The 72,089-nt window shown below is 37.7% G+C and overlaps 1 protein-coding gene and 1 pseudogene across 1 annotated transcript; both read right to left on the minus strand.

Annotated features, from left to right (window-relative positions):
• Window positions 1-23,317: 23,317 nt before the first annotated feature.
• LOC149143549 (protein DMR6-LIKE OXYGENASE 1 pseudogene) lies at window positions 23,318-23,922 on the minus strand (annotated as a pseudogene).
• Window positions 23,923-25,226: 1,304 nt separating this feature from the next.
• LOC149143550 (protein MOTHER of FT and TFL1-like) lies at window positions 25,227-31,383 on the minus strand. Its single transcript, XM_089451872.1, has 7 exons — window positions 31,183-31,383; window positions 31,009-31,070; window positions 28,741-28,809; window positions 28,614-28,632; window positions 26,882-26,995; window positions 26,716-26,783; window positions 25,227-25,296 (listed from the first exon to the last, which is right to left on the minus strand). The coding sequence occupies exons 1-7, from the start codon at window positions 31,381-31,383 to the stop codon at window positions 25,227-25,229; spliced, it is 603 nt and encodes a 200-aa protein (XP_089307998.1).
• Between the last annotated feature and the right edge of the window lie 40,706 nt (window positions 31,384-72,089).

A 72,089-nucleotide genomic window follows, 5' to 3' on the forward strand; every position in this document is an offset into this window, starting at 1 on the left:
CTTCTTAAGAAAGATCAACTGTAAAATAAATCTCAATGAACATAAAAATGCTTTGGAACCTAATGCACAACATTTAGAAGTCTAGGCTAGAGACGTATTCCAACATCGTAAAGCCTGGTAACTATCGCTTTCATCGTAGGTTGGGTGATTCCTCCTCTTTGAGATGACAAGTGCTAGTACGGACTTGTGCTCCCACGTACCATCGAGTATGTATTGGGAGACCACAATAGGCTATATCCTTTATCCTAAGGAAGCCATGTCTACCACCCTATCGATCGCAATGCACTGAACCCAACATTCGGGAAGATTGACTGTCGTACTGTAAAAAGTATTCTGCAATTTTGCGATTGGTTCAATAATCCCTCTATCTAGATTTCCAGAGTAGTCTCTTTCGTTCCTTTTTTAGACTCCTTAAAATAAAACGTCCATCTGAGCACTTGTCACTTCAGGCTCATTAAAAATAGAAGGCAACTAGAGTCATATTTAGCTTTTTCTCGACTCTTAAAAATTGAAAAAGAAAGTTGTGTCAAAGCGTCATAAAATTTATTTTAATCGGAATAACGTCACTGTTCCCTCGTTGGTCTTAGGTTGAGAAAATGGAATCCACCAATCAAGGATTTCCCCTTGGGGGAAATCCTAGTCCCTTCTCCTCTTGGGGAGATGTTGGTGCACCTCATATGGCCACATTGTCCCTTCCAAGACTGACAACTGGCCTGCCAGTATGTCTCTTCTCGACCTCTGTCATTCAAAACACCGTGTTTCTTGAGCAATCAAATCAGCAACCGGATGATGCTAGAGTTACTCCCCAACCTTCTACTTCGTTTGTTTCTCCCTCTCCTTCTTCCTCTTTGCTTGGTGAAACTAGTAAAACTAAAAACCAAGTAACTGAGAAGAAGAAGAAGAAAGGGAAGGAGAAGAAGAAGAAAAAGCCAACGGCAAAAGGGGGCAACCAAGCATCATCTAGCGAAAATCCACACATTGCACCGTCCAAACCTAAATCTCCATGTGTCATTTGCAAAGGGGACCACTATCATCGAGATTGTCCTTGCATCCCATGGATCTTAAGGGACTGGTCTCCCCGCTTGCACAATCCGGTGTCGTCAACCTCTGACGATCATGTTGAGAGTACACCGTCAACTAGTGAAAATGAATTCAATGGATAGAAAGGAAGATCTAAATTTCCCTATAAACTGTGTGAAGGCGATCATGCCCTCCACCATTGCCCCTTCTTGGACGAAGCTAAAAGAGTCTTGGACAACCATCCTGCTTCACTGCTACGACTTCCTCCTGGATACAAGAAACTCTTGCCAAGTCCATCATTAGTTGAAAATCCAACTGACACACCCTTGTGGTTAGTCGAAGCATATATTTTTGAAGATAAACCCTCTAAGTCCACACCGGACCAAAGTCAATAGGTTGAGGCGGCAGTCGACCTAGTCTTATCTTTAGAAGGTCTACCTTCAGATGATACAGTCAGCAAAGAGAATGAGAATGACACCGTTCAAATTCTTTTCATCAACACAGAATCCGATGAACATGGGGGCAATCTACCCATTCCTTTACCATAGGAAGGAAGTTCGTCAGAGATTTATCCGCCCGTTTATTCGGTCCCACCTCCAAGCAATCTAGTCGTTTCCTTTGATTGGAATCTGCTAGGAAGACCCCGCCTACCATCTAATGTACCATTCTGGATCATAGTACAAGCTTACAAAATGGTCATGGTTGGTACTATCATAGATTATGGGGCTTCTATGAGTATCCTTTCTTCAACTGCTTGGAAAGCACTTGGTTTTCCATCGCTTCTGCCTGAGATTCAAAATCTGATAGGCTTCAACAAAGGAACCAGTCGACCATTAGGGATCCTTTCAAATTTGCCTGTAACTTTGAGAAGGAAAATCATCTATATGAACGTGATGGTTGTCTAAGGGCCATTAGATTACAATCTACTCCTTGGGTGTGACTACATTTATAGCATGGGAGCTATTGTTTCGTCACTCTTTCGAGTGATGTGTTTCCCGCATGAAAGCAGAGTGGTCCAACTCGTAGACCAGTTTTCATTCCCCAGTTCAAACAAAGCTACTAGTCAAGTGCCATCCCTAACTAGTATTTTTGCACAAGGAATGTCTCATCAATCTCCAGTCAATCCACCTGATGAGCGGGAGTGATTTGGTGAATGTGGCTAAACATAGGGAGCATGCACCCTGGTTTGCTTCGGTAGGAAAACTTTAGTTATAGGGTAGGTTTCCGTGGAGGATATATGACTAGTCTGACACACCCGTCCATTTAGGAAAATGGGATTAGATTGGAATAAAATTACCTCGTCAAAGTTATGGAGTGGATGCACCCCACCATTCACCTTTGTCTATTTTGATGGACAGAGCCAAGGAGGTGTTTTGTCTGAAAATGCAGAAGGAATAATCTTGCAAATGCGTGAACTTTCATATGGTAACCTGGAAACTCTACTTTTCTTTATACCTAGGGGCATGCAAACCTTTTGTACGCAAGTGAAAAGCGACCAACGTAACTCTAACCCCATAGTTTTTACTAACTTCGACTGCTTAAGTTAGGTGATTGGTCTTATCAACCATTCACCTTTGCAAGGGCCAAATGGCACCGGAAAAGTAAAGTAAGAGTTTTCCTACCTAACCCCAGTAGTTTTTTAACCCCTAGGATAGTAGTTGGTCGTTCCTAGCTTGCATGCAAAAGGCTCCGGAGCAAAGTTTCAAATGGAGCAAGCTCCCTAAAAAATTAATCTATCAATGAGACATCCTTATTATACGACTCGCACGAGCAGTTTTATGCGAAGTTCAAGCTCATTAAAAAATAAACCTAGCAGTGAGCATATGTTCCACTAGAGTTTAAGCTCATTAAAAAATGAACCCACCTTCGATAAATAACCATTGCGATCACATAATTATTAGCTTTTGAACCTTTGTCGTGTTCTTACCATCACCTCCACTCTTTTTTAGCCAATCATACACCTCCATTTGATTGTTTACCCCTTTTGAGGAACAACCGCGATGGGTGATTCTATTAGCCATCTTCTTTACACTGCCGTGATCGAAAAGTTCCAAACCTCACATGGAACCAGCTATTATCCGAAAACATCACTCGTTCCTCAGAAGACGAGTCTCCTTTAAGCTCTTTTCATCTGACTCATAAAATATGAAAATATTGCCGAGCGATTGACCTCTCTGGCTCGTTAAAGTGTTTGGAAGGGCCATCCCTCCTCTCGATTTTAATCTTTTTGGACCTGAGGGATCATTACACAAAAATATCAAGCGCTTTCCTTGTTCAACTCATTAAAACTATCGAAAATTCATCCCTTTCGTATTATTTTACACTTTTTCAGACTTAAGGGATTATATTACGAAAAAGGAATAGTGGAGTTTCCTTTTTGTCTCTTTTCAGACTCTCTGAAATTGAAAAGAACCGAGTTATTATTGTTGTTAAACTCATTAAAACAATAGCGACAAACTTGTCCATGCAAACAAGACTAAGTTTCACTGTCGCTAGGCTCGTTAAAACATAGCGACGGGTTTGCCCGAAGGGAAAATTATAAAACAAGCATATGTTATCCTCCACAAACTTGACAAAAATAAACAGGTACTAGTCAACAATGACTGGGGAAAAATTGGGAAGAAAACTTGAAGAAACTTTATTGGTAGCAGGTCTCTCTTGAACATGACACTTTCACTCCATCACCATGATTGAGTCGGGTTGGGTTATTTTGTTCACCGGTCATATCACCATTGGTCCTCCGTACCATTCATTCTTGGGGTTAACGCTACCAATCCATTTCAGTGTCACTGATATGTTCAAGAGAAGTCGCTTAGATAATTCACCAACCTAGCTTGTGTCTCATCTGCTGCAATACCTTCACGCTTCATTCTTTCATGACTGCCACCCTGAATCTTGTATTATCATATCATTTGCACCTCCACAAAATCATTTGCTCTGTTTCATGTTGTAGATGTGGGATTCATTAAGGCCCTCCTATGACAGGTCACTTCTTTTCGACATCATCTCATTATTCAAGAAGTCGACTTAGGAACAACCCTTTTAGTACTTTGAAGCTTGCATGCCTCAATGGCAAGTTTCTCGCATTTGGCGACATGTTTACATCAATGGCCTTCGACCGAAAGATTTTGCGTGGTGTTCGACATCGACTCATGTATTCACACCACGTGAACTGTACTGTAGTACCTTGAGGGTCATTATCATTATCGGTGATTCCTCTCGCGCCTGTTAACAAATTACATCATTGTCTGGTAATCAGGTGATGTATTTCCATGTTCGACGTCAGAACATCTTTTCACATGGATCGACTTGTACTTCAGGCGAAGATTGAACGAGTTTTGAAGACCCCGGATCTAGTTTCATCCATTCAGGCTGCGATATATTCAGGAAAATAAAGACATCAAATGTACATCATTTTTGCATAGATAATCATCCAAGCTAAGGGATGATGGCTCTACCAAAATCATCAGTGTGCCACACAAACAATTGTCTGCCCTATGTACATGAAAATGAATTTATGAAGCTGAGCATGGGAATGACCGCCTTAGGTAGATCATGAAAATATTATGAAAATAATGTATTGTATTGTATCTTATTACAAGTCACCTTCCAGTTCGGAAAACCTCGAATCCTCATGACAAAGCATTTCACCCAACATCAGAAGATTTACGAGCTCATGCTTTAGGGGGCAACTGTTATAGACATATTTGGGCACTACAACCCCAATCACATATGTCCATAAACCATGGGCTTCTAAGTCCCTAAAAGTGTTGTTTCATACCCTAAAGGAGCAAGGTCAGTTGACTACATCATCTCCCAGAAGTTCGCCCTAAAAAACTACTCAGAACTGGTCAAAACAGGACCATATAGACTGCTTAGTGCTAAGGGTGTGATGCATCTCACCTACCACATGCAAAAAGTGTGATGCATACTAGAAAGCCCTTCTGTAGGGTGCGATGAGCGAGAGCAGACAAATGGCAGAGGCAGTTGGCTAGGTGGAAACCTAGATAATCTTCTAGAAACTGCCCATTTGACACTTGCCTCTCTGAATTCGCCTAGGGATGAGTAAGAGATCATGAAATCTCCAAGTGGAACCAAGAACTATCAGAGAGAGGACACTAATTAAAATCCCAGAGGCTGACTCACCCACCTGCAAATATCTATATATGGATCCCTCATCCTAGAGATCCAAACGCTGGAATTTTGTATTTTGTAAGGAAGTGCTGTTGGTTTCTCTGTGCAACATAGTATTGTTGGGTGATCTAAGCTTTTCATGAGGTGAAGAGGGCTTTCATGCTGGGAGGATGGAGCTGGGTTAGACCAATGGGTTGTAATCCTCTCTTCTACTACTTCTATCAATAAAGCTATTTGAGTTTTCCTCCATATTCTTGTATATCTCTGAATCTTGTATTGATATATGCATTTGTATGGTTAATATACATCTGATCCTATATTGTTTATGGTTATAGATCTCTATGCTTTGATGGTATTATGCTTCTTTGACTCTATAGGTGTTCTTTGAAGCGGGACAAGTGAGGAAAGAGTGGCAAAGCTCTGTCAAATGAGGGAGGAAACAAGCAAGGAGCCAAGTGAAAGATTGAGGTTGGTACTCTCTACTTCTCTCTCATCTATCTCTCATAAAGGAAAACACAATTAACTTTATTTTTTTTGTTTCTAAGATAGCTACCCGTCTTAGTGGGACACGAAGCTCTGAATGGACACTAGTTTTCCTGATAATAGATCATCCCTGCATCCACATACACTCCTACTCCCTCAGTCCATTCATTACAACATCCTCATAGCACCATCCAGCAACATGATCAAGAATTCTAAGGAAGACACCAAACATTGCCAAGTGGTAATCCAGGAGCTCGACAACAGCAGCAACATCAAATCCAAGAGCTCCACAACAGTGGAAACAACATCAGATCTTCAATCACGGACACTTGAAAAAGCTATTAAACCATTAGAAGATAGCAGAGGAGGAGGAAGAATGACCATCAACAATACCTTTGATCTTTGACAACTCACTCACTCATATGCATCATTTGATCAAAAGTTGTAAAGGTTAAGAGGTAGTTGGTTTATAAGTGAAAAGGTGGAAAAAAGGAAATTCTTTAATAAGTAAAAATAAAATGCAAGAGTCCACAGATACAGTGTTGTTATGGCAACCATTTGAGAATGATTGAAGAATAAAGATTTGGGGTAGAAACGTTAGTTCACTAAAGACTCAGCATACCCTATTTCTTGATCCAATCACTAATATACTCCAGCAGCAAAGTAAAGGAGGGAAATTCCCAGAAGTTGGTTCACCATGGGTTGATCAGGATCCTCATTAACGATTCCCTCCAAAGCCTTAGGATCCCCATAACATGGTCAGTCTTCAAAAACTTACCAACAGAAGATGAAATCAAAACCGTCACCTATGATGTTAGTCCTTCGGTCAGTGAGGAGGGGGCAAAACAAGAAGAAGAAGATATAGAGCTAGATAGGGATGAGATGGGTGAAGAAGAAACTAATACGGAGGAACATGCTGAAATAAGACAAGGAAGATGATGTTGAAACAAGAGGAGGAAACAGAGGAATAAACTGATGGAGATGCGAAAGAAAAACAAAAGGAAGAAGATAAGAAAAACAGAGAGGACAACTGCAGGAAAAGGAAAACCAGCTAGCATGTATGGCCAACCTCTTCTTGGAGGCCATCCAATGTAGGATGCCAACTAAATCCTATGCTCTTTACCTCAGAGAACACTGGCTGCAATTCCAGATTAAAAAATTAGCACAAAGGAGCACCATGCCATTTCAGGACTGCAGACAGTTTATTGATCTTTGTGATCAAAGTGCACTAAAGGATGGGGCCAAAATGGTTGAGTTTACTTGCATAACATGGCCCTCACAGACATGAATAATTGGGATCCTAATGAAGAGCTAGGAGATTTACAATTAATAGCTTTGGCATCATGGCTAAACCATGAGAAGTCAAGGGCTGTAGAGATGAAAGAATATTGGCCAGAGAGAAAAATGAACCTCTTTTCATCAAAGTTGAACAATCAAATCCCATGGCCCTACTCAGCACCCATAATCTGATTTCAAATGATCCTCAGCTGGAATTTAGATATCTTGTTGCCCAAGGGCAAGCAATTTCACATTGTGAGGATATATTTAAGTTGCTAAGAGATGATAATATACATGCCCGCTAAAATAGAACACACTGCCACACCGTTTGAAGTTCAGAGAAAAGAAGAAGAGGAAAAGGGGTTATGGGAAGAAGCAGAAAGGAAAGCATGCTTATATGAACAAGAAGAAGAGACCACAATAGAGGCATGGGATGTCAAAGAGGCTACCAGAGCAACTAATTTGCTCGGAGGATGAGCAACACTTTCAGTAGGGGGGTGATGATGAGCCTCATTATTGAGTAATTATATGGGCCTTAATTGGCCTTAATTTAGCTCCTAGCTTGGCTTTGTGGTTTAATGTGCATATAATTCATGAATAAAGGATAAAAGAAAGGAGAAATGCAGGTATAAAGGATAAAATCAAAGAACTATTGCAAAGACCTTGGTCAAGACTTGAATGGGACAAGGTAGAGGAATTATAGGAGGTTAATCCTTCTCAGCTACTACATCTCCATTCGAATATTCCTCCACCAGCTTGAAGTGCAAGAAAACACATCATGAGGACTAAAAGACAACCAAGCAAGTGAAAAAGACAGAAAACAGTTTATTTTGAGTTGGGAGCCAAACCACCCAAATTTGAGAGGAAGTTGTTGGAGACTTCATATGTATAAATAAAGAGGCTTAGGACCTCACTAGGATTCAGACTTCATTTGTAAAACTCTATTTTATTTTATGAACTGCAAATACTTGTGAATTTTCTCTGTAATCCATGGTTTCTATAATAAAGATGAGTTTTTTTTAAGCCATCTCTGAGTTAAACTTCAAGGGTTGAAGCTCTTGGGTTAGGGCCCGACCCAAGCAGCCACAACTCCTCTTTACTGTACTGTTATTCTAGCATAGAATTCTGTTCTGTTTATTTGTTAAGTAGTTTCATGGTTTGTTGATGCATTTGCTCAAGAAGTTTTGGTTCTAATTCATTTGGTTAAGCAACTTTATGGTTCTATTCATTTATTTGAATAGCTTCCTATTTCTGTTCATCTATTTTAGTAGTTGCATTTGCTGTAGTTTACTGTCATTTGTGTTTTTTAATTCACAAGTCATATTAGAGGAAAAGATTACTATAAGGTTGTGCGCAGGTGTCTCGGCCTCATCTCCTCCCTCTGGGACCATGACTTGAGGCAGAGACCCACCAACAACCCCAGAAACACAGTTTCCGGTTCTCGCATAGGCTATGGAGTTCTTTGTTTGAATGCAGTTAGCTATATACCCTCACTGGCTTTCTCTATTATTTTCCTTTGAAACCACGTCCAACACATTCTCCCTCCATCACTTCTTCATTGTACGATCACCAACAAACCTTCACAATCACTGTTAGATTCACTATTTTCTTCAACTGTTACCTTGAGTGGAGTCCACCATTCACTTTATGAACTTTAAGTCCCCACCTCCATCTGCCTTGCCTGATCTGATGGTTGTCACTTCACCCGATCACCAACTAGCTTGATCGATCTCCACCGTTGATCAGCCCCACCTGATCTAATGGAAATCACGCAATCTCGCGTGGATTAATGCACAAAAGTTATCTGCTTGAGAGCACGTAAAAAAAGTGGTTTTCTCATGCTACGTGTTGTGTAATAAGGCTAATCGCGTGAAAAGTGTGAAAACTACTCACTGCCTAAAGGGCGTGCGAGAAACTACTTTCCGCCTTAGAAACCCGCTCCCTCATTTCCGCACGTTTCTTTTCCCTGCAATGTGATCTTTGTCATCCATCTCTGCCCTTCACCTGCACGATAAGATCATAGCCATCCATCACTCCTATTAGCCTCGCTCATCCATCTCTTGACCTCAGCAACGCAATTAAATATCGGCCACTCATCTCCTTTGTTCCCCTATTCGTCCATCCACTCACCTAAATCCCTCGTGACACGATCTCTACCGTTAATCCACCTTGATCCCTTGTTCATCCATCCGTTCACTTAAAACCTTCGCGATAAGATCTTAACCATCTATCTCGTTAGCAACCTTGTTCACCCATTTGCCTACGTAACCTTCCACGATCAAATCCCCACCGTTCATTACCTTCACCTGACTGATCCAATGGTTCTTATGAATTATTGCTCCCTCATACCCTCCTTTCATTAATTTTGACCTCTGATCACTTTTCTGCCTAAAACCAGACTTAGCCTAAGTTTCTTTCTTAATCCTTAGCCTAGTTTTTATGTTTTTACTTCTGCAAACATAGATAATTAGCCTTAGGTTAATGTTAAATTAGCAATTCTGCTTAGCATAGTTTTTTGGTTGATTAAGTTAGGTTATGATGCAAGTTTAGCCTTTCATATTGTTTTCTTCCTTACTGCAATAGAAGTATCTCTCTCTTAGAATAAGGTTTACTCTCCTTCCATCAAAGAATTAAAGTTTCCTCTGACTCTATAAACAGTGACAACATGCAAGACCTTCACTTCTACTTTTGCATATAGCATTGTCACCTCCAAGTTTGTACGAACCCTGGGTTGATAAGTAAAGGTGGTAGCCCTGGGAGTTGCAGCATTATTGTTGCAATACCTAGGCTCATCAACTGGAAGATCCATGTTCTAACTGAATGAAATTGCCTTTGGATATTGGTATGCATCACTTCATTGCAATTGAAAAACGCCTCATGTAATATTGTATTTGTCACTTATGCAATGTTAATGTTGTCTCGAAACAGTAATTCAAACTTCCCATAAGATTGACTCCACTTCATGATTATTATGATCTTCTCCAGATCCCAAGAGGTATGTTTACAAATGGATGTCAATAGAACTGCTTGGAAAGAAAACCGAAGTTTCAATTCGGTGCTAAAAAATATGGCCCTCTAATGCATGCGCGCTGATCTTGTGATGTGACTATTGGATCGGTCCACGGATGCCTACGAATATAACATTGTCCTGTGAAGACTATTGGTGAAGAATGAAGAGTGTTGGCACAATGTAAGTTCATGACAGTTTCACATTGGCCTCTAGGGCTTGAGACTTCAGCTATCGACTTCACATTCCTCCCAATGGCTGGGGCTACCACACTTTAAAGATGTATTATTTTAGGCCAAATGGTTTGGTGAGATATGATCAGAAATAATCACAAACTTCAGCCCTCAATCTGGAACCTTCACGTTGTAAATAAGTGGATCGTCCCACTGCAGAGGTGGCTCCTCGCTTGTGGCATCGACTGTAACTTTTAAATATGTCCTCTATTTTTTTTATATATTTTGTGTGCCAAAACCATTGCACACAATGAGATCCATTTAGACTCTTCACCAAAAGAAAACTTAATTACAAACAATGGCCAATTTGACCACCGATCTGGCAAATGAAAAAAACATAAATCAATATAAAAAAAAAATCCTCCACGATATCCAAAACAACGAATTAAGACCCAAATCTTCTCAGTGGTGATGCATATATATATATATTTAAACTCTATGCCAGTGTTGCGGGGGAGCGCACCCCCTGATCCCGCTCCCAATCTGCGCTCCGAGAAGGAGCGACTCAGGAGTGGGTCGGGAGCGTGATTCCTAAAAAAAAAAATCGCTCCCTACTTTTTCAGGAGCATTTAGCCTTTTTTGCAATTTTTTTTTTTTTTGCAGTAATGTTCGAAATGCAATTTTTTTCAAAGAAACAAATAATTTTTGAGTGGGGCAGCTTAATGATCAAGCCTATTTCTCAAGCTTATGGCTCTAGGATGAAAATGAAGATTAAGGAGAATGTCACTTTTACTTAAATTTTTAACATTACCATGAAATGACTCAGGATGTTTGAGAGTGATTCTGGCCTCATTGGATTTCATATGGAGAAACTAGAATTTTAGATTTCATTCAAAATCCAGTAGACTTATCAGTTTTTTCAGGATTTTAGGATTGGGGGATTGCAATGTTTCCATTGAATTTTGTCATGTATTACGGTATGGAACTCGTATTTAATCAAGAGCACCAATCCCTCTATGTACCTTGATGTTAGTGACATTGGTTGTCAAACTCCTCTATCATGACCCCCCTAAAAATGTACGCATCACTCAATCAAAATCTTGACTTGACATGTTATGCCTTTTCTATCTTATGTTAATGCATAGAGGGTGATATTAATGACAAAGATCCCTATACAGATACAGAGGTAATGGAAAAGATACCTCTATATATTAATGCTTAGAGGGTGATATTAATGACAAAGATCCTGATTTTCCTACAAGAGTAAAAAATTAGACATTTCTTGTGGTGGCAAGAGGCCCAAGCATAAGAAATAGATAATAGATTTACTTGTCTTTTCTAGTTTCTAGAAGTTTTTATAACTATTGACTCTTTCATACTTATTATGATATTTTTTTAAACAATATATGACAATTTAAGTTTGAAGTTGCAATTATAACTCATTAGTAATGAATTATGAATATGATGCTTCATGAAAGTTGAAAGTTGTTTCATTTCATTTTATTTTATAACATTTCATTTCATGTTAGATATTATTTGTTGTAATGGTTACACTTAGATTACAAGTACAACTTTGGTGATCAATGATGATAAATGTTATATATTGAATTTTGAAAGCTTGAAACTTTAAGATTAATGAATCATGAGACTCAATATGTTGTATGTTACTAACTTGTGGACGTGGTTGATGAAGATTATAACTTCTAAATGATTGTTGTTATATGGTTCAATCTATGCTTTTTTATGTTTTTTTATATCTAGTTCAGTATTATACATGTTTTTGTTGACATATATGTATCAAAATATAAAATATATATATATTATATAAAAAACGCTTCAGGATTCTCTCCCAAACCAAGAGCTTCTGAAAATGTCACTCCCGCACCCATTTTCGCTCCTGCTCCTCGCTTTCGCTTCCGCTCCTAAGTAACACTGCTCTGCGCAATAAGTGTGTGGCATTTTTGGCCTTTGGAATTTTGCGTATGAACAGCCCTTGACCCTGGTGCTTCCACCTATATCCCTCGGTAGGATGAAATTTCCAGCGAGGTGCTTAGCTCTTCGATCTGGCCACAATTCGCTATACAAATGCAGCAGGTGAATAATGTCGTCTCTTTTCCAGAATTTCAAAAGAATAATTGAGCTGCTTGATAAAAATAGAGATTTTTATTAACTACTATGGAAATGGATGAATTCAGCCATGCAATTGCTGTGAACAAGAATCCTGGACTATGTGGTGTTGATGCATTCACCTCAGGGCTTACAACCCCCTTTGTTGCACATTCGCCTCAACATCCAGGATCTCTTTCTCCTACGTCTGCAATGGTGGCACACCTCCTCTGTCTAATGGACCACTGGGCTGATGAGCCCCTATCCCCTAATCTATCAATCCCATGCAGATCCTTATTCCATGACCTGATCTGTTTCTCCTGGCGACTTCTTGATATTTGTCTCAGTAACTCTTTACACAAAATGGTTTTTCGACCCAACTTTTGCATGGGAGATCAACGCCAAAATCACAGAACGCTTTATGTTCAATATGGCTACGATAGATATTGGTAGCAGAACAAAGCACACAATTTGTATTACTACCTCTTTTTCACCCTAGAGGGCCTCTGCAATTTCACCAGGTGTATTTTATTTGTAAATTGCAGAAACACCAGGTGTAAATATGACGCCAAAGATCACCAGAATAGCTTCTTTGACCTTACATTATGATGCTACTATCAATGCTTTGATCTGGTAGGAATAGATCTCTACAAGCTTGTTAGAAATAGTAATTACTCTCGCATGTAGAGCTGGCTAAACATAGAGAATCTAACTGAGTGATTGAGTGTTTGAGTGTTGAGTCAAGTGGAGCTAAGTGATAGAAGAATTTTAGTGTGTGGTTGCATGTGGATGCATGTCAATATATTTTAGGCAAGTCACTAGTTGCAAAAGGTTAAATACCCTTCACCGAGTTCATTGTAATCATCATGTTTTGTGCGATCAATAGAAGAGCAGCAACTCATGTTTTATGTGTTAATTTCTGCTTTGTCTCTTTCGCCTTTCTAACAAATTGGTATCAGAACTAGAAAAGAACAACTAGAAATTATGTAGTAGTAGCTTGCAGAGTTCTTAGTGAAGGGTCGAAAGTTTCGCCGCAACGGTTGAGCGATAATCCATAGCTTGTCTGCTGTTGAATTTTTTTTCGAGCCGAAGAGGAGAGTAGTCGGAAGAGAAGAGTAACAAGTTTTTTTTGTGTCCTTGATGCGTTAATAGTGATGCAACCACGATACAAAGAAAGAGTGTTAGCCATGTGGCCCACAGGCATGTTAGGATTGCACTCAACAACCATTCTACACCGAGAAGTCAAATGTTTTTAAAATTTTTGAAAGTGTTTGTTTAAAGACTTTACAAAAGGTTTTTTAAAAAAGGCCACCTAATGTCACATGGGAAAGTTATTGAAAATTTAAGCGGATATTTTTTAAAGGATTTTTTTGGAAAGCACTTAAAGTGAAGTTTGGTTTTTATTCTTTATAAAAATTAAAAAAAAAGGGTTCATTTTATTTTGAAAAAGGAGATTAGTGATATTAGTTTGGAAAGAGATTTTTTTTTGGATTTTGAGAATTAGAATCAAAAGGTATTTCTTTAGCAAGAGGCTTTAGGGTTTTGCAAGGCTTTGTTTGTTTTGTTAAATATGATATTTTTTTTGGGTGAATATCGTGCCTAACGGGGGCGCATATTGAAAATTATATTTTTTTCCGAGGGCGCTATGGAAGACAACCTCATGCAATCAGGAAAGAAACTATAAGACATATGGAAGACCACAGATATGGGTTGCAAAGAGCGATTGAAGCATATTAATAAAAGAAATCGAAAAGAAGAGGCAAAGATCATTGCCATGGTTAGAAAGGTTCAAGCCGTAGCTGAGGAACTGAGAAGTCTAGAAGAAGACAAAGAAGAAATCAATGGTGATTGGTGTAGCTTTGATCTACTACCACCTCCTATGTTTACAAGTGAATATTTTGATCATTAGGTTATCAAGATGTTAACTTTTCTTAGAGCTAAAGAGCTAATTGAGTATGAATCTAATAACCCATATGATGCAGTATGTGATGTTTAATCATTGAATTTTAAAAATATGCATGATGAGAAGTGTTTGTGCATGGTAGCAAAGGCTACAACTTCCAAGGAAGCATGGATGTTCCTGGAAGAAGAATTTGGTGCAAGGGGGAGTGACATGCAACAACATGTTATGTCACAAGCAAAGAAGTCAGTCGCAGATCTGAGAGTAGATGAGCAAGACTCTGAGAGGAAAATAGAGCTTGGAGAATCCCACTCAAAAGTGGATGATGGTTGTCAAGACCATAAAATTGAAACCCATTATGCAAGCATGCATATGGATGAGGAAGATGTAGCAAAGACTACAGAGAGAGAAGTTGAAGCCTCTATGTGTGAAATAGAGCAAGAGAAAATAAATGTTCAAGGAATCCACTATAATATGGATGATGTAGATGATTGTGAATCCCACTGTGATGAGACACATGTGGATGATGACTGCAAAGTTATATGTGAATTAGTGAATCCAGCCGCAACTGATGGATTTGGTGAAGTTGAAATTGTCAATGAGCACATGCATGCTCGGATATCCCACCATAGTGTGGATGAACATTATGTTGATGATATGTGTGGTTTCTTTTTTGAAATGGGGATTGATTGTGACAATATGGTAAGCACAATCTTTGATGAAACATTGAAGGTCGAAGTTGCCACTGTAGCAGCAAGATATGAAACAGTCGATACTGCTCATGAAACAATATTCCATCTAGTAGCAGTTGATGATTAAGAACAAGATAAAATTATTGAAGAGTTTTTTATGAGAATATGCACTAACAACATAACAATGGAAGACTACCTCCATGAAATTGAAAAGAAGGCAGATGTAGAGCAGGAAGCTCTCACTAAAGAGAGTCATATTAAAGATGTTTTTAACATTGTTTTTGAATATGCAGGTGTTCAGAATAGCATGGGAAAATAATTTGAAAGCAAGGTTGTTAATAAATTTGACGTAGATTTGAAGCTCATTGAAGAATGGATTCAAAAACCAACAGAACAAATTGATGAGAGTCTTAAACTAGCTACTAGAATAAAAGAATTGAATGAAATGGTGAATAATGATCATGAGTGTGCAAATTACAGGAAAAAGGAAGAAAAGAAAAGAAGACATTTTGAAGATGCAATGTTATGGCATCAGTCCATAGTTGAACGAATATTTGAAGAGGAAGTTGTAGAAGACATGATTTTTTTCAGAACAAATTCAAAGCAAATCAAATAAAAATTGCAGCAAGAGCAAGTGAATAAAGCCTACAACAAGAAAGTTCCACAAGGAATGAAGCAATTTCGAGGATATAGAATCTAGAAGCAGAGAAAAATAAAATGCTAAATTGTAAAATTCTTCAGTCGTTGTAAGCTAAGCTGAGACATAGACCAACAGACATGTTTGTGTGATAGTTAAGTCATGTTGAGTCACATTGATTCATACGGTCGTAATTAAGGGGGAGTGTTAGAAATAGTAATTACTCCTGCATGTGGAGTTGGCTAAACTTAGAGAGTCAATTAACTGAGTGATTGAGTGTTGAGTGGTGAGTCAAGTCGAGTTAAGTGATAGACCACTTTTATTGTCTGGTTACATGTGGATGCATGTCAAGATATTTTAGGCAAGTCACTAGTTGAAAAAGCATAAATACCCTTCACTGGGTTCATTGTAATCATCATGTTTTGTGTGATCAATAGAAGAGAAACAACTCGTGTGTTTTACGTGTTAATTTCTACTTTATCTCTTTCGCAGATACTCAGTCCACGACCCGATCTGTTTCTCCTGGCGGCTTCTTGAGAGTTGTCTTAGTAACTATTTACACAAAATGGTTTTTTGGCCCAACTTCTACACGGGAGATCAATGCCAAAACCCCAGAACGGTTTATGTTCAATATGGATACGATAGATGTTAGCGACAGAACAAAGCACACAATTTGTATTACTGCCTCATTTTCACCCTAAAGGGCATCTGCAATTTCACCAGGTGTATTTTCTTTGTAAATTGCAGAACCACCAGGTGTAAATGTGATGCCAAAGATAACCGCAATAGCCGCTTCGGCCTTACATTACGATGCTACTGTCAATGTTGATATCTAGCAGAAATCGATCTCCACAAACTTCAATCTGCTAGATTGAAAATAAGATTGATGTCTAAAATGGTAATAGATCTTAGTCCTTGATAAAGATATCTGCTCTGTAAGCCTGCAAAAATATTCACATTAAGTTGTTTGATGGATATGACAATCCTGCTACAAATATCAACTAGGGTGGATGTGAATAAACCACTGAAATTGATAGATTACTAGCTAGGGTGATTATGGTAGATTACTGAAAACTAGTCTCTAAATTATTCTACAATAAACTCTAAGGCTGGCAAGATGCACAACTCTAATACCACTGTAAGATCCCAAACCTTTCAAATGAAAAATCACAACACTTAAGCACAATCGTAGATCTTGGATGGATCCACTGGACAAATTATTCCCATGGAGTTTTCATCCCTGGGATCAACTAGAGTTGGCCTTGCCAAGTTCTCAAAATAGATAAATAACTAAGGATGATCTCAATGCCTAGCTCGCATCCCCTTTTGTAGGCTTGATGGACTCTCTAGAAGCTTTATTTTATTATTTTCCCTTGGAAAACGAAGGGGAATATGATGGGCAGACACCATGGGTAAATACCATTGGTAGATTCTTTCTATTTTGACTATATCCAGAAAATGGAATATTACATGATAAACATCCCTAATTGCCGCAATTTTTACGCCCCCAAAAAAATGTTCAAGTAGTGAACTGAAATACACTAAATTTCGAAATTATTTTCCTATTTTATTGTAGTGAAGATCACAGGTAACTTGCCATGCACTGGCCCCTTGATGTTGTAAGACCCCAAAAGAAATCCCACCTATAGTGAAGGAGGGACTGAATTACATAATAAAAAATGCGATGACAAAGCTTTATAATTACAGTTGAACCAGAATTGAGTATTGTTTATGTTCATAAATCAATGAGGGAATGTTAGCATGTGTTTGCATGTGGGGGATGGCCACACCACCCTCCTATTAAATGTTTTGTGTGGTGGTGGGTGGTGAGCTTGCCCCGTAACCAACTGTATGCCTTCATTTCCCACCTTTCTTGAGAAAACCAAATTTTTATTTTTAAAATTTTATAAATAAACAAATATATTCATATGTCTATTTTAATTATGTAATTAAAATCATACTTATCAAATTCGCTCAAATTGAAGTTAAAAGTTAAAAAAATTGTTAATTTGATTATAATAGCCAATGGTTTGATGAAATTCAATCATGTTCATCCACTGATTTGTTCATGCATGGACGTAGAATTTTATAAATAAACAAATATATTCATATGTTTATTTTAATTATGTAATTAAAATCATACTTATCAAATTCGCTCAAATTGAGGTTAAAAGTTGAAAAAAATTGTTAATTTAATTATAATAGCCCATGGTTTCATGAGATTCAATCATGTTCATCCACTCATTTGTTCATGCATGGACGTAGAATGCTATGGCTGCCTCCATACCCCGAAACCAATACCTTCATACAGAGAGGGGGTTACCTTGATCCGCTCCTTTAATGAAGTCAAGTGCGCTGACCTCAATCCTTCATACAGAGAGGGGGTTACCTTGATCCGCTCCTTTAATGAAGTCAAGTGTGTTGACCTCGATGGTTTTTTTCGGACCCCATATGTCTGAGGTGTCATTTACAGTGACGACCGAATTCAAGGCATTCATATGCTCTCTTCACTACTGTTATGCAATTTTTATTTTTACTGCTATCAATCTATAAATGCATGGGGCGGTATATGCCCATTATCAGATCGAAACAAGTATATTATTTGGCTGTGGACATACACTGCCCCCGCATTGATGGATCAATAGCATAACAAATAAATCTTGCTTTATTGCTATCTATTTTTGAGTAAGGAAAAGCAGGGAAATCATACTCAAAGGTTCCAACCATCAAGGGAAAAGGTATCATTGAGGCTAGTACTACAGTGTGGCTAAATACACAAATAAGATAAGAAATATAAATAATCTTGAAATTAAAAAAAAAAAAATCAATTTCACTATTGCTTTGCATAGCTAAAAAGCTAAGAAATAAAAATAAAAATAAAAAATATTGTGAAAGTGGATTATTTTGATAAGTGATAAATTTTCTAAACATGTTTATATCTTTTGATAGATTTTAAAAATAATGGAGTTTAGGCTTCTGTGATCCATATTATGTTAGAGAAAGATTTCGGCGAAAATCACATGGAAAATCATTTGTCGACGCGTTTCGAACCAACTAGTGTGGTTCATCGTCAGGACAAGTTGAAGAACAGATCTAGCGAAGCATGTTAAATAGACCGAGTAGAGCCTCCAACGGCTAGTTGACCAGCCGCTAATATGACCAAGGGACCAGGATCAAAAAATTTAGTTGCAACAGATTACTAAATTAAGGGAGAATGAAATAAAAGTTAAAACGCTCATGGATCAATGGAATAAAACACCTACCAATAGTAAAAATAAAATAAAACAAATTAATTAATTAATTAATTAATAAATTAAAACTTAGTAATGCAAAATAATACTAAAGCTCTAAGAATAATTTAATTCACTTATTAATTTATTATTAATTTTTAGTTTGAATTAATTAATTCATTATTATTAATATTATTATTACTTTAATTATTTTATTATTTATTTTTATTTATTCTTTACCTTTGGTCATTATTCCCCCTTTAGTTATTATTTGGTTTCATTATTCTTAGAGCTTTAGTATTATTTTGCATTACTAAGTTTTAATTTATTAATTAATTAATTAATTAATTTGTTTTATTTTATTCCAATATGATTAAAATTGATAATAATAGGAAATCAGATAGAATAAAATGCTTACAGATCTACTTCAAAATGTGAAAGCAAATTGAGCTTGCTCCCGTGTATTTATATAAACCTATCTCAAAAGCTTTTCCACAGAAAAAATCTATCATCGCAGAGAATTTTGACAAATCCAAGACATTTCTGACTTCTCACTGAAAAGACATCGAGTTAAATCATAATTTGGTGGCTTACGATTTGTCTAATTCTTAGTAGCCCGTCTTTTTCTTGGGATATTTGGTAAGATTTGAATCTAAGATTTCTGGTTCAGTCAGACATTATTTTTCAAGTTCAGTCAGATTTTAGTGTTCAGACTATTACCAATTGCACTATTAAGAAACAAAATATAAAAGTAATAAAAATTATCCTGACATTTTTTTAATTAGAAGTTATACTAATTTTTTTTAATTTGTTAAAATTTATTATTATTGATGTTTTTTATAGAAAAAACATTTACCATCAATAACATAATTTAAATTTATGTTAATTACAAATCTACAAATACTCCATGTCAATTTATATTAATTATCAGCAAATATATGAAAAAAATAAAAACAATAAAAATTATTCTAATGTTTTTTTAACTAAAAGATATACTAATGTGTTTTTAATTAATTTAAATTTATTATTATTGATGTTTTTTTTATAGAAGAACGATCTACCCATCACTAACATAAATTAAATATATGTTAATTACAAATTCACACATACTCCATGTCAATTTAGGTTAATTACAAATTCACACATGGCTTCTAAATATATAGAATTTAATCCACAAAAATGACAGATAACGATTGCCTATGAGCGGTAACCAAAAAATTGGGTTTTGCTTTCATACTCATTCCAGTCCGAGCAGGAAAGAGACAACTACAAAATTAATGGATTGCAACGTACACAATTATTCCATATTTACCATATTTACCATATTTACACAAGTGTAGAAAAAATCGTACAGTGTATGTCATGTCATTATTCATCGTTGTTTATTGACGCGTTTGTAAAAAAAAGGTATGTGAAAACTTCTCCAAGTAAAAGGATTAGTACAACAAACAGTTTCTCCAATTTTCATATCTACATTGAAACAAAATACACACAAATATTCTTGTTATTATGTGGCTCTATGTTTTCCACATTAAAAACAAACAACATACGATTTCAACGAACCATCGAACTTATCTTCACTAAACGCTAACAAATGGGTCCACACTTATCTTGACCGGCTGCATATTGGAAGGCTAGAAGTGCTTTGTGACTAGTAGTATTGAATCGGAGATGAAACGGAGAGCTTCAAGAGAATCAAACTGGATCCTGGATCCTGATTGATCCAGAAAGTTCAGAACAGGTAGAAAACCTAGTTTAGAATGAGTTTCAATTTTAAATACTAATTTTGTTTGTGAAACACATTAAAATTCCAAATTATAAAACAACAATTAAACATAACATGTTAGACATAACACATGTCTAACATAACATATTGGGGAATTTTAAAATTTATAACACATGTAATGTAAATGTAGTAAAGATGAATCTAATTCAAACTATGAGAGACACATTTTATTGAGCCTAGAGGCTTATTTTACAGCCCAGTATGATGTGTAACAATGTTCGTCCCTCATCAAAGCTGAAATTTTGCTAATGTCTGTCAAAATAAAAATGAAAAAAATTAAACAACCACACAAAACATTTAAATAATGTTAGCTCATAAAAAATTTGCACTTGAAAAAATTGGATCCCTCTCAACTCATGTTAGATCCTATTTAAGATAGATCTATGCTACATGTTAGATCCTATTTAAGATGGATCTATGATTTTTTTATACCCAATAAAAGATAAAATCGCTGAAAACAATATTTATGGACAATTAATTGTAAATACATTATAAGCATCCCCTTTCCAAAAATAATTAAATAATCATCTTTGTAATTTGAAATTTTGACATTGAACTTAGAGACACTATTGTTAACACTGACATATTCTTGTTTTCCTTTCTTATATTAATGATGAACTTTTCAGTGTATTTTTTATTTTTACATTTTTTAAATCTAAACATTTAGTATTATTAAACCTTTTTTTTCTTTATCTTATACAAAAATAAAATAACAATTATCAAATAATAAATAATATCATGATTATGAAATGGAACATGAATTTATAGCTCAATTACAAAAAGATTGTATAATATCATGAATTATGAAATGGATCATGGGTGTATACCTTAATTACAAAAAGGATTGTGAATGTGTTCTTGGTCATGCCTTAGGGATAGAACTCAAAACAGGTTTTGCCTCTGCACTATGACAGTCAGTACAAAGTCATAAGTTGGAGGCAGTTGTGAGGGACTTTCACTAATTATATCTCAGTCAAAGTCTTCCAACTTCTTGACCAGGGTTGTCTATCCTTGGGATAGAACTCAAAACAGATTTTGGGATAGAACTCAAAATAGGTTTTGCCTCTGCACTATGACATTCAGTACAAATTCATGGGTTGGAGGCGGCTATGAGGGACTTTCGCTAATTATATCTCAGTCAAAGTCTTCCAACTTCTTGACTAGGGTTATCTATCCTTGGGATAGAACTCAAAACAGATTTTGGGATAGAACTCAAAATAGGTTTTGCCTCTGCACTATGACATTTAGTACAAATTCATAGGTTGGAGGCAGCTGTGAGGGACTTTCACTAATTATATCTCTGTCAAAGTCTTTAAACTTTCAGAGTTCTCAGTTTTCCGTTGTGACTGATATTCTCTTCTCGAGTTCAGGCATCAGATATCATATTGTTTGTATCATTTGTTTACTTTGCTACCATATCTCATCATTGTCTTCGGCAAGCCTCAGCATGCCCATAAGTTCTTTAGCTACAAATTTTCACGATAACAATATGTTATTTATGCTGAACACTATGGGCTATTGGTGGGTGTGAAGCCTTTATATAAAGTTAATCGTGCGCATGAAATAGATAATTCGTAGAGATGGATAGAGTAAATTTTCATGACAATGATAGGCTATTTATGCTGAACACTACAGGCTCACTACTACATGTAGGGGGGTTTTAAGAAAATATTTAAGACAATATTTGAGTCAATTGTCTTAACTTAAGACAAAAAGAAACTTGTGTATTGTCTTAAATATTGTCTCTAAGCGGGTGTCTCAAAATATAATGTCTCAAAAATTTGTCTCTATAAAGACAATATAGAACACATATTATTATTGTCTCTATAAAGACAAGAATTATTGTCTATTAAGAGACAATTTGATTTGTCTCTCTAGAGACAATTTCATTTGTCTCTCTAGAGACAACTTCATTTGTGTCTCTTTAGAGACAATTACATTTTTGTCTTTTTAGAGACAATAGCTGAGATTAAAAACATATTGTCTCTATAGAGACAATATGTCCATAATTCAAACTATTGTCTCTCTAGAGACAATATAAAAAATTATTTAAAAATAAATAAATAAAATCATTTTGAATGTTCTTTCAAAGTAGTTTCACATTCAAAGTTCACAAATAGTACTCGTGTATGAGAGAAACCACCACAAAAATTCCTGTTTGATAGAAACCAACGCATATGGGTTATTAATATTACCTTTGTTTAGCAAGAGGGGATTCAATTCATTACTAAATTTACGCCCAAGTTTTACTACTTCAAATGGGAGTCAGAAGTTTGGATTTAAGATGCTACCTTAGCTTTGATAAGCATTCCATCTCCCAGTTTTACTATAGTTAAAGAAAAATTTGTAGACTGTTGAATGGAAACGACTTTAGATTTAGACAATGCAAATCTTTATGTAGAAATCAATCGAGAGCCCAATTAATGAAATGACGATACCTTTATGTGTTCAACAGACAACATACCCACAAGAATACCCAGGCAGGCTTGATAGCCACAGTTATCTACTGTACAAGATTGTAGGAATTTCATTGGTGGCAAGTATGGGTTAGTTTTATGCTTCAATCATGTTATCAAAAATATAGCTTCATCGCTCAACTGGATTACGCAGTATTATAGAGTGAGTATGATATCTAGAACTGGATTACAAAGTATTATAGAATGAGTATTCTTTTGCTTGAACGGTCTGTAATGGAACGTTTTTATGCCCACCTAGTTATTTTAACTTCTTTTTCAAAATATTTTTGATCATTGTTGAAAATTAATACTCTGAACAGACTCATCACAAATATTCTTTAACTGATCACTTATCAAAAGCTTGTGAGGTTTATTACGTAGCCCATGAATTATTTTGATTTTAACTGAGGAAGACTCACTTATTACGTTTGATAACAAAGGCATTAGCAATGGGTTCTACAACAACCCACTTCCCTTTTCTAAGTACTTGCAAATCACTGACATCGCCTTGCATTAGAATAGTGATGCCACTAGCGTCTAAATGGCTTCTTAAAGCAAGGGTAACATTTGGGTTTAGGCATGGTGGATAGTAATTTACAAGTAACAGCTGTCTGTGTTCCCCAAAAATATTATTCAAGTAATCAGAATGGAGTCCTAGAGCTTCAGAAATTGTAGCCAGCAGCCTTAAACACAGTGCCCTCACCTCCACAACGTACTTGCCTGCAATTTCCCTGTAACAAAAGCTTCAATATTATATTAAGCCAAACGAGTTATGATTGCTACTTTAATGGTTGACATAAGGTTTAATGGCTACCTATAGGCTGCAGGTTTTTTAGGCCAAGAGTCGATGACTTCATGTAATGGAAAACAAGGGTGTCTCAGATAGTCCCTCCAGTTAAGGACTTCATCTTTGTGAATATTGAAGCTTGTAGCAAGCTGAGCCAGTTGCTTTGGATCCTCTGAATAGAGGCATGCACGATCTTCCATTAGCATTTTGAAGAATTCTTTGGCGATTCCCATCATGTTTTTCATCACCCTCTCTGGTACCCCGTGGTTCACTATTTGATCATATCATGCAGCTTCAACCATATTAATACTGAATTTGAACATAATTTTTTTTAAGAATTAATGTTCATAATTGAGATTTTGGAAGTTTATTGAGAGATATTATGAGATTCAAAATTCAAATCTTCAAAATAGTTTATATCGCAATATCATGAGATTCAAAATTCAAAGCCTCATGAATCCAATCCCTTCCGCAAAAAAAATCATAACTTCGGACATTGGAGATTGAAGGTTGTACTTGGAAAAAGCCATCCTCCTGACATGCATGTTGGATTTGTTGTATGACGGTGGTTCTGCTAGGGCCATCCAAGTGTTTCAGATCCACCACTGGAATGCTCTCATAGAAAGATACCTTAGACATGTTGGGTTGCTCCTGGGGAGGCAAAATATATTTGTTCTGCACCTCAACATTGTTTATTCCATTGCATAGTAGTTTCTCAACACCATTAGCATTGGTCTCAGTGTGAAGATCCATTCTAGAGGACATGCATCTTTCTTTCCTCTTGATGTTATTGCAAATACAATCTTTTTTCCATACAGATGTTGCACGACTTCTAATCGAAGTTAGAAATTGCAAGTTTGCATTGCAGAAATTGCAATCTGTAGAGCCCCGAATGGAAACAGAGGCTATACATAGGGTCAACCAATAGTTTTTACCACGGAAACATTGACAGTTGCAACAGAAAGTGTCCCAAATGAAAACAATATTGCAAAGGGAGGATTTGGCCCGTATACAAGGTATTAGCGCTTACTTTATAATATCATTTATTCTGATAGTCTAGCAGGTAAACTGTTCATTGTACAAGATTTATGTAAACCAATTTCAGAGTTAAAATAAATCCTCAGACATAGCTAGAATTTTCAAAGAAAGTTTTAACAAGCCATAATATATTACAAGCAACAATCATCGCAACTAGCATTTCCCCCAATAGTACACAACGAAAGGCACTTGAGAATTCTTGAAATATTTGAAGAGTACAAAAAGTTCTTGTGCAAAATGTGCAAGAGTATATAACGGAAAAAAATGTCTTAGCATATAAAAATACCTCTATAATGGAGTTGAACTAAGATATCTTAGCCAACTCCACTGATGAAAACATCTGCACAGTACCCAAATCACATATAGAGAGATGCAATAATGCTATTCTAAGCCCCAAATACAAATAAGAATTCAATGTCGGAACTCAAGAGCAAACTCCAATGATACAAAACTAATTGAATCCACCAATCCCTAAATATGCAAAAGCATCTTAACAAAGCTATTCAAAAGCATCATCATCGTCATCTAGAAGGGGTTGGGCCACAGCTGCTACAAGTTCTGCCTCATACCTGACAAAATAAAATATTGTAAGCCAAAGTTTCAATCTTTTAGAAATGGAACGAATTATTTCAATAAAAGTTAACAAAAAATAATAAGAAAATAGCATTCTACTTACCGTTGCTGGGTTGCAAGGTCTATTTGAACCTCAAGAGGAGCAAGAGCAGGTGACTACACAAAATGAAGGTTTGGATCCCTATAAAAATAACCCATTATAGAATCAATGCAAAATTTTTAATATAACATTCATGTTAGGGAGCATCAGAAACTAGATTAAAGGCTCACCCTGAGAGCTTCTGTGCCAAGTACAGGAATGGCTTCTCAAAGTTGTAGTTACTTTTTGCAGATATCTCATAGTAATGAAGATTCTTCTTTCTATGAAAAGTAACTTGCTTAGCTTTCACTTGCCTATTCTTCACATCAACCTTGTTTCCACAAAGAACAATAGGAATGTTCTCACACACCCTGAAATTCACAAAGATATTTAGCTAATCGGTTCAAGCAGTTCTGCCACCACACAATTAAGGAACTTTCATTTCTACTTAGAGATCCAACCCCTCTGCAAAAGAGATACCTGCAATGATCTTTGTGCCACGTTGGGACATTATTGTAAGTCAATCATGTAGTAACATCAAACATGATAACTTCACATTGCCCATGAATACTGCAACAAACAAAATCCCAATAAGTAAATAAGAAGGAAACAAATAAATAGAAGTGGAAAAACACAGAATCCTCGCCAATTCAATCAGGAAAATGCCAACAGAAATAGGAAAAGCAAACCCGTATTGATCAAAACAACCAATAATAGAGTCTGTCTATAAATTCAAAATTAAACTAAATTAAAATTCAAATAAATATAAGTGGGAAAATATAGAACCCTCACTAATTCAACGAGGAAAATGCCAACAGAAGTAGGAAAAGCAAACCAGTATTAATCAAAACAACTAATAACACAGTCTGTCTATAAATTCAAAATTAAATTAAATTAAAATTCAAAATAAAGAGACATAAACGAGTAAAACAGAGCGCTGATAAAAAGGAACCAAAAAAGGGCTCATAGTTGCTCCATTCTCATTTATATTGAGGTTAAAAGGTGTTGCTACTGAGCCCACACTACATACATATCAACACAGGAAAATAGAATTGATAAGTCAAAAGTTCTCTTGGGATCGATCCAAGTTTAAATCTATGTAGGACCTTTATAAACAAAAAGTTGAAAAGGCACCCCAAAAGCTCAAATGTACAATGCTCCAATCAACAGGTGTCTACTACACCTGCAGAGGATGAAAAAAAACACTACTTTCGTAAAGTCCCAAGAGACCTGATTTCAAGTGAAAATCAAAATCAGTCTGGCAAAATACAGAAATGGGAAAATAATCAAACTAATTATTGACGTACCTTAACCACATTTTTTCATTAAACCTTACCTGACTGAGCTATAAAGTTGGGTCAGCATTTCATCCTTGGCTTTCTCAACTTGACAAAGCACCACAGCCTGCAAATCATCAAATCATCAATTCAAGTATCATGGACTGAATAAACACTGAGATTTTGTATGGTTGTATTGTGTGCTCATCCACATGGATGTCTTACTTTGGGAACATTTGCAGCAAGACTATTTAGAACAGCTTCCACATAACCATGGACTTCTTGAGCCATCATTCTGAGCTCCTCCTCCGGATCTACAAGCCTTCTTACCATGGTTTCCTGGATTATAAACAAGAAAATCAAACTGAGGTTGAATATTAAGTTGGGAAATAATTTTTCTATTCTCATCGTTGTATATGGTCATGGTCTCCTAGGCTAAAATGTGTATTGATTCTTAAGTTATTTAATAGAAAACATTTTGATTATGTACATGTGCAACTTATGATGGAACTTTATGTGCTTCATTGCCTATATGCAAGTGTTTCAATACAAGCTATAGTTGTTCACTATTATACTTTGGGTTACATAAAGTAGTATTGGCCTCTGGCCAGCTAAATATTTCCTACCCTCTACCTTATATCTATTTAAGTTTTAACAGTGGAAATAGTTTGTCTTGAAGATCGAAGAAAACTCAAAGGATGTTAGTCCTAGCTGAAAGCAAAGACTAGCAATCTATTTTCATTTTTTGCTAAATAGTTCTCTACCAGAGAAACCAATTTTTTTGGTTACCTATAATTATTCATAAGTTGAACAATTTTCCAGTAGCACAATGCCTACTTATCTGCAATATAATTGTCCAGCAAAAAATAATGTGACTAGCATGCATTTGAATGCAGTTTACTAATTTTTTAACCTTAAACAGACATGTGAGTACTCGATAGTAAATCAAGAAAATTCCATATAACATAATGTTATTCAGTTAATGAAGTCTTCTCACCAAATCATGCCATCATTATGTTAGTGGTTATAATATATACAATGCACAGTTGAGGAGGAACTTCTATTTATGGATATATAACAGTGAACTCAACTCAGCTTGCATTTTATTTGTCTCAAACAACCTACGAAAGGTTTGTTGTAGTATAAAGGGTTCATCTTCATCCAATGCTTTAATTGTCTTTGCAAGTTGACATTGTAATGGGCCAAAGGTTAATGACTCTATTTTCTAGCAAGAATTGGCAAGAAAATGAATTTCACTAATGGCTCCAACATAGAACCAAATTTTAGGAATGGCAGACTAGTGCCTTTCTTGCTAGGAATATCCTAAGAATGGTCCCTTCATGTAGGGGATGTCCCAGCGACATCCAATGAGCCGTTCCCACAAAACTAGAGATGCATCAAATGATATTTGTGGCATTCCTGTTCTCATCCCCATTCCATAGAAAACAGGTAAAAAAACATAGGAGAATAGGGATGCCTCAAATAGTATTTGAGAATCAAAGTCTATAGAAGGATGTCTCTAGAGGGGCTCAGCACTCTGTTACATTGTTACATTCCAAGGATATGTAATTATTCAGCTTCAGCTTCAGAAGGCTTATTGTAGCGTAATTTCCAGGTAATTTGTCAGAATTACACCCAAGTTTTACTACTTCAAATGGGAGTCAGAAGTTTGGATTTAAGATGCTACCTTAGCTTTGATAAGCGTTCCATCTCCCAGTTTTACTATAGTTAAAGAAGAATCTGTACACTGTTGAATGGAAACAACTTTAGCATTGACTCTAATCGTTCCTGGCGCCAATTCTTTTGCAAGGGTATCCAGAAGCATACTCCTTTGCATGCATCAAGCTTCATGATTTCCGCTAATAGACAGGAAAAGTACTTAGTATCACAAAGCATGTGAAAAAAAAGATGACCAAAATAGTTAATGGGATAGAAAGTACATCATGTCACAAATCACAGCATATCTATTTCCTGCCCTGCAAAAACTTGTAAACTCAACCACTGAGATAAAAGAATGAAAATAAAAAGCATTTTGAACTGTTAAAATAAGAAGGAACGAAGGCCAAGTACTATGTAATCCACACAGTCCACCAAGTGAAAAGGCTAGTTGGCCTTGAGCTGCATCTGTGGCTCTAGGAATATCAGTCACTATCCTGAGTGAGATCACCAATACAAAAACAAAAATTATTATTTATTCAACTTATTGACCATTATCTTAAAACAACTGTAAATAACCTAGTAGAATCCAACATAGTTCCATTTAATCTAACATAAGAATGTACAAATCTATCTAATCCGTAAGAATATCAGTTCCATTTAATATAACCTAAAGATAGTATAAATCTATCTAAACCTCGAAAATATCACACCTCAATGCTTAAAAGTCAGTATTTAAAAAAACTGACAAAAAAATCTCGGTTCAAGAGTTTATCACCTTAGGTAAAAACAACTAAAAATGTAAAACAATTAAAAAAACTAAAAACTAAAACAAAACAAATTAACCTCACAAGCTAGAAGAGACTAATCTTAACTAAACCTAAAACCAAAAAAGTTTAGACCTAAAATGATTCATCTTAACTTCATGTTATCTTTAAGATGATGAGAACAAAAAAATTAGTAAAACAAAAAATATTAACCTAGTAAACTCGAATACATTAATCTTCATCAAAGCTATTAAAAAAGCACCTTAATCTCAAAGAATATATCAACTTAAGCAAAATACAGGAGAAAATAAATAAATAAACCATCTTAACCTAATACAGTATGATATAATTTTCTTAACCATTAAAGTCCACAAAAATCTATGATGTATTAAAGTCATCCATGATGTATTAAAGCCAGATGAAAATTAGAGTAGATCCAACTGAACTACGATCTATCCATCAACCAGCTGCAAACCTCAAAGAGATACCAAATTATAAGAAAAACTATGAATAAACTCCCATTACCAATACCAACCAACATTATATCCATCTTTATCAATCTATTTTTAAGCTGGGTGCAAAGTTCACTGAGATACCAAATTTAAAGAACTACCATAAATAATAGATCCATTTTCACTAGATCTATTTTGGTTAACCAGAATAAAATAATAACTGTGTGCAAACCTCATATTCAAAAATTTGAATCTATTATTCTCTAGTACCAATTATATGGTATTTTGACAAGACAAAAACTGTTATTTTAATGTTTTAAAAGTGAATATATGATCGCTAGGTTTTTGAAAATACTCAAAATATTTATTAAATAATACTTGATTGTCCAAAGACTATTATTTCAAACTGAATATTTATTAGATAGTGTTTCCCAGGCCAAAAAAAAAGATGTCTTAACCTTGAAGATGGATCTATTAAGTTATTAACTCTAGTTGCAGACCTGAATGTTTTAACCTTGAATCTATTAGCTCTTGCTGAAAAGAAACTCTTTATTAGATAATATTGATTTTAACTTTGAATCAACAGACTCAATGAGCAAACAAAATGTTTCTTAGATAGTGTTACAGTCCAGAAGCAAACAACCTTGAATCTATTAGGGTTGGCCACAGATCTCAATGTTTTACCCTTGAACCTATGAACTCCATGTGCAAACCTGAATATTTATTACATAGTGTTTGACATGCAAAGACATTAAGGTCTTAGCATCCTACTTTACTTTTAATCCTTTCTAGTAGCATAGCTTCTGGTGCCTATGTTAGTGTTACAACGGTACAACTGTGCATTATACAGCTGGGATGACTAGGACAGTGTATTGGCCCATATAAAAATACTAAATAGTATGGTGTGGCAAATATGCAATGAAGTGGTGATAGTACAAATGCAAAAGGAGGAAGAGGAAGTGCTGGCAACTCTATGTGAGGATGGGAATGACTCAGCTTCTATGTATGTGCCATTTTGTGGCAGCACTGAGTACATTGAATATGGACAAAGGCAGTGAGTTCATTGAATATGGACAATGGCACAACACGATCTAAACCGGTGCCATTGTTTAGACACCATCAAGTTATAATTGAATGTGAGCACTACCAAATAAAATCAGACCTATCTAGTCTAATATGCACTAGAAACTTTGATAAGATTGCAGAGGTTGTGAAGCTCAAGCATGCATATTAGAATACTAAAACTGGAGATATGAACTCTGCAACCTCGATGTGCATATCAGACCTGGTAATAATAACCAAATATTATTACCATTAGAGTGTCTCTCTTTCAATTTTTTGTAGTGCATTGTTTTTTTTTGTGTATTGTTTGTATAAGTTGAAGAGAGTAGAAGGGTAGGAATTTATTATACCAGTGAAGCCATTCTTGCATGTTTGTATAAATTGAAGAAAGGAGAAGGGAAGGAATTTATTATACCAGTGAACCCATTCCCGCATGTTGGGTTCGCTTGGACTAGGAGCATCTGGGTCTGTCATTACCTGATCAAATGTAAATGCATGCATTCATAGAAGACCCATAACAAATTTATATGTAAATATTCATTCTATGAAACCAGAGGTGCTGGAATTAAATTATTGATGAAATGGGTACCAGAGTATAGAGACTCTCGTCGAAGTGTCGACCCACTATTTGCACATTAGGGCAGTCAACAGTAGCAGAGGGCTTGATCTCGTAGCCATTGGTGACTTGCTTGGATCCATAGTAGACAACCATGTCCATTGAAGGCACGAACATGTCAATAACATCGCCTATCACTCTTCCTACTACCAGGGGATCTGTTGAACGAGCCATTGCAGCAGAGATGAATCCCAATTTTGCTTCCTGATTTCCTTCCTTCTCCTTTCTCACCTCCTTCAAATTCACAGTCGAAGTTGATTCAAGTTAAGTGGAAATTGTAGTGGAGGTGTCTTATGGCATGTAAATAAATTGAATGAATTTATAAGGGAATAAGAATCATACTCAATACAAGCAGGTTGAGTTATGTTGTTCCGGCAAGCATAGGCGCAAGTAAGGCATGGTGTTATAGTATCATTATAGAACAATGATAAGGAGACATAGCATGTTGAACTTTTCTGAGCCAGGAACTGAGAATATGTGCATGTTACATTCCATGTCATTGCACAAGGACAAGGGAAATTCAAATATAAGACTTAGCCAGCTCAGAGTGAAACACATAACATTCACAAATATATAAATTATGAGGGATTATAATAGTGTATTACTTAGAACTTGAGTGGTTCTGTGGCGATCTAGACTAAAGAATAGGCTGGGTTTAACAATCTTAGCAGGGCTAGAAGTATAACTTGGTCCTAGAGCCTTCAAAGTGAAATTATTTTGCAATTTGACAGTTTTGTTAGTGGTCCCTAAATTGCCCACACTAACTTGGAAGGATGCGATGGAATTTGGAGGATCCTGAGCCCAAGATGCCAATGCTCCACCCTTGCAGCAATTAGTAAATTGTTGATTGTAAGGCACAGAGGGATATAATATAGCTATGGAAAAGAATAAAGTTGAATATGGAGCATGCTAGGAAAGCATTTTTATTATTGATGGCATAACTGATGCAAGTCCAATTAGAGAACAATTGTTTGATATGGACAACAATGAAAAACATGCGTGATTCATTGACACTGCCAAAATTGAGAGAAACAATGGCCAGGAAGCTGGAGAGACCCAAAATTTCAAAGTTGGAGAAAATATACAGATTGTGGTGAGAAAGCAGGAACCTTCCTAGTTTGATACTCCATTGAGGATCCCTGAGGTTACGGAGGGATATAGTATATCTCCTTATTTAAGCACCTGATTTGGCCTAGACTCCAGTATTCCATCCAAAAGTTCAGGAACTTAGAAAAAGTTACAATATATCCCCTTGTTTAAGTATGAATGAATCTCTTCTAGAAGACAAGGATGTGTGAAATCAACAACTTTCCTTGGATAATCCATTGAAGAGGCTTGAACATGACGAGGGACCAGAATATGATACCCTAGTGAAAAATCTTGAGCTTATAGAAATTGTTGTGACATCAGAAACTAAATATTTGTCACTTCATGTCCCACTTGGAGACCATGTGTGTGTCATGGAGAAGGATGCTACGGTTTTGGATGGGACAGATCATTCTGAAAGTATTCTCCTTACATAAAATCCTGTAGAATCTAGAGAAGTAGCTTAGGGTTATACTATTTTGGATGATATGAATGTTCCTAGTAAAGGGGATTCAAGAAGAACCAAACTTATAGACAGAATACTGACTTTGAGCAATAGATTACAAAATTTGCAATTGGACTTACAAGGACCATTCCCTATATTGTTGATAAAGAAAATTTCCATATTATATGTGATTTTATCTTGCTGGTATAAAAAGCAAGTTGTGTGTGATATGGACCTATTTCATGCTAAAGAATTAGAGTCTAGTGCCAAACACATGATCACATATCCAAGCAAAAGATCATCCCTGTGCATCTCCTAGAATGGTAGATATCAAGTAACACAATGTGGCCATTTATTGCACAGAAGTTGAATTATATAGAAATGAGCCAATGGGGAGTGCATTTTCATAAAAGGATGACCTCATTTCTCAAAACACACCCAAAGGAATTAGGATTGTTACCATGTTGTATGTTGAGTTAGGGTGCAACACTATCATGTTATAAGACACAATTGCATATAAAAGGTTATACTCCATCATTAATTTAAATTGTGATGCTAATTTACAACTAATTATTGAATTTTCTGCATTACAACACTAAAAAGAAAATATAATTGAGTGAAAAAAGTGGAACCAACATCACAAGAAAAACCCAATATGGTATGATGTCCTCTTGAAGAAACCAACCATGTCAAATATGAGGACTATCAAGAGAGGATGAATGTAGAAAAGCCCCTAAATCTTGCATAAATGGTGAGGATCCTAAAGTAGAAACACTCCTAAATCTTGTAGAAATAGTGAGGATCCTAAAAGAAATACTCTAAAGCTACGTGATAGATAATGAAAGGATAATCCAAGAGAGAGAAAGACCATTAGAATTGAATGCATTGTTGCTAGAAAATCTATTTGAAATTCAGAAGCAATTGTAACAAAGACCTAATGATACCAATGATTAATTTCAAAGATAAAGATTCGTTGAGAGGTTAAAAAACACATATTATCTACAAATAAAATGAGGAAAATCACCTCCATAAAAATACACCAAGAGGGAATTACATAAGAAAAATAAAAATAAGCATTCTTGAACAAAACTTCCTTGAAGGAGAATAGATTCAAATCACAATAATGCAAGACTTTAGGAAATGGTACCAAGATGAGTTTCTTAGCCAAGATAAAACTATAATAGAAAGATATAAGTGTGAAAAAATACTAGATAGTTACTTGCAAAACAAGAAACAAGAGAGAATAAAACCACTAAGAAATTAACTAATGAACGAGAGAGACAATTCAAATTTCTAATAAAATCTAATAATATTTTATTGATGACCATGAATGCAATATATAGACTCTGCTAGAGACCAATTAATTCAAATTAGGTTGGGGTTCCATGTTCATGCACTAGTATAATTCAAAAGTACTTTCCCTAGTTGGAAAACACGTTAAATTATACTCACAAACCCAAATATACCCTGAAAATAATCCCAATGCCTACATCTATACCATGAAAATAATCCCAATTCCTACAGCTATACCAATGAATACAGCTATGCAAGGAAAATAATACCAATGCCAACATCTTTGCAAGGGAAATACATCAAATTGAAAGGAAAATACCTGTGGAAAATAAACCCTTTGTTGTCTTCCTTGAAACTTCTAGCTCAGCTTCGAGTTCCTTTGCAAAATAACAGTGAAAGCCCCAGCATATAAAAACTAAAACAATTTGGCACCAAAAAGATTTTCGGCCTCTACACCAAAGAAGTTTCAGTGGTTTCAGCTATCTTGTTTCCATTTTAAGCCAACCTGTTTCCATTTTAAGATGGCCTAGCCCGCTGTTTCCTGTTATTTCCCACTCAGTCGGTGCCCATGTCTCCCACTTTTCCTAAGAATGAGGGTCTTAATATCTATCTCCCACCAACTACGAATAAACGAGTATGTGCTCTACTTCCGTTGGGCCTCATGCCCTTAATGCCCATCACAGAAACCCTAGTCTCATGGCTCTCAAACATTGGTGTTTGTCTCTCCATTTTCTCGACAAACCCTCCATTGCAATGGGGCAAACGAGGATGAAGGTTTGGTTGATGACGAGGAGGAAGGTTTGGTTGTAGAAGCAAAGGTGTTGGTTCATTCCAGTGTGGAGGAAGGTTTGGTTGATGAAGATACGACACCATTTTCCAGTGGATTCATAATGGAAATTCGTGGCAGGAATCAAGCAGGGAATGGAGTAGTTCCGCGAGGCCCACCACTGGATTCCATTCCATCAATTCCTCCCAAAAGCCCAATTTCTCATGCCGTCTAGAGAATCCCTCTGGAACAAATCGAGGCGATTCTCTAGCCATCTCTTAGCACAATAGAAACAAAGTGACATTGGTTTGGCACTGTCACCATCTTCGTGAATCTACAAACATTTCTCAATCTTTTTCGTTCCTTTGTTCCTTGTAGAAACCCTCTCTGCCCAATTTCTCGTGTTGTCTGGAGAATCCCTCTGGAACAAATCGAGGTGATTCTCTAACCATCTCTTAGCACAACAGAAACAAAGTGACATTGGTGTGGCACTGTCACCATCTTCGTGAATCTGCAAACATTTCTCAATCTTTTTCGTTCCTTTGTTCCTTGCAGAAACCCTCTCTATTCCTTGCAGAAACCCTCTATGTTCCTTGAAACCCTCTATCTTTTTCATTCCTCTGTTCCTTTCAGAAACCCTCTCTGTTCCTTGAAACCCTCTATCTTTTTCGTTCCTCTGTTCCTTGCAGAAACCCTCTCCTTGAAACCCTCTATGTTCCTGCAATTGTCAGGCCATAACTAGTATGCAAGGTGCCAAAAAATATCTAACCAATTTAGAATCATACCATGAACCAGGAAAAATAGAAAGGGAAAGGCCATACGCCAGACTAAATATGGCCACACGCAGCTACAAGGATAAAAACTGAGATCCACTCGTCTAGACAGGAAACATTAATGGTAGACTAACTAGACCAAAATGATGTTATGAATCATGAAGACATCTTACCTGAAAAACAAAAGACACGCGTAGGGTAGCTGGATATAGGGAATGCCACACGCAGAGACATGGGTCGTAGCCATAAATCAAATGCAGAGAGATATTCCGCATTCAAAGCCACGCGCTGAGAGATGGTTCAAGGCATAAGGCCTCACACAGAGCAGCAGAGTTCTCATGTTGTGCTTCAACTTCCATTTTCACTCAAACAACTTTATCCATTGTTGCGAGCCACTGAAATCCTACAATTGAAGTCATAGAATTAGACAATGCGAATCTTTATTACAATATCTCCCACTTCCAAAACTCGCTCTGGTTAGTATTGGAGCTTTGTGAAAATTTCTTTAAATAGTCACAAATTAGCGCTCAGAAATAGAAAACTAGGTTTCCTTAGAGAAATCTTGGAATAGGGCTCAATATTAATATAAAAATATCCTTGGACTACCAATGAAATTACCTCAAAAAATAGTGAAGATTCCTTGATTATGCCAGTGAGTTCAGCCACAATAGAATCTGAAATTATTCCATAGAGGTGATTCAAATTAAGCCTCAAAACAGGTAAAACGAACTCCACAAAAAACCTCAAGTATACTCCTAAGAAAATCCACAATAGTCTTAGATCAATCTTAATAGCTCACAATGAAATTCATCCTCATCCATAGGTGAATGCGACTATTCCTCACCTACTAGAATTCACCTACTAGAATAGAGATAATTATAGGATTGGATAAAATTTCAATGCACTCCAAGGAGATGTCAAGCTCAAATATAAAGTGGAGAAAGCTTCTAGAGGGGTGAACATCATCCTAACACATGGTACCGACATAGACAAAATGAAACTTGAATTTTTAAATTTTGGAGCCAAAAAAATCATCCTTAAAAGCTGACATGGGATTCAAAGTATTTAATCAATAATCCCTTTACAAAGTCTTTCTTTGTAAGTTAAAATTAACTAGGATGATCCTTAATAATCCCAATATTAATGTTAATCAACCATTTGAGAATAAGTTCCATTAATTCACCACAACATCAAGTTGCCTTCATCAACTCATTTTGGGGATATTTACCATACTTTTGAGGCACTAAATTTGATCAAGCATATCTCGGCAAAAATGAGGAGTTATGTGGCATTCCACCTATCATTGGAATTGACACAATGAGGAGAATCAAATGAAGATGGTCTTGGACCCAAAAACATTGATTCTTGCATCCAAATTCCTAAATGCAAAGTATCATGGCTACACTACAACATCTTGCTTTCTTTTCTTCCTTTTAGGGTTTCGTGACCGTTGGGTATTCCTATCAATGCAATCCATAGATGGATATTAAGAGTGTTTCAAACACTGAGGTTCGGATAAATGACAACAACATTCAACAATTGATTGCATCAATTATTTGATTAAGCCATCTACATATGCTATAGTTCTAACTATATCCATCCATTTATGTTTAGACTGAGATAAGATAATAATATAATTGTGATCTCTATTTTCTAAAACATTTATATAACTTTTTTTTGTAGGCTAGAAGTGATGAGGGATTTTAACTAGTGGCCTAATGCAAGGGGTGCCTTAATAGTGGACCCATTAACCATCAATCCAAAGCTGAGTGAGAAAAACGTTTCTATAACTTAATGTTGATAGATATTATTAATTTGTTGATTTTGTGTATAACCATATTTATTCTTAAATGTGTCTATAGATAACTCTTAAGGAAACCCATTAGATACCTTTAATGTTAATCAACCATTTGAGAATAAGTTCCATTAATTCACCACAACATCAAGTTGCCTTCATCAACTCATTCTGGGGATATTTACCATACTTTTGAGGCACTAAATTTGATCATGCATATCTCGTCAAACATGAGGAGTTATGTGGCATTCCACCTACCATTGGAATCGACACAAAGAGGAGAATCAAATGAAGATGGTCTTGGACCCAAAAACATTGATTCTTGCATCCAAATCTATCTCGATGGATAAAGCTCATTTGCCCGGCTTTTATCTTTTGGCCCTAGGATAGAGATACATTTTGATTGAATTAATAGAGATCTTTTTCAACCCTCTTTGGTAGGGGAAATGTAAGCCCTAATTCTCACAAGCCAAAGCCCTATGTCAGACACTATTCTGAGGCCTAGAGAAGCCTTTGTTAAGGATATTTCACAAGAAATTAGGTGGCTATGTTTTGAGTCTCATTCAACCCTCTGTGGAATTTAATATAAAACTACTTCATTCCTTATAAATTTGTTCAGTGGCATCTTAATGAGTGTAGGAATGTGGTTTCGTTTTAGACCTCCTAAGGCATCTTGAGCCTATGTTTCAAATATTTTTGGGAGGGTCTTGTACTTCACTAAATATTCCTCTTCTCACTAAAGTGGGGCATCCATGTGTTCTCTTATGTTGGATTGGATATTGGAGTGATGTCACTTGAAAGGGTCATTCAAATTTCTTTCTGAGGTTGGATCGAGGCCTAAGCAGAGGTGGGTCTAATGGTCATTTATTATAAAGGTCTTCCAAAGGGTTTCCTTAAAAGTTATCTATAGACTTTTTCAGTTGATGGAATTTTAACGAGTTGTCATTTAAAACTCCACAAATCTCCGGTTAGTATTGGAGCTTTTCACCTTATTACAATATGGCTCTCTAGAATTAGAATATGGGTCGATATTGAATTCAAAATCCTCTCTTAACCCTTTAGCCAAAAAGATGTCTCCTCAAGTATCTCCAAGAATATCATATGAAGAGTCATAATATTTAACTTGGAATTATGGCCTTCCATGATCATCTAATAATTAATTGAAATAGCAGTTAGGGATTGGGTGGATCATATGGTGGGACTATGCTAGTGGGAACCTTAAATAAATGACTTGAAACCCCCTTGATTTTCTACCTTGATGGCATTCATATCCCAAATTTCTTGTTGGATACACAATTCCTGAAAACATGACAAGGAAGATGAGAGGAAGTTGACAAGGACATTAGGTTGTCGTAGAAAATCATAAAGTGCATCCACATGGATGAACATGGAATGGGAATTAAGGTCATAAAGTCATAAAGGTCACATAGGTGCATCAAAATATTTTTGGAGTGTCCCAAAGGTAAATATACAATTCTTGTCTCGTATAAAATAAAATATACATTTATTGTGGTGATAGTATCCACAAGATTCTTAGAACTGGTGGTATAGTGTTCGGCAATGAATGAATAAGCAAGAAAAGGGGGAAAATGTCTAACACGTGTACACTCAAGGCTAGTCTACAATTGATGTTACATTGCATTGGAATCTCCACCATATTTGGGTAACTCGAATTCTCCATGCACTAGATATTTTGGGTTGACTGACCAATTAACTGGATGATCACTGAGTTTGACTAAAGTCCCACTGCACAATTGGCCTTCCACTAGTATGGGCTTTGAAATGTTCCATGATAAGTGCTTATTCTTGGGGCTTGGTTTTCAAGGCAAAGTCCAACGTTCACTCTAGACTAACTATGATCATCAATAACCACTTGGTGAATGCTAGTAGTCAACCAGTAAACCAACCACACAAGAATTTAAAACTGAATAGGTCAAAATGAAAATTAAGTATGTTAACGCAACAGTTCAATAAGAACTTGAATTTAGTTACTCGTGCCTACTAGGGAGATATTTCCATTAAAGGAAATCATAACACAAGAAACAACACAACAAAGTATAAGTGATCTGAATGATGATGTTACCAAATATGTAAGTGAAGGACTCGGAAATTTATAGTGATCATGGGAATGATAGATCTCGAACAGAGCATGATGATGTTGTTGGGGAGGGATATATCATTGTGGAGGGATGGATTTAGTTTCTAAAAGGGTCTCAACTCAATCTACCCAGTTGGATGGATTGTTTATCTCAGATACATTGAGATTGGTTAAATTCAGCTTATCGGGTTCATGAGGGTAGGAGAGGGAGGCGAAATAGAGATGGGAAGCTTAACAGTCATCCAGAAGGAAAATATATGCCTACATTTAAAGGTAAAGGGAATGCTAGGGGGGTAATTTGATTCAAACAAAGGGTGAATTATGCTTCCCTGAATGGACATCATGAGACTGTGTTTAAGATTCACCATTCTGAAGCTGCGAGAAGACTAGAGTGTAAGCACAAGAGAGAAGCTAAACATATTGTGGGTTGTGAAGAGGGCCAAGAAGGCCCTTTCTAGTTCTTCCTCTTTTATATTGGAGACACAAGATTTAAGAGTGTTTATAAGGTAGTAGTAAAGATGAGATGGATTGTTAAGCATATGCTGGTAGGGGTGTTGTTGGACTGTCACAGTGGAAGAAATGATCTAATGGATAAAATGAATGTCTACTGAAAAAGAAAATTTCAACGTTGAGGTGTAACTTGGGAGGGGTAGCTGATGGTTCCCTATGCTAGGTCAAGTGCTTGCAATGGATTAAAGATCAACTTCTACTACAAAGTCTCACGAGGAATATGATTATGCACTAACTGCACCTGAAAAATTGGAAGTCAAAGTCTAGGACTCATTATAAAGAAGCGGTTCAAACAATAACCACTAAGTTTTGAATGGGATCTAAAATTTGACTTTCTCAAAATTTAATGAAGTTGGAACCACTCTGAAACAACTCGAAACAATTAATGTTAATATTAAAAATTTAAGTAAAAGCTGACATTATCCTTATCTTTCCTTTTCAAAAAGGAAAGATAAGGAGAATGTCAACTTTTACTTTAATTTTAAAAATTAAATATTACCATTAATTACTAGGGTTAGGTTTTGTAGGGCCCTCGAGTTAATAATTTTTTTTTCCCTTTTCAGTATTTTTTATTAAAAAATTATTATTTGGTGGTCATTAGCTATGTTGCACTACATTCTTTAGAATTGGTTAGTTTATTAGGGAACTAGTGAATTTGGTGTTTTAAGGTCAGTTCAATACAATACCAACCTTATCCAATCTGAACCACCAAACTAGACTAGTACAACTCTAAAACCATTGGGACCAACCAATTCCACTAGTTCTAGGCTAGTTCCAATAAGAGTTTTCCCTTCCCATCTTCCTTTGAAGTATTTTTGTTGGATCCTTTCAGGAATGGTGATTTGGAAAGTGCCATAAACTGTCGAATTATTGTGAGAACCTAAGATCATAAGTAGTTAAGCCTTGGAAAATAGAAATTTACAAGGACCTAGTACAGACATCCCAAAAGATATTTAGTGAGGATGTGCATGCAAGGAACTATTACAGACCTCCCAAGATACTTAGTGAGGATGTGCATGACCAAAAAGCATTAAAAAAAAATATCCACCCTCAAAAACCATGCCCAAAACATTGAAGTGTGGTGCAAAACAAATTGCTTGTAGGCTATTAATGCTACCAATAGTCATTCATGCTCTAATTTCACAAGAAGCTCCTAATCAAGCTACCTCCTCCACTATGGTTATAGCAAGTTCTTGCAACTATGTGAGCTACAAGAAATTAAAACTACCTTCGAATCTCCACCAATTTTAGGGGACTTGACTTCTCTTCATGCCCCAACTATTTTGGGTTGATTGATCAGTTAACTAGATGATCACCGAGTTTGACTGAAGTCCCACTGCTTAAATGACCTTCCACTAGTTCCTCCAAAAGTTAGAACTAGTTTAACTGACAACAACCTGAGATAATTGACCTTTATTGCCACAAGTTAGCAATCGCATATGCAGAACTGAAATTTAACTCCTCCAACTCAAATTTATTGAGTAAACTAGGTGACACAAGCCATGTCACACAAGTTAACATCATCCAAGTTGTTTGTTGATGTGGAAATTTGAATTTTTTCAATTTAATCAAGGAAAAATCAAATTGAGAATTTCTTGCTGCATTTTTCAACACATAGTTCATTTGAATGTATTACTTTCACTATGAACTTGGCATAGTTCACATGTTAAGTTCATAAGGTTTTGGGCTGATGTGGTTCTATGTGTTGTGTATATAAATAATAGGTGTCCAACTCTTGCTATTAGAAACAAGACTCCCTATGAATTGTGGTATGGCCACATTCCTTCGGTGAGGCATCTCAGGGTTTTTGGTTCCTCATATTATGCCTTCATATCTAAGGAACAGATAAAAAAACTCAGTGCAAGGAATCACAAATGTATCTTCTTTGGGTACTCATACCTCCAAAGCATACCATCTCTATGATGAAGTGAATAATAAGTTTATAATATCTAGAGATGTGATCTTTCTTGAGTCTTCCAAGATTGACAATGTTGTTGAGTGGTAGCTTAATTGTTTGGATATATTCGAACATGAAAAGTATTTTCAAGAGTTTGCTAGTGAGATTCCACATCTTCTTCTCTTAGCTCTATAATTTCTATGACGATCCTTGAAGAAATCAGGTTGAAGGAAATTCCTTCACCTGCTTTGTCAAGAAAGAGCTAAGAGACTATTGGCAGCAGGTAGCCAAATCTGACAAGCGGTGAGGGTACATGCAAGATACAAAGCAAGGATTAATGCAAAGGAGTAATGCAAAGGAGTGTACTAACTACATACATATCATCAAACATCTTTCATCCGTCTTTGAAGATATTTCTTCCATCCCACTGACTACCAGTTTGGATGCCTAATGATCTTTGCTTCTGTGCTCTTGAGAGAATTACTTCTAAGTTCTCTAGCTGTCACTCAGGAATTTTGTCATATTCCTTTTTCTTACAAGCCTGTTCAAGTCCCAGTATATCTAGATCTCTGATGTCGAAGTTCTCTGGTTCCTCTTCCATGTGCTGTACTGTTTCCTGCTCTACCTCTGTATCATCTACAATCGTGAGCTGCATCTGAGTGCTATCTACCTCCATACATTGATCAGTCCTTTTCTGCATGTTACTGGGAGAGGGCATTTTGGTGTCCACAGGTTACTTAGAAATGAAGGCTTTCTTTGAGCTTGATGGAGTAGAATGGGCAGAAGTCTTAGGAATGGCTTTAGGTTGTTTCTGATTATCTAAAATATGAACCTCCAGCTGGAGCAGGATTTCAAAGTTGTTGCTTGTTGAAGGCAAGGAGGTGTTGGTGACAGGTTTTTTCACTGAGGTAGAGGGCTTTTTATGGGTCTTTTTGCGATTGGGAACTTTTGTGAACCCATCTGAGTTGGATTTGTCCATTGAAGGGGTGGTCGTGGATTTCATATTGGAGGGACAGTCTCAGAATAAATGGCCCAGGGCGTGGAATTTTCGACAGCGGAATGGTACATGCTCATAATCTATTGTTTGTAACCATTCATAATCATCATGGTAGAGGCTTACCGCGTCCGGGGGAGCTTTGTTGAGGTGCATGTATACACAGATCCACGCATAGGAGGTGTATCGCTTCAACTTTGTCTCCTCTGCCACTTTGATGAATTCACCTAGACCATTCCCAATGTCTCGCAAAGAGTCTTCGTCCCAATACTCCAAAGGGAGAGAATAAATGCACAACCACACCAGGGCGTAGCTCAGATCTTCTTTGTCCGGGTTAAAGCGCTCGATCCATCCTCTTAGGTATAGCCCTGCTGCGTTGAAGAAATATGTTCCTCCATCCAATACCCCGTTTCAGTCCTCCAGATAATTGAAAATGGCAATAAAGAAGCCCTTAGGCCCTAATTGCAATGTTATGTGCCCTTTTGGCTTCCATTTGGCTACGATCCAGCCGTGCAAAGCTTTCTCCATTGGCCAAAGGCCTATGAACTTTCCTATCAAAGCATGATCCCTCATAAACTCGATTTGAGTGTTGATGCGCTGACTTGGGAGCCCGATTTTGGGTCTGTCAACTGCTACTGGCTTGCAGGTGTTTGACATCACTCGTGGTTCTTCATTTGTGTTGTTATTCATTGGCATATTTTCATTCTTTGTTGTTGTATCTTTTGGATGGTCCATCCTGACATTTTCAGTCTATCGCAAGCGGTTTTTCGTATCAGCGGGGGGAGGCATCATGTCCTCCCCTTGAGGGGATTCCATTGCACAATAGTTGTTCCTTATTGTGCTGTAGCTGCCTTATGGCTGAAGGTTAATGGAAGAACGATGCAGTCAGTGAAGGTCTGCCAGTTGCAGATTAATGTCAAACCCTAAGCGCTCCGCTCTCAATTTTCTTTTTTTTGACATAAACGGTTAGTTTTTATTTAAAATTCGACAAATCAGTTGTCGAGGACTTTAACACTAAAACCCTGTATTTCCTTGTTACAGTTGGCGGGGAAAGAATATTTTTCTTTTGAATAGTCCACTGAATGAGTTACATTGTGAATGCAGATAGACTCTTGAAAAAGAACTTGATTTGGTTTCGGAATGGTGCCTTGAAATTCCGCTGCTTTTGTTTTCTGTGATGCAGCTCTGCTTCCTAGCTTGCAGAGAGGAGATCCAACGCGCCGGAGTGCCGGACCATCCCAAGAATCACTGTGTTTTCTTTTTGAAATGTTTGGTGGAGTGTTATACAGTGTTCAAGAATGACAAGAGCGGTAAATTGGCCTTGAAGAGTCCCTCATGAACTCCACAGCACCTACCTAGACACAACAGTGAGTTCCAACGACGAACAGAGATCGAAAATGCCACGATTGAGTTTTGAATTTTCCCTTGTGGATGAATCTGCATTTCCTAACAGCAGCTAGCTCAAAATGGTTCAGTCCTGAAGTCTGGAGAATCTGAATCAGCGAAATGCTTAAAGGAACAGAGGCCCAGACAACTCCAAAATTAAGGAATGCTGCAGTCCGATTCAACATCATTTACTAACAGAGATCTCCTGCTCCTGAGAGAACCTAGGTTGGCTGCCAAGTCTGCCTATGAGTTTAACTTCCTTAGAACATGATAGAAGGAGATTTTGTGGAACTTGGGCAACAGAAGTCTGATGTTTTTGAGGATGGGGGCTATCTGCACCTGAGAAGGGATATTTTGAGAGTTCATAGCCTATATAATTAGTCTGGAGTCTCCAAAGACTGAGATGGAGAGGAGATTCCTCTTGATAGCCAGATTTAGACCCTGCCATAGAGCAAGAGCCGCTGCTCTGTTTTTTTGTTTCATGCCCCAGTCCCCAAGCAAAGCGTATCTCAGTTGAGCCACCTGGGTTTAAGATAACTCCCCCGCCACCCGCCTTTCCTGGGTTACCTTTAGAGGCCCCATCGAAGAATAGGCAGTGATCATCCAAAGCAGATCTCCATTTGATGAATTCCCGTTCTTCCAGACGAATTTCCCAATGAAAAGGGGCTTTAGCAGGAGGAATGGATCTATTCTGATGATTTGGAACAAGCTCTTTTAGCCATTGATCTTCCTCCTTGTCCAGAATCACGCCATTTCTTATGGTGGGTTTGGTTTCTAAGGCCTCCCCCAACAGAGCTTTGATCTCAGTGATAATTCTAAACGGGTTACAACTCTCCTCCCTAAATATTCTATTGTTCCTCTACAACCACAATTTTCGGCATGTAAATTTGGGGATCCACATCTAGCTAGTCTTGAGAAGGCTTTTTTTGGAGAGACAGAATGGGGATAACTTGGCCAGTTTCTTAGCAGGTCCTGAATATTTCCTGGAAGCTCTATTTTGTCAGGTCCTAACATCAAGACACCCTTCCAAACTTCTTGAGCAAAGGGGCACAATAGGAACAGGTGGTTAGCTGTTTCTTCATTCGATGCACAAAGAGGGCACCTGGAGGGACCTTCCATTCCACGCTTCCTCAGATTATCTCTAGTGACGATACTTTTATGCGCCAGAGTCTAGTAAAAGAAGTCAATTTTGGGGAGAGCAGGAAAAGACCAAATAAATTTCCATTGAGTTGGCTCTGGGGGAATGTTAGGGACAACCATCATACTTTTGTAACCTTTTGCTGTTGAGTAAGAGCCTGAAAGAGAACCCCACCCTCTTTTGTCCTTAGAAGAGACCTTTAAGGGAGATTTTCCTTGGAGCAAATCCAAAAATAAATTGGCTTCACCATCCAGCCAATGAGGGACCTCCCCCAAATTCCAACCATCCCATAGACTTTCTGCATCATTTGTCCAATTGGAGATGTCCCAAAGGGTTTCCAGATTGCTGGCCTGAAGCCAAGCTCTGATATTTTCCAGTTCTGCCATCTGATTCAAGGGCTGATCTCCAAGAATCGAATCTTCCCAAATTTTTATTTTTTTCCCATTACCTAGGATCCAATAAAGCTTATGACTGAAAAGTTTCAAAGCTGTGAGACAGAGTTTGAAAACTGGTGATCCTTTGGAAATTCTAGGAGGCTGGTCCAAGCACCTCAAATGCTGCCCATGAAAATATTTTTTCCACAGATGCCTCTTGCTCCAACTAGGATTCCCAGAAACAATGTTCCAGAGGAGCTTGGAGCCCAGAGCAAGATTTTGGGCTACCAGATCCCACATTTGGAGACCTCCTTCAAAGAATGGCTTCTTAATAGTGTCCCAATTAGCTAAATGGAGCCTTCTTTCATTATTTTCCCTCCCTCCCAAAACAATCTTCTCAGGAGACCATCCACTTTACTAATAAAGGTTTTAGGGGCTAGTAGAATGGAGTTCTGATAAATTGGGAGACTTATGAGAATAGATTTCATAAGGATTACCTTCGCAGCATTATTCAACCATGAGGCTCCCCAAGCTTGTATTCTGAGTTTTAGCTTGTCTAGCAGGGGCATCCAGGGATCTACCTTAGGATTTCATTTGAAGATGGGGATCCCAAGATAGTTAAATGACTCCCAGGTCAGGGTCCTTTCCATTTCTAATAGCCTTGCTATGTCCATCAAATCTTTGATCAAGCAATTCCAGCCATAGATCATGCCTTTTAGATAGTTAATCTTGCTGCCTGAAACCTCCCTATAAATGTCCAGCTCCTTCTTGAAGGTTCTAGCAGAATTTATGCTATCTCCTCCAAGAAATAATGTATCATCAACAAACTGGGCATGATTTATGTCTTTAAAATTGTGAGCCATTCTCAAGCCTGGCAGAGTTTGGATCTGTTGACAGTAGTCTAGCTGGAAGCTGAGCACCAAAGCTTGAATGGCGTAAAGAAGCGGGGAAAAAGGGAAACCTTGTCTTAGCCCCCTCGAGGCCTGGAAAAATTCCGTTGAATGACCATTAACCAGAGGCGCTATCCAAGGGGAGGCAATGCAGGCTTTCACCCAAGTTATGAGAACTTTTGAGAAGCCAAATTTCTCCATCACAGAAAACAGGAAATCATGTCTCACCTTGTCAAAGGAATTTGTCAAATATAGCTTAATCACCATGCCTTTCTCTTTTCGATGACAGCTTGAATGAATTGCTTCTTGCACCAGCACAATATTGTCAAGAATCTTTCTCCCTTTTATGAATCCTCGGTTTTCAGGGATGATGACCGGAAAAATTTTCTTAATACGGTTGGATATTATTTTTGTAATCAGCTTATAACTTGTATTACACAAAGAGATGGACCTGAATCTGCTGAAATCGGTGGTGACTTTGTCTTTCGGAATCAAGGCAAGGAAGGTCGAGATGGTACTGCCTCCAATCTTGGTGCAGGTCTAAGATTTACGGATCATTCTCAGAAGGCCTTTTTTATTTGTAGGCTAGCAAGTGAGGTAGAACCTTGTAGTGAACCCATCAGGGCCCGGGGCTTTATCCAGATCCATGCAATCCAAAGCTTCTTTAATCTCATTCATATTGATCAGAGCAGTCAGCATAATATTCTTAGAATCTTGAACACAGTGAGGAATAAGATCAATCATATAGGCTTGAGAATCGATAGGAGGGTCTTCCGGGACAGAGTAAAGATCTCTGAAGAAGGAGTGGGCTTCTCGCTTTATGCCTTTAGAATCTTTAACCACAATATTTTGATAGTAAATTTCATTTACTATTTTGAAGTGCTTGTGTGCTTCAGCTTGCTTATGGAAGTAGCTTGTATTTTTGTCTCCGACCTGTAACCAAAAATTTCTAGACTTCTGTCTCTAGAACTCTTCTTCATCCCTACTTGCTCTATGGAGATCTTTTTGCAGCCCTACTTCTTTTTGAAGAAGGTTTTGAGTTACATTGGAATTCTCCATTGTTAATTGATGGCCTGCTAAACTGTCATGCATCTCCTTTCTTTTGGGGGTGGGTGTTTTCAACCTTTTAGCCCACTCCTTGAGCTCCCTTTTAAGTCTCCTCATTTTTTTCTTCCCACACAAAGAAAGGGGATCCTTGAGCTTGCCGGTTCCAGGCCTCGGAGACCACCTCTTGGAATCCTTCTTGATGAATCCATAGAGAACTAAATCTAAAGGGAATGGGGCCAAGATTTCCATCCAAGGAGAGCTCAAGTAGAATGGGTTTATGGTCAGAGGTGCAGTTCGGCAGAATCTTAGAGGTGGCCATTAGACAACAAGTCAAGGACGATTGGACTAGAAATCTGTCCAGACGAGCAGCAATGTGGCCGAGGCCTATCCTTTTGTTTGGCCAGGTGAATTTCCCAGATGTGGGCTTGATATCCTCCAATTCCCAATCTAAAATGAGGTCTTCAACCCATTCTCTAGCTGGGTCGCTGACCAGCGAGCCCCCCTTTTTCTCTTCTGCAGCTAGCGTAACATTCATATCACCTGCAATAACAATATTTTCTAGGTTGTGCAAGAAAATATAGGACTAGAGTGAGTCCCAACAAAGTTTTTTCTCAGATGGTAAGACCGGAGCATAAAGATTGAACATACTTACTTGGTGGCCAGACTCTTTATGGAGGAGCTTGATGAGTAGCCAATGGGAGCAACATTCTTCATGAATTAGATCATATTTGGAGCTGTCCCAAAAGGAGGCAATCCATCCAAAGGCGCCTCTGGCGCTGACTGCTCTCCCTTGGCCTTTATGCCAAAATTGTTTGCTTGCTTGGAGGAGTAGAAAGTCCTCTAGTTTTGTCTCCTGGATGAGAAGGATTTCAGGCAAGTACATCCTTACAATGTCTTTCAGAGCTTCTTCTTTCAACCTACTGCCTAACCCTCTGCAATTCCAGGAGACGTATTTCATTATTTACTGGCTTGGAAGGTTATGGCTTCTTTTGGAGCTTGACCATGCTTGCGCCTGGATATGGTATTCATCATTCCTTTGAGAGTTTTCTGAGAGCCTTGGAGAACATCCAGATAAGTTTGTTCCTCTCTCTCTTTCTTCTTGGACTTTCGACCCCTGGTCGACTTGATAGGAGTGACTTACGAGCTATTTGAATTTGAGACTCCATCTTCTAAATCTCCCTCAAAATCGGAGCCCAGACTGATGTGCTCCTCGTTTTCTTATTTTTCCCCTTGTTCATCCTTTGGTGGAGGAAGAGTTGACTTTGCCTCTGCTTCTTTCATTTTCTTCGACGGGTCTTCTGGTTCCTCTTGGGTTCCAATGGCATCTGTCTTTACCCCAGAGGAAGAACCCTCTTTTGGAATTTCTTTGGCTTTTGGTTTAGGTCGGGGCTTCACTAATGGCCCTGAATTTTTCTTCTTAGTTGGTTTTGAGACTGCCTTGCCCTTTTTGATTTCTTTCCATCCTTCTTCATCCACTTTGTCCCCGGTTGGAGATTTTGGGAAATTTCATTGGAAGTGTCCATGTTTGTGACAGCTTCTGCATTTGAAAGACAGTTGCTCGTAATCCAATTTTTGATAGTGATGCCATTCTCTGACTGTAAGTTTTACTTCTTCAGGTAGTCTAGCTTCTAGATCGACTTCCACATAGATTCTTGTGCAGGTATATTGGCCCTTGTTATCTGCTTTGTCAATGAAATGGCCTAGGCCATTTCCAATCTTCTGCAAGGTGTGATAGCTCCAGCAATGGATCGGAAGATTGGGAAGCCAGACCCAAACTGGGACCTCTTTAGGGGTATCGATTGAGGGATCAAAGTCGAGGGTCAACTTATTAAGATACAAACCCTGATTTCCCATAAAATATGGACCGTTTCTAAAAACCAAATCTCGATCTTCTTTGGAGGTGAACTAGAAAATGAAATACCCTCTTCCAACAACATAACAGATCACATTGTTTTCCAGCTGGGGCCTCCAGTTGTGTTGGATTCAGTCATCTGTTGTTTTTGTAGAGGGCCAACATCCCATAAATTTTCCTACCAACCCTATGTTAGCCAGGGCTAGGGCGATTTTTATCGATTGGTCTTCTGGCAGGGCGATCTCAGGATTTTCCTCCAGTTTTTTGATGAATTTCGGGACTTCTAGAATCAAACGTTTCTTCCGTTTCTGTGAGAGCAATCTTCTGAATGCTTCTTCTAAAGATATTGGTGGGGTGTGAGAAGGCTCACCACCCCCAGGCGCACTCACGGCGGCGGCTACGCTCCTCTACGATCGCAAAACCCAGACGCGAACGCTGTGCCAGCAGCAGCACTGGCCGGAGGAGGGAGGCAGAACCCGATTGCGGGGATGCCGAGAAGGATTGAGAGCCCAGTAGTAGGGGCTTCTAGGCAGGGGAGCCTAAGGAGGGCCGCAGGGGCCGAGGAAGCAGTGGCGCGGGAGCTCCAGTTCAGAATGCGTGCGCAGATCACCCTGAAACTCAACGCTACCCTCCATTTTCATTTGAAGTGAAATATCATATTAAACATAGGTTTGATCTAAAGTGGTCATTGTTTTAAATATAAAGTTTTGTCTTAAAATATTTTTGTCTCAAAATGCTTTTGTCTTAAATATAAAGTTTTGTCTCAAAATATTTTCGTCTTAAATTATTTTTGTCTTAAATATAAAGTTTTGTCTTAAAATATTTTTGTCTCAAACTACTTTTGCCTTAAAATATTTTTTGCCTTAAACTATTTTTGTCTTAAATATAAAGTTTTGTCTTAAAATATTTTTGTCTCAACCTATTTTTGTCTTAAATTTTATATTTAAGACAAATCAATTGATATTAATTTTTAATGTAAAATAACTAAAATAAAAAATGAGTTTTTGAGATAAAAGATTTCTTTTGTCTTAAAAAAATGTCTCAAAAGTGCCCTTGGTGTAGTAGTGGCTATTGGTGGGTGTGAAGTCTTTATATAAAGTTAATCGTGTGCATGAAATAGATAATTCGTGGAGATGGATAGAGTAAATTTTCATGACAATGATAGGCTATTTATGCTGAACACTATAGGCTATTGGTGGGTGTGAAGTCTTTATATAAAGTTAATCGTGCACATGAAATAGATAATTCGTGGAGATGGATAGAGTAAGATTTTATGTAGTTGATGGAGGTTTTATCCATCCACATCGCAATTTTAAGCAACATCATTATTATATAATAATAATAATAATAATAATAATAATAATATGTCACTACAAAATTTTATTGTTGGGTACACTATTGAAAGAAGAAAGGCCCACCTTCTTGACTGGGGTTGTCTATCCTTCATTTGTCACCATGAAGAGGAAAACAACTTATCAACTGAGTCAATTTGCAGAACTAACTGGGCAAAAAGCGTTTGAAAATCTATACCCCTTTGATTGACAATAACCAAGTTATTCAACAAACCAAGAAAAATCTTGGTGGATCTGTGGCTATTGAATGAAGCTGATTTACTCTCAATGAAAACAATGAATCTGTACTGGTGTGGACTTAGTTTCTTAGTAACAATGAATTTGTACTAGTGTGGATTTAGTTTTTTAGTCACAATGAAAACAATGAATCTGTATTGGTGTTGACTTAGTTTCTTAGTAACAATGAAAAAAATGAATCCGTAAAGGTATGGACTTTAGTTTCTTAGTCACAATGAAAACAATGAATCTGTACTGGTGTGGACTTAGTTTCTTAGTCACACTGAAAATAATGAATTTGTACAAGTGAATTAAAATTTTCCTCCAAGATGATTGAATTAAAATTTTCCTCAAAGATGATTGTTGGAAAGGGTGGATAGATAGATAGATAGATAGAGCGAGCTATTGATTCATTCAAGTATTAATGTTATTAGTTTATAATTTCTCTCAAAAATGTAAAGAAAGAAAAATAAAAAATAAACAACTACTGGGTTATAAGATTAGTCATTAATTTGCAAATCCATATTCCATCCATTAAGAATGATGATGTTATTGTACAATCTTGTCAGTTTCCAAGTGATTATGAAAATGAGAACAGTGATGAAGAAGAATTTGTTTTAGAGCCCCTTGCAGATACAAATCTTCCTCAAGGTTCAGAAAATAAAAAGTTTGTTGATGAAAATGAGTTTGCCCCAAATTCTATAGATATGGACACTTATGCTGTTGAAAATATTATGGAGGATACTTTTGCTAATTTGTCGCAGCCATATGGAAATAATGCTTATTCTTCTCCTTTTATTGATTCACAAAAGGTAATGCTTGAGTATTTTCAAGATCCCTTCGGCAGTCTTTTGCAAGCATTGGAGAAGATGAATGTTGTTTGGTTTGTTAGCATAAGCCTTGGTTTCACTTATTATTGTGAGTTACCTACATGTACATCATTATGCTTGCTCGAGGAAAGAGAGAGCAAAATTTCAGTAAGTAGACATCTACTAGATTGGTTACAATGGAAGGATCACTTCACATGATTGTACATATTTCTTCAGTAGGTAGGTGGTATTCATCAGGATTTGAAGCCCTCAAATCTCAATGGTCTGCTGCCATTAATAAGTTTTGTAAGTACTTCTGTCAGTTAAGTGAGTCAGTATTGAGTCATTTTTCAATGAGTTTTCAGTTTGTCACAAGTCAGTTTGTGTCATTTGAGTTTTCAGCATTTAGTCATGCATTTCAATATTGAGTTTTTGACCGTATTGCCCCACATAGTTAGGCAATTGGTCTACGATGTTCTTGACACCTCCAAGGAGCTGCCATCCCCAATAATGTCGATGTTAGTGTTAGTATTTGCATACTACCATTAGTGATCAAACTCCTCTTTTCATATTCATATTAGGATCTCACTCAGAAATTTTTGTCATTCCACCTAGGTCCTCATTCAAAAATTAGTCATTGATGGTAGTCTTAGTCCAAAAACATCACTCTTCCATAAATGCGATTACTTGCTGGCATAGTTTCATATCTTGATGATTGTACATCTTCCATAAAGTTAATTTTATCATGCCATTTGTATCAGTCATGATGTCATCATGTCTTATGTCGGACAAGTTCACCTGAAGTCTACTTGTTCAAGGTCCCATTAGGTCACTAGGTTTCATTCCTCCAAGGTCTAATAAAACACCATTCACTGCATAAGGCCAGCAAAAGCATGAGAGTGAAAGAAATAATATCCCTTTTTCATTCAAAGAGGATTTGCAAACATCTAACTATGGTTGCCCGAGCTTTAATTTTCATTCCAAAGTATAGGTTTGGTTTCAGATTGTAATTTTATTTCAAAAAAAGAAATGTAATATTTTTATTTATTTATGTAATTTTATGTTAATTATATGTAATAAGTTACTATTCCTAAGTTGTTCACTCAAACTCTATTACCAACATCATCCACTTGCAAAGGAAAAATTCAGAAGTCAAAGAACATTAGTGTGAAAATTTGAAAAGTGACATGAAACATTAGAAAATGGGTTTTCAAAGCATAAATCAAACCCATTCAAGTATAAAAGCCCTCAAAGACATCAATTCAACATTCATTTGCACTCTTACACTCTCAAAGCATCCTCAACAGAAGGGAATTTTCGAGTTTTAAATGAAATGATGCAAAACGGGGGTAGAGGGCGCATTTTCCTTAAAACACTGCGCATTTCCTAAGGGCATTGCGCGCCTGTTAAGAGTGTTGCGTGTTTGACCAGATTGATGCACATTTGCCTGAAAACGTCAAGAGATTGCCTAAAGAGCACTACATCATCTCCAAGCTTCAAAATGTGTCACCAACATGCTCTAGAAAACAAGTAGGTTGAAATCATATCACTGCTCTCCTCCACAGTTGAATTATATGGAGTTTCTTTATGTTTTGGTGTCCTACTAAATTCAAAACGCTAGTAACATAATCCCATTCCTAAATTTCATTTTCTAGTAGCCCACTACCTTTCCTACATTTCAAAAATACCCCCGATCACCTCCCTCATATCACACATCCCCATTTTCATCTCCTTAATTTCCTCACACCGTCCCATACTCTCTACACTTACATTCCATTTCATCATCTCCCTAGGGTTTGACTCTAATAACTCATGGCAGAAGAAGAGAAAAAAAGTCATAGTGAGGAAGAAGGACAGGAGAGGAGGCTATCTAAGAGAGGAGGGAGAATCACTAGACTTGAGCCAACCAATTGTCTAGTCAATTTAATGTCTTAAATTGCTCTACATAAATTATCAATCCGGGTATCATAAACTGATGAAGTGTGGTGCACTATATGTGCTTAGTTAACCTTTCTCTTACTTCGTTGTTTTATAGTTTATGTTGTTTTTGGGGTTTTGTTCTTGTTGGTTTTCTAAGGTCTTAAGAATACTTTTAAAGGACAAGTATGGATAAAGATTTCAAGACAAGGCCTATGTCCTTAATGGTAACTTCCAAAACTTAGCACTTCAAAAGAACTTAAAACATGTTATTGATGGAGTTAGTACTTAAACAAAAGTGTAAATATACAACTAGCTCAATCAAAATAAAATGCAATAATCAAATAATGAGAGAATGACTATGAGACCCAGTATCCTTGCTGCTTCAGCCAAAAGGACAAGATGATTCTATCACGTCATTAGTTCATTAAAAGGCTATGTGCATCACTAATCTACAATCAACTTGAAAGCAATTTATGTACAATAATATACATGTTAAAAAGAAAATAAAATGTAGTAATTCAAACTGTACATTAATATACATGAAAATCAGAAAAAGAAATGCAAGAAATTAAAGTGACAACTATACAAGGCAGGGGCCCCCTTACTACCTATGAAATCAAAGCAAAATTAAACACACTTGCATAAATTAAAATTGCATGAATGAAAATCTAATCTACCTTACATTCTACAAAGCAATATTTACAAAATGAAATCTACTCTACTTACATCCTAATATGCTCCATGACATCTACTTCACATCTCCTTCCATGTTGAGAACATCAAAGCTTTATTCAATTTCTTCAAAGGTGCAAAGTACAACAAAACTCTCCAAAGCTTTCAAAAGCCATGGGACTAACAAGCTAAAAGGACTAAGCAAAGACTAAAAGGGAAGACTAACAAATGAAGGAGAGAGATCTCCTATTTATACAAAAAGATGAGAGCCATCTCATTAATGAGAATCCATGAATCTCTCCCTCTACCTCTAGAGTCCTAATCAGAATAGGAACCGATAAGACACATGTCTTTTTAGAGTTACAATACAATTAGGAGATGTGACACATATCCTCACGATCCCATGATTCTTTCCACTCAAATTCGAATTTGGCCTTAGGGTGCCACATAAGGGTCTTCTAGAAGTCTCCTTTCAACCTACACATGTCAACAACCTCAACCCATTTGTTAGGTATAAGCATATGCACATTATTTTCTAATATTTAACCACAAATTCACTTAAAAGGCTTAGAAATAATAAAGATTGGAAAAACATAAAGGTGGCCCAATAATAATGAAAGTGGGATGAATGTGGTGACATAGTAGTAAAATGGAGGTGATATAATGGACATATTAGTGAAAGTGTAATGCAAATGAATGACATTTTCAAGACTCAACACCAATACCAGAGAACTCATGGCATCTCCCGTCACTGTGACATGCTTTAAGCATGTGGGTTGTTTGGAGTTTTGTGAGAAAGTACAAAGGATCCAATATTATCCTATGTTGACCAGATTATTCATCACCAACCTCCATGAAAACCAGGCAACCATTGTTGGTGTCACCTTCATTGTATCTCCTGCTATCATATCAGTTGTCTCTGGGATCCCAAATGTTGGGGGAAAATGGTTTAAACAACGAGAATTAGATCATTTCTATTATGATCCATATCTTAAACCAATGTACAAGAATGAGAGAAAGAGGAATTTTCCTTTCTCTTACCTCCTAGACAGATATGCTCCCATGATGAAAATCCTCATGAAGTACTTCACTTGTGAGGGTAGGTTTTCTAGGCTTTATCCCTATCATATTCGGCTACTCATGCATTTCACAAGGGTCAAAATACTCAATATGCCCTACTATATATACTGAAGCATTGACAAGATGTCATTCATTGCCCAAAATATTGTGATCATCAAATGAAAAGTATCTTTCACCACTCCCTCATAAAGATGATAGTCCTCCATTACCTTGATGAGCTTATCATTGCATGGGACACCTTTATTTCCAATGATATTTTCAATGTCACACCTATTCAGCATGGCCAAAAATCACATTCATCATCTCATCTTTCCACATCCATTCCTCCACCTCAGCCTACATTTCATACATCATCACCAAATCAGTCTCTTTCACCCACCTCACCACCATCATCTCCATTTCACACTAAGACTGGGTCACCTAGCAAGGGTGAAATTAGCAAGCATAAGAGGGCTAATTTGGGCATAATGGCACATACTTATCATAGGGGCCATAGGCAGGTGTTTTCCCCACATATTGTGGGAGGGGCCTTGACTTCTTCATCAGCAAAGTAGGTATAGAAGGGCAAGGAGAAGATGACAAAGACATAGATCTAGCGGCAAGAGGAAGACCTCCATGAAACAGAGTAGGATTTTGGGTTAGTTGACCTAATTGAGCATGATGATAGTGAAAGAAAAAGAATTTTCATCAAAGAAAAGGATGCACTCATAGGGGAGCTCTAGGTAAACTTGCAGAGGGCAAAATATATCATTTCGTACTATGTTTGAGACCAAACAAGAGCTCATGGAGATTCAGTTCGTCAAGGCAAAGGGGGAGGCTGAAAAGACTAAGATTTTACTTGATGAAACATATGGAGAATATGGTGAACAACTTGATGAATAGGTGCTAAGAAAAATGCCAGAGACTAGAGGCCTAAAAAGAGCATTGAAGTTAGAGGAATAGAAAGAGTCTGAACTAGCTAATCAGCTCACCCTAAATGAATAGTTTTCCAAAATGATGACTGAGAGCCGAGAGTATTGGCTTGGGAGGGTAAACGTTCATCTTGAGAAACTCCTAGTGTTGTGGGGAAAAGTATCCGACTCGGAATGACCCTATCCCTACTCTAAGGGTGATAGTTCCTTAGCAACAACTGAAAGTAAAGCTTTGATATTTTTCCTTTATGAAAGTATAGAGAAGGAAGAAAAGATTGACCAACCGATGTCTTTCGCTTTTGTCGATCCTGTCTTCTCTCTTTGCCTCTTGTTCCCAGCTCCTTGCTCCCTTTGCCGGCCCAGCTACACAAAGATCCTGCAAAAACAAGAGAGGGAAACTACAAGAAACATGTACTCATAACTGATGCATGGATTAGAATGAATCAAATATACAGATAAAAACAATACATCATTGCAATACAAGTATATAGGAGAACATCAAAGCTTTATTGATAGAAGAAAAAGGTTCTGAGAAGGTTACAACCATAAATGGCTCCAATCCAGCAGCAAGAAATCTCCTCTTCCCCTCTATAAAAGCAATCACCCAATAGCTCTAACTGTAAACCAACAACACTTCCTTACTTTGCACAAAATTCCAGCCCCCCTAGACCTCATAGAAGAGCTCTATATATAGGAGATTTGGAGAAAGGATGAGTCAGCTTGAGACTGACCTAAAGCTGCCTTGTGTCCTCTCCCTCTTCAGTTAAACTTCAGTTCTTGAGTCCACTTGGAGATCCTTGCTTCCACATGGAGATCAAGTACCTCTTACTCACCATAGGGCGAATTCCTTGAACCAAGTGTCAGTTTGGAAGCTTCCTGGGCAGTTGACACCTTGCAGAATGACTGTGCCACTTGGCCAATCTCGCCCAGCGCAGGTAGCCTTCATTGGTTTTGACTTTCAGCGCAGGTACAAGGAGGAGCAGTTGACATTCAGCGCAGATGCTCAGTGGAGCAGCTGACATGATCCAAAAATAGCCTGTTTTTGAGTGTTTTCAGGTGGAGAACTGATAGGAAGTGCTGTGGTTTGCTGACCTTGTTCCTCTAGGGGTAAGAACAACATGTTTAGGGACTGAGGATCCCTGTAATTATTGACATTTCATGCTCCATGCTGCGAGGCACAAAAATGTCTATAACAGTTGCCCCCTAAAGTATGAGGTCGTTTATCGGGTGAAATGCTTTATCCAGAGGGTCCGAAGTTCATTCAAGTGCTGAGAGGTGCCCTGTAATACAATACAATACAATATATTATTTTTCATTATGTTTTCATGATCTAGCTGAGGCGGGCATTCCCATGCTCAGCTTTATAAATACATTTTGGTACATAGAACAGACGATCGTCTGATGGTAGACTGATAATTTTCTGCTGAAATTATCATCCTTTGAATAGGATGATCATCTGCTGCAATGATGTACATGACAAATGCTTTTATATTTCCTGAATATGTATCGCAGCCCGGATGGATGAAACTAGATCCGGGGTCTTCAAACTCGTTCGATCTTCACTCTAAGTACAAGTCGATCCATGTGAGAATTTCGCTGAAGTCGAACATGGAAAGACATCGCTTGATTACCGGTCAATGATGAAAAACCGTTAACAAGCGCGAGAGGAATCACCGATAATGATAATGACCCTCAAGGTACTGCAGTACAATTCACGTGGCGTGAATAAAGGACTTGGCGTCGAACGCCACGCAAAATCTTCTGGTCGAAGGTCATTGATGTATACCTGTCGCCGGAAGTGAGAAACTTGCCATTGAGGCATGCAAGCTTCAAAGTACTGATTGGGTTGTTCCTGGATCAACTTCTTGGATAATGAGCTGAAGTCGACAAGAAGCAATCCGTCAAAGGAGGGCCTTAATGAATCCCACATCAATGACACGGAACGGAGCTAATGATTTTAGTGGAGGTGAAAACAAACTGTGACATATGATTCAAGGTGGCGATCATGAATGGATGAAGGATAATGTATGGCAGTGGATGGGACACGGTTGACACTTTCAGAATGACCTCTCTTGAACATGTAACGACACTGATGCGATGGATCGGTAGCATTACCCCAAAATGTGGATGGTTTGGCGAAGACCATGGTGATGAGACCGGTGAATGAAACAACCCAACCCGATGTGGTACGGAAGAAAAGTGTCATGTTCAAGAGCGACTTGCTACCATTAAGCTTTGATGTTCTCCCAATTTTTCCCCAGTCATTTCTGACCAGTACCTCTTTATTTTTGTCAAGCTTGAGGAGGATAACATATGCTTGTTCTATAACCTGCCCTTCGGGCAAGCCTATCGCTATGATTTAACGAGCTTAGCGATAGGGAAACTCGTTCTCGTCTAAAGACAAGTTTGTCGCTATTTAATCATTTTAACGAGTCTAACGACAAGGAAAACTCAGTCCTTTTCATTTTTAGAGAGTCTGAAAAGGTACAGAAAGTTAACTCCATAATTCCTTTTTCGTCATCTAATCCCTTAAGTCCGAAAAAGTATAAAACAATACAGAAGGGATGGGTGTTTGGTACTTTTAACGAGCCGAACAAGACAAGCGCTCGATCTTTTTGTGTAATAATCCCTCAGGTCCAAAAAGATTAAAGTCTAAAAGAGGGATAGCTCTTCCGGTCCCTTTAACGAGCTGGAAGGCCAGAACTCGGCAAACTTTTCATATTTTACGAGTCAGAAAAGAGCTCAAAGATGACTCGTCTTTTGAGGAACGAGTGATAAACAGGGATAGCAACTGATTCCAGGTACAAATTGGAATTTTCCAATCACGGCAGTGTCACAAGGATGGCTAGGTGAAATCACTCTTCGCAGATGTTCCTCAAAATGGGTAAACACACAAATGGAAGTGAATGATCGGCCAAATGACGGTGGAGGTGACGGTGCACAAACACGACCAAGGCTTTTATGGCTGATGAATTTACGATCTCAGAAGGTTATTTACCGGGACAGGTTCTTTTTTTAGATAAAAATGAGCTTAAACTCTGGAGGGAACATTGCTCACTGCTTTTATTTATTTTTTAACGAGCATGAAGACCGCGTTAAAACTGCTCGGATCTTGCGTTTATTTTTTAACGAGCATGAACCATGTGCTAAAACTGCTCGAAATACCAGTCATAAAATAAGAATGCCTCCTCTAAGGTTCGATTTTTTATAGAGCTTGCGCCTTACCAAAGCTATGCTCCAACTCATCCTTCCTTTATGTAAGTTCGGAAAATGGTTAATCTTAAAACCAGATAAATAATCGCCCCTAGCTTACACTCCAAAAGGTTTGCATGCCCCCAGGTATAGGATAGAATTTCGAGGCTGCCCCTCTTCTCCCCCACTTCTGCTCTTCTTTGGGTGTTCCCAGCTACTTGTCACCTTGCTAATTTAACGATACTAGTCTTCTCGTTATTTTAAGGGGTCTTACGCGGTACTTGTCTTCCCGTCGGCCCAACTTTTAACGAACAGCTGTTTGTGACAAGAGAAGAACACTTCTCAAAGACAAAACATTGGTGTTATTGAAGGAGGCTTGCCTCTTTCTTATTATCCAAAGACGGTTCTATTTGCTGCCGCAAATCAATCTCTTTCTTTGGCGATGTCTATCATTAGGTTACTCAAAGATGGTTACCCTATGTCACAACAATAGAATCTCTTTCTTTGGAGGCTGCCCCTACTTATCCTTCAAAACATTTGTTTTAATGGGTGAGGCTTGCTTTTCCCCAAAGATGGTTACTGCTTGTCGCAATAAGGGAATTCCTACTTGGGCATTGCCCACTTCTTTAGACAAAGGTGAATGACTCTTTTGCCAAACACATAACTTTAACAAAAGAATACTATTCCAGAACAACCCCTCTTCCATCCACGGACGGGGTACGGACTAGTCATATTCTTCTGCAGAAATTCTACCTTATACCCAGGGTTTCTTCTGCCCGAAGCAGACCAGGGTGCATGCCCCCTGGGTTCCAGTCTTTCTTTCCGAATCACTCGCACTCATCGGGAAGGAGGACTGGGGGCGGAGGCATATCTTGAGTGAATAGACCATTTAGGATTGGTATTTGACTATTTGCGATGCGAGATCCCGGAAATGAAAGTTGGTCTACGAGCTTGACCATCCTTCCTTCGTGTGGAAAACACATTACTCTAAAGAGTGAGGAGACTATCGCTCCCATGCAATAAATATAGTCACGTCCGAGGAGTAGGTTATAATCCAAGGGTCCTTGGACGACCATCACGTTCAAATTAACGGTCTTCCCTTTCAATGTAACAGGCACATTGGGGAGGATTCCTAATGGTCGACTGGTTCCTTTATCAAAACCTGAGAGATTTCTTAACTCAGGTAAAAGCGCCGGGGAACCCAGTGCTTTCCAAGCAACAGAGGAAAGGATACTCACAGACGCCCCTTCATCAATGATAGTACCAGCCATAATCATTCTATAGATCTGGACAATGATTCTGAATGGTATACTGGCTGGTAACCGGGGTTTGCCTAGTTGATTCCAATCAAAGGATACAACCAGGTTGCTTGGTGGTGGGACCGAATATACGGCCGGGTATGACCCTGATGATGTTCCTTCCTGCGATAAAGGAATGGGCGCATTGCCCTGACGCTCATCAGAGTCGGTGCTAATGAAAAGAACCTGGATGGTGTCATCCTTATTCTCTTCAGTGAGGGTGTCGCATGAAGATGACTCTTCGGCGACGGTGTCATTTGAAGATGAAACTTCTGAAGGTAGAACCGGGTCAACTGCCGTATCGACCTTTGGACTTTCGTCCGGTCTGGATTCAGTAGGTTCATTTTCAGTGACTGACGCTTCAGCCGACCACTTGAGTGGGCCAGCTGTATTTTCAACCAACGAAGGACTTGGCACGAGTTTTTTGTATCCAGGAGGAAGTTTTACTGGCGAAACCGGATGATCTTCCAAAACTCTCTTCGCTTCGTCTAAGAAGGGACAACGGTGGATGGCATGACTGCCTTCACACAACTTACAGGGGAATCTTACTCCCCCTTTTTGTCTTGATCCTTCACTTTCGCTGGTTGACGGAAAGCAATCAACCTGATTGTCAGAGGTTGATGCCCCCGAATTGTGCAGATGAGGGGACCAGTCCCTTAGTATCCGGGGAATACAGGGACAATCTCTGTGGAAATGGTCTCCTCTACATATGACACATGGCGATTTAGGCCCGGTCTGTGCAGTGGGTGGGTTTTTGTCAGATGTCTTTTGCTTGCCCCCAGTCGCCTTAGGCTCCTTCTTCTTCTTTTCCTTCTTCTCCTTGGGAGGCTGACTTTTGCCGGCTCTACCTTGCGAAGACGAAGGATCGGAGGAAGAACTTTTGGAAGTAGAAGGCTGGTGGGCAGCTCTAGACTGATCTAACTGTTGACTCGATTGATCAGGAACCATGGTGGCCTGAACTACATTGGTTGAGAACAGCCAAACTGGCAGGCCTATTGTCAGTCCTGGAAGCGACAATGTGGCCATATGGGGCGCACCAACTTCTCCCCAAGAGGAGAAAGGACTAGGACTTCCATCTTGTGGACTTCCTTGGTTGGGGCATTCCATGTTCTCAACTTACAGATCAACGCAGGAATGAGAGGTGATTATGTTCCGTTTAAAATGAATTTTATAACGACGCTTTATTAGACACAACTTTGCTTTTTCATGTTTTAAGAGTCGAGAAAAAGCTAAAGATGACTCTAGTCGCCTTCGATGTATTAACGAGCCCGAAGTGACAAATGCTCGGCTGGACTTTTTCAGTTATAGAGTTTGAAAAAGGCCAAAAGAAACTGCTCTGGAGATCTAGGTAGAGGGTGTGCCAAACCTTTCGCGAAACCACATAATACGTTTTACGGTACGGGTGGTCGATCTTCGTGAATGCTGTGTTCACTGCATCGCGATCAGTAGGGCGGCCGACACGGCTTCCTAAGGATAAAGGCTTTATTCCTATAGGGGTCTCCCAATATACTCGACGGTACGTGGGAGCACAAGTCCGTATTGATACTTATCGCTTCACCGTGGAGGAATCACCCAACCACTCAACGCTAAGATATCACGTTTAACGACGCCGGAACACGTCTCTAGCTTAGACCTCTATGTATTTGCGTTATGTTTCAATGCGTTGTTATGTAAATTCAATTCGTTTTAATGTTGATCTTGCTTAGCAGTTTGCCTTTAAGGATCACCACGAGATGTATATATACAACTTCCTAAATGCAATCTAAGATGAGAAGCAAAACTTTTCAATCTTTCAACTTTGAAAACCTTAATCTACTGAGGGAAAAGAAAGACATCAACTTTTCACACAGATCATAGAACACACACTAAATGCACTTTTTCCTAAATCAACATGCAAACTGTCAATAATGCACATGCACAATGCAAATATTTCTTTTCTTTATCCTTAATGTTGATGTAAGACAAAAAGGAAACTGTTGTATAACTTTGAATCTAATTTCAAGCGAAAGTAAACAAGCTTGTCCAAAATCAAAAGACACCTTAAGATCGACTTGTTTAGACACTGGAAATGTATAGATTCAAACCACAAAATGAAAAACAAACAAACTCAAACAACCATGAACAGTAATAAAACTAGCTCTTAAGATCACAAAGACACTTTTACAGTTCAGGATCTAAGAGGCCACATCTATACTGGTTTGCTTTTCACAATGGGAAACTGTAACTGAAACAAGAATTACTGAAAGAACAATCACAGTTTCATCACACAACTGAGGCGGAATAATGTCAAGGAAAGTTGGTTTACAGCAAGTACAAATGACAAGCAATCAGCAACAAAATAACAGTGAAAACAGGGCCAAGACTCAGTGGGAAACCTCAGGAAGACATAGCCTAACTGGTTCAGCGCAGGCTCTGGTCTGTCAAACTGACTCTCAGTGTAGTTCCCGAAGGGAGTACCTGCGCTGAAATGCAGACTGCCTTTGGACAGCCTGCACTGAGACACGAGAGTTGCGTTTACAAGGGTTTCCGGGTCATAAAAAGCTCAAAAATTCACTGTTTTTGCTGAAATAAAAAGCTATAGGTCAAGTACAAGCTAAGGGATGATCAAGAGGATGAAAAGCTATCACAAAGAGCACAAGAGTCCTTGTGGATCAGATCTTCAAATCATAAACTTGCTCAGAAATTGAGCCAGAGCAGCTGCCCTCTACTTTGCAATTGAATGACTCAATTGCAGTTCGATTTGGTGCTCTCCTTGTTTATGAGATGAATAGCAAGAAACACAATAAACCAACAAGATACTAGTTCCCCAGCGGAGTCGCCAGTTTGTTGTGGGGAAAAGTATCCGACTCGGAATGACCCTATCCCTACTCTAAGGGTGATAGTTCCTTAGCAACAACTGAAAGTAAAGCTTTGATATTTTTCCTTTATGAAAGTACAGAGAAGGAAGAAAAGATTGACCAACCGATGTCTTTCGCTTTTGTCGATCCTGTCTTCTCTCTTTGCCTCTTGTTCCCAGCTCCTTGCTCCCTTTGCCTGCCCAGCTACTCAAAGATCCTGCAAAAACAAGAGAGGGAAACTACAAGAAACATGTACTCATAACTGATGCATGAGTACATGTTTGTTGTGGGGAAAAGTATCCGACTCGGAATGACCCTATCCCTACTCTAAGGGTGATAGTTCCTTAGCAACAACTGAAAGTAAAGCTTTGATATTTTTCCTTTATGAAAGTACAGAGAAGGAAGAAAAGATTGACCAACCGATGTCTTTCGCTTTTGTCGATCCTGTCTTCTCTCTTTGCCTCTTGTTCCCAGCTCCTTGCTCCCTTTGCCGGCCCAGCTACACAAAGATCCTGCAAAAACAAGAGAGGGAAACTACAAGAAACATGTACTCATAACTGATGCATGGATTAGAATGAATCAAATATACAGATAAAAACAATACATCATTGCAATACAAGTATATAGGAGAACATCAAAGCTTTATTGATAGAAGAAAAAGGTTCTGAGAAGGTTACAACCATAAATGGCTCCAATCCAGCAACACCTCCCCAGCAGCAAGAAATCTCCTCTTCCCCTCTATAAAAGCAATCACCCAATAGCTCTAACTGTAAACCAACAACACTTCCTTGCTTTGCACAAAATTCCAGCCCCCTAGACCTCATAGAAGAGCTCTATATATAGGAGATTTGGAGAAAGGATGAGTCAGCTTGAGACTGACCTAAAGCTGCCTTGTGTCCTCTCCCTCTTCAGTTAAACTTCAGTTCTTGAGTCCACTTGGAGATCCTTGCTTCCACATGGAGATCAAGTACCTCTTACTCATCATAGGGCGAATTCCTTGAACCAAGTGTCAGTTTGGAAGCTTCCTGGGCAGTTGACACCTTGCAGAATGACTGTGCCACTTGGCCAATCTCGCCCAGCACAGGTAGCCTTCATTGGTTTTGACTTTCAGCGCAGGTACAAGGAGGAGCAGTTGACATTCAGTGCAGATGCTCAGTGGAGCAGCTGACATGATCCAAAAATAGCCTGTTTTTGAGTGTTTTCAGGTGGAGAACTGATAGGAAGTGCTGTGGTTTGCTGACCTTGTTCCTCTAGGGGTAAGAACAACATGTTTAGGGACTGAGGATCCCTGTAATTATTGACATTTCATGCTCCATGCTGCGAGGCACAAAAATGTCTATAACACCTAGTCAAGGCCAAAGGGATAATGAAATTCACAAGAAGATGGCTAAACATTACGCCTATAGAGAAAGGATTTCTAGGGCAAAACTCAAAGCTGCAAAGGAGAAGATTGAAGCCTTGACCAAGCAAGAGGAGAAAAGGAGGCTAGAAATTCTTTCTGAGGCATCACTCCATGCCTCAAACATATGATCAGCCATCATCCCACCAATTTTTACAAGTTTTGAGAAAATTTTACAAGTTGTGAATTTCTGTGTTTTTTGAGCCATTTTTAGGATAGTAAAAAGGTCAAACGTGCAACACCTAGGGTGTTGATCTATTTTTTGGGGCATCTAATGGGAAAAAGGTCAACATAATTGGATTCAGAGTGATGAGTACATGCACTGTGTGTATTTTCTAGGCATTTGGAGACAAATGGGTCAGTCAAAAAGGTCAAAAACCATCAAAAAATAATGTTTTTGCCTCATTTCTGGCTTGGGCACTATGCGTTTACAAACCTTGGGAGATTTAGTTTTTGATAAGGAAAATGAGCTCCAATTTTAAAATTGAAGAAATTTCTAGAAATTAGACTTGAAGGGCTTTCAAACAAGCCATCTTGGAGCAAATTTGGACACTGGGAAGGCACCCAAAAGTAGTCCTGAACTTGGAGGGAACGTTTGAAAAAGAGAGGGCATGTTTGACAAAGAGAGGGTGCGTTTGACAATCTTCTCCGATTTTCCAAGTTTCTCTCCTATTTTGATTTTCACCTGGCAAATGATGATTTTACCTATGTAAATGATCAAATTGGATGTAATTATCATGTTTTTACTATTACCTAGGGTAAATGCATTAGGTAAATCAAGCAGATGAGGTGTAATGAATCAATTCACTTAAGATAGGAATGAGTCACTTGGACCATCCTACAATTTAGCTATCATTTCAGATTTTTGTGTAATATCTTCCTCACCTCATGGATTCGACCCCTAAGGATAAGGGGAAGTGGTTTTCATGTCTATTTAGTCCCTTTCTTCACCATAGACAAGGGGGGACGCGGTTGGATGCTGCTAGATTGATCATGGACACTATTGTATAAGAATTTAGCCAATTTTAATAGATGAGTTGCAGCTATTTCCTTGGGATACCTGTGGTATGGTTGTATAGCATTGTTTTTTTTATTAAGTTTCATTTGTATGAATGCATTGTTGATCCATATTCCATTTCATGTCTATTGTATGATCTATTTCAAGTTGATAAACATAAATCATCTCACATGCTCTGTTTTGGGGAAGTTTTCATAGTTTGTTCACCTTTCTTCAGTTTAGGCAGAATACATCTTTCATGCTCTTCCTAGCTCCTCACCTATATAAATCATCTCATCCCAAGAAACAATAATGTGCTATCTTACCTACATACTTGCCCCTTTGAATGCCTGCTATCATATCTTATTTTCCCTAACCTAGCTTCTTTGACCTAACCCTCATCCAAGAACCCAATTTCAAACAAACAAAACCCCTCTGCAGATCATAACTAGTCTAAACCCTAATTCATCCAGCCCTATTGGTTGTGATTTTATGGAGAGAGCCCTCTCTGGCCTGGTAGGGCTAACTACCAAGCTAAAAGGTTGGTCTGTGGCTACCTCAGCTGGACTCTTCCTCAACCTTGGAGATCTAGAGGAGTGATAACACAAAGGAGGAACCTCAAGAAGTTATGGAGAAGCCAAAAATTAAGGAGCTAAGGGTGGAGAAAACCACTCAAGCAGACACATCCAGAGAAGGCATAAAAGTATGAGGGAAGTTTAGAGACTTGTGCATGATGCAAGGGAGAATATGGATGCTCCTTCAAATAAGCACAGGGAGAGAAGGTCACCAGATCGGTACACTAGCTACATGGATCTAATGACTGAGCTTGTATAGATTGATCCATCCTCTTTCAAGGAATTTGTAGAGAAACATGTATTGGTTGATGTAATGGTGGAGGAATATGAATCTATTGTAAAGAATAGTGTTTGGAAAGTGGTCCCAAGACCAACAGATAAACAAGTTATGGGTTCGAGATGGAACTTCAAGGTGAAATAGGTAGTAAACGGAAGCATAAAGAAGTACAAGTACATATTTGTGGCTAAGGGGTACTCTCAAGTTGAGGGGATTGACTATGAGGAAACCTTTTCTCCTATAGAAAGGTACTTATACATTAATGGATTAATTCTTGTTCTGGTTGCATAGATGGGGTGGAAGATCCACCAGATGGAGGTAAAAACAAAATTCCTCAATGGAGTTATTGAGGAGGAGGTGTACACCAAGCAACCATAAGACTTTAAGTCTTTTGATGAAGAGTCCCATGTGTGCAAAATCAAGAGAGAATTGTATAGTCTTAAGAAAGAACCCCATGCTTGGTACACCAAGATCGATATCTATCTCACCAGTTTGGGCTTCACCAAAAGTGAAGCAGATGCAAACCTATATCATATTTTGGTAGAAGATAAATTGTTGATTATTGTCTTATATTTTGATGACTTGATTTTAACTAGTGATGAGGAGCTTACCAGATCTTGTAAGGAGGACCTTGCAAGGTAGCTTGAAATGAAGGACATGTGTCTCATGCACTACTTCCTCAGCTTGGAAGTATGGAAAGGAGATGGGGAACTATTTGTCTCTGAAGGAAAGTATGAAAATGAGATACTACAAAGATTCTTTATGGATAGTTGCAAATCCATGGAGACATCTCTAGCGACCAACTAGAGGAAGGTGGATGCCACTTTAGGTGAAGAAGTGGATGTTACCATTTATCAGAAGCTAGTGGGTTCACTGATGTACCTTGTGAACACATGACCAGATATGTGCTATGAAATCAATCAACTGAGCCAAGTTATGGTTAGGCCAACCAAATATTTTGGAGGGTAGCTAAGCATGTTGTACAATACCTCAAAGGCACTACTCAGTTTGAACTATGGTATAGACAGGCAGAGGGAGTGATGTTGTGTGGCTTCATAGATGCAGATTGTACAAGAAGTCCATCAGAATGAAAGAGTACATCAGGTGGAATTTTTAGTATTGGGTCTGCAACAATTTCCTGGTACAATAGGAAGTAAAGATATGTGGTGCTCAACTTGGCAGAAGTAGAATACATGGCTGTAAGTCAAGAAACATGTGAGGTGATGTGGATGAGAAAGATACTTGGTTGATTGTTTGGTCATATGATGGATCCATATGTGTTCTACTGTGATGATCAAAGTTGCATGAAGCTCTATTAGATTCTTGTTTTTCACGATCAATCAAAGCATATATATATATATATATATATATATATATATATGGTATCACCATTTACGAGATTGTTGGTAGAGGCGGATAATGTTGTTGCAGTACATTCCAATAGAGGAACAAGATGTTAACATTTTGAAAAATGCCTTGTCAGGATGGAATTTTGAGTTCCACAGATGTAGGATAGGGGTGGTTGATAATCCCTTTCTTGTTGAGAGGTGGTGTTGAAAAATGTGGCATGAAATTCTCAATTTGATTTTGCCTTGATTAAATTGAGAAAATTCAATTTTCCACATCAAAAAATAACTTGGATGCAGTTAACTTGTGTGACATGGTTTGTGTCACCCAGTTATTTAGTAAATTTGAGTTGGAGGAGTTAGAGTTCATTTTAGCATGTTTGATTGCTAAATTGTAGCAATCAAGGTTAGTTATCTCAGGTTGTTTTCAGTTAAACTAGTTTCAACTTTTGCAGGAACTAGTGGAAGGTCAGTTAAGTAGTGTGACTTCATTCAAACTTAGTGATCATCCAATTAATTGATCAATCAGTCCCAAATTAGCTAGTGCAAGTAGAGAATTCGAATTACCTAGTTTAGGTGGAGATTCCAATGCAATGTAACATTAGTTGTAAACTAGTCTTGAGTGTATAGGTGTTGCATGCAGTCATAGGATCATCCTAAAGGAATTGCGCAATCAATTTGAGGAATTTCCTAAATAATAGTGGTCTAATTTCTAAAGTAAAAATGTAAGGAAATAGGTTCTCAAGTAGAGGAAAATTTTAACTAAGTCTAGATCATATCCTTTAAGTGAGTAGAGAGATAGGTTATGTACTTGCAGAGTGTGCTATGTTGAGAAAAGCAATTGTAATACATCTATATTCTTCTGATTTAATGCAAGCAGACATTGGGGTTTTCATCACTTTTATTTCCTCTATAAAAATACTTGTTCCATGTGTGTTATTTCTAATTGCATGTCTAAATTTTTGGTCTAGATTATGAATTAATTTCCATAGAGCAATAGAGTAGGTTTGTGTCTTATGATTTTGATTAAAACTTCATGAAAAGTTGCAAATCTACATCGTAATTTATACATAATAGAAGCTATGAATAGCTTGAAGTTTGATAAGGCTCAATATATTTCCTTCATTAATGATGACTAGAGGAAAGTGATATGTAAGGATGATGGCTTGAACCTTGTCACAAGATTGAAGGAAAAATGGCTGCAGAAAACCTTAGAAGAAAGAAGCTCAACATGATGAGATGCAAAGGAAAGAGGGATTCATGCAGCTATCCCCATGAAGAATTGGTAGTTGATATATTTATTAATACAAGCTATAAATCTTGTGATTATGACTTCCAAATTGAAAGGAACTGAAAGAATCTCCTCTATGCTTTAGAGGGAGTATGAATTATCTTTAATATTTGTAAAGGAGCAAGTATCTATTCCCTATATCAAATGGGAATAGGGATATCCTCTATAGTTTATTGGGAGTGATGATAAACATCAAATTTGTATTCTATTCTTCATGTGTCATGCACTTGCCTAGGACTAACAATCGTAAGTCTAACTGAAGGCCATGGAAAGAGAATGGTCAATGGAGGATTGTCAATAAGCATATGCGGTTTACTTTAGGATATAAAAATCCAAGATAGGAAATGGACCAACACTCTTTAAGGATTGGACAGGTATCCAATACAATAGTGGTCGAAGAGGACTAATATTCTTTTAGGATTGGGAATCCAATATAAGAATAGTCCTAAAAGGACATACCTAGTGAACATCCAAATGGGGTACGTACCTTGAAGAGGTAGTGTAGTATCTCATGTAAAGCCTCCCAACATTATTCTATTGTAGAAGAAAGATCTTGTCAATTTAAGGCCTTACTATGATGACAATACTGGTCATAATGTTGATGCTTAAAGATAGCTTACCAATTTGACACTTTTTATGAGAACTCTTCGGTTTGAGAATAACCTTGTACCAGGTGTACAATTATGAATACCCCCTAGTTAAGAGGGAGCGTTGGAAAATTTAACTAGTTGCGGTCTTCATAATTGTCAATGTACTCAAGTCATTATGTATATCCTATGTTACAAGAAAAGAAAAACATTACTTTTAAGCATGGGTTTCATGCTCTATTTTGATGGTTTTCTAGGTCAAGCATGTTCTTCATGCTTATAATTTTTTTCAACTCAAAAATAATACTTTCCTTGAGTCAAAAGATTCCTTATCATTTTTATAATACCCTATTGGGCAAGTTGTAACATGCAAAAGATATTAATTTTGAGTCTAGACAGTTCTACAAGCCTCTTAGCATAGGTCAACCTTGCCAGCGACAAGTTGGCCTAGAGAGGTTTATTTGACCTCCACATATGAGTATAAATAGAAGCTACTCAAACTCTTTTGGAAACAAATTTTATCTACAATCAAGAAGTTTGATCTGAAGTGTGAAATTCAAGGAAGAAGTCGAGAAAGGCAGGAAGAAAAAAAGTTAGAGCTAGAAGAAATAAAAAATGAGTTTTGGGTAAAGGTTTTGTCCTAATTTCTCTCACACGTGTGAAGATATTAAGCTACTATAGGGGCTGAAGTTACATATTTACAAAAGGTCCGCAATATAGTAGCTGGGGGCCAAAATTTTGAGTTTGGTGTAGTTTTAGAAGGGTTTGAATATTGTTGACTTGGTTGGACTTTGACCTAATTGGAAGGGCTTCTTGGAGGGTTGAGTTGGTGCTAGGAGGAGGTCTTGATCTTGAGATTTGGGTCTTGTTTTTCTCATTTGAAATATATTCTAGAAGAAGAGAAGATATTTTCTAGGCTTTCCTCTTGGAGGGGTTTTTCCCTGGCTTGGAGCCTAAATGTTGTGTCCATTGTCTTTACTATTTTTTGTTCTTGATAATTGTTTGATGAGAAGATCTAATAAAGAAACATGGGAAGATAAAATAAAGTTCACAAGAAATTTTTAAGGTTAATGAGAAATTGAATTAATATCTACATTAATGCATTCTCCAACAAAAATCACTATAGTGCTTGTTGTATTGTTAACGACTTGGATAGGGAAATTTGAGTCATTGTGGTTCTTGGTGGAGAGTTGTTAGCCACCTAAACAATGGACTATAGACCCCTATGGTGCTTTCTATGAAAAGGTAGCTATTAAACCACCTGGAAAGCATATTCAACCTCCTAGACTAAGAAATACCCTATTTGGGCACTACGTGAAGCCCACTGATTGAACTCAAAGGAGTAAGTGATGCATTGTGGTGCTTATTACCAAAGGGAAGTTGAGAAACCACCTGACTAATGGAATCTATCTCTTGTGTGTCTACCAAGCCTTAATGTAAATTTTCCTTTAGTGAGTAACCACTCATACTTTGGAACCAGCTTGCAGGTGGTCAGTTGCAAGAAAGTTGCAATGTAGTTGGGTTATGGTTGGGTGGAGAGTGGAAGTCCCTCCTCCAGTTGCCAAAATATTAATATAATCAGATTTGTTTACTGCAACTTTATATTGAGATAATAAATGTATTGTTTTGTGAATGCACATGTTTGGTATGGGTTTGTGAATATGCATAAGTGTTGTTGGTTGTCTCACCGGTACAAGCATTTATTATTCTCATACTCGTTATGATATTCTATATGTTAAGAAATGTATAAATGACTAGATTGTGTTGATTCAAATTT

The sequence above is a fragment of the Pinus tabuliformis genome, chromosome X, assembly GCF_031772625.1.
Source record: "Pinus tabuliformis cultivar Carrire ecotype Pingquan chromosome X, CPIR1, whole genome shotgun sequence".
Lineage (NCBI taxonomy): Eukaryota > Viridiplantae > Streptophyta > Pinopsida > Pinales > Pinaceae > Pinus > Pinus tabuliformis.

Excerpts from the sequence above, each read along its gene's own strand:
- LOC149143550 (XM_089451872.1), bottom strand. The coding sequence starts at position 31,383 with ATGGCTCGTTCAACAGATCCCCTGGTAGTAGGAAGAGTGATAGGCGAT. Across the intron at positions 31,071-31,182 it reads ACGAGAGTCTCTATACTCTG|GTAATGACAGACCCAGATGC; the intron begins GTACCCATTTCA and ends ACATTTGATCAG. Across the intron at positions 26,784-26,881 it reads TTGCTGCAAATGTTCCCAAA|GCTGTGGTGCTTTGTCAAGT; the intron begins GTAAGACATCCA and ends GATGATTTGCAG.